Here is a 72,089-nt window from a genome sequence, read left to right as displayed (position 1 = left end):
TTACAGTGGTGGGTAATTTTTCAATGGATGATAGACTTGAGGATGTTTTTGCATTTATAAGGAAGCACTCCTTAAATAAACACGAAATCCCCCAAGGAAGAGCAAAGAACTCTGGAGAACACAAAATCTGATTGGGTGTGACCTCAAGCACTGAGTATGTGGGGATGAGCATTGAGTACTGACTGATGAATGAACGCAGAATGGGAACAAGAATAGCAAGACACACCCAAGTCCCAACTGTGATCCCCTACATGTTCACCTGCCCCACTGGGAATCGCACTTTCATCTCTGGGCCATCTGCAAATATTGGGCAAAATTTGCTTGTTGAGGAGCAGATCCCTCTGTAGGGCTTTAGAGAAGAAAGGAAGAGGTAGCACACAAAACCATAGGGCGAGATTTCTCTGGGACATAAAGACCAGTTCTGCCTTCATTGCCAAACCCACCCCCCCCCCACCCCCACCCCAGGGCCAAGCCTCTCTTCTCTCTGGGTCTTAGTTTTTCCTTGTGAGATGGAAATATTACTACCCATCTTGTAGAGTGGTGCATGAAAAAGCACTTGACAAACACGATGCTCAAAATGTTACCTCCATTGGGGCACCTTGGTGGTTCAGTTGGTTAAGCAGCCGACTTCGGCTCAGGTCATGACCTCATGGTTTGTTGAGTTAGAACCCCACATTGGGTTCTATGCTGACAGCTCAGAGCCTGGAGCCTCCTTCTGATTCTATGTGTGCATGTCTCTCTGCCCCACGCCTGGCTCACTCTTTCTCAGTCTCTCCAAAAACTGAATAAAAGTTAAAAAAAAATATTACCACTGATCAAGTCATCTTAGCCACTCAACCAGCAGAGAGCTTGTGGGGGACTTGGATTTACAGGGTTATGCAAAAGGAAGTTCGCTAATGTGCAAATACAAGAAATCCTGTTTGGTAATCACCAGAAGATGGTAGCCATGTGACAGAATGGAATAAAGCCACTGAGATAAATTAACTAGCTTTGCTATATTGTAATAGCTCAAATAAAGGTATTATATTTTTTAAAAATGAATATATAGTGGTGCCTGGGTGGCTCAGTTAAGCATCCAACTTCGGCTCAGGTCATGATCTCCCGATTCGTGAGTTCGAGCCCCACGTCAGACTCTGTGCTGACAGCTCAGAGCCTGGAGCCTGTTTTAGATCCTGTGTCTCCCTCTCTCTCTGCCCCTCCCCTGCTCATGCTCTGTCTCTGTCTCTCAAAAATAAATAAATATTTTTTTTTTAATTTTTTAATGAATATATAGATCAATGTGAATTTTTCTTACCTCCTGCCCCTTTCCCAAGCAACCAACTGGACCACAGTTTTTTGTCATTTTCATAGGGACCCATTTCAGCCTTTGTTGAATGTTTGTGTTGATACTAGAGGAAATTTCTTACTACTCTCGAAGTTCTGTTTTATGTTGTTTCAGTCATTGGGTTTTGCTTTAGTACTGGTTTTTTGGTCCCCCCCACCCCCACTGCGGCCAGAATGACTATGTTATCACCTAAAAGTGTCCCCTCCAACAGGGGTGTGCTGGTTTTTCTAAAACATATAAATACAAGATGCCCAGTTTAATTTAAATTTCAGATCAACAATGAATACATTTTTTAGCATAAGTATATCCCCAATGCTTTGTGGACCAAACTCACACTGAGAAATTATGGGTTGTTGATCTAAAATTCAAATGTACCTGGGTGACCTGGATTTAGGCTGGCAGGCCTACCTCAGGAGCTGGGTGTGGCCTAGAGGGTACTTCTGCATCCTCAGGAAGAAGTTTTATTCCCACCAGAGGCCCAAGCTGAGGCACTGAAGGAAAAGAGAGAGGCCCCATATATTCCTGGAATGGGGACAGAATATGGCTGTCTGAAAGCAAGGAATGGGTTTGGTCATGTGGGATTCTGAATCTTGCCGCCTCTGCAAGGGACCACCCAAGGAGGGCTGTCCTCTCGTCTGAGGACTTATTCTGATTTAGTGCCAACCACAGATCTGGTTAGAAGAGACCAACTACCTGCACGTTAATGTTTGATACGCTTGTACATTTCAAATCGATAAGCAGCAAGTGGTGGTCAAACACACCCTCTTCTTTGGTGAGGTCAGTGTGGGACCCCATGAAAGGAAAATTTTGCTTTCATGTAATAACTTGAGGTTGGTTTATTTTATCCCAAAGCTTTTTGCAATCAAATAAAGCTGATTTTTGAAGCGGGTAAGTGTGTTCTCTTTTTCTTTCACATTTTTCCTGCTTTTTCTATCTGTGCTAGTCTCTAATTTTAATTCTTTGTTATTTTTAGGATAAGAAGTAATAAGTACCACAAAGCTCATGAGTGTGTTGTTGTAGTCATTTTTTCAGGTAATTCCTATCAAAATTCTTGACAAAATAATAGTTGTTATTTTTGTTATGATTTGTATGCGATGCATTTTGACTTGGCTCCCATATAATTTGAACATTCAGTGGCAAATTGAGGCTGTAATGTTATAAACAATGTCATTTCCAAGATGAATTATTAAATGTTATGTAGAAAAATGTTTTGAGTGAATTATCAGTTTATTCCATTTACCAACTATAAATTTAGGATCATAAACATGATGATACAGAGGATAGAATTTCAAGATCTCCTCTCAGTGATTCTGATTATCTTACAACAAAGATACCACTAGAGTACATTTGTAAAGAAAATTACAAATATTATTGGTTATTAAATAGGAATAGTTTCATTTTTTATAATTTTTAATATGATGCTGACATCATTTTATTGTCAAAGATGCTGTGAGAAAGTTCTGTAACATTATGCTGGAGTAAGTGAGTGGGTATGTGATCCCCTTTCAGAGCTCTCTCAAATTCTAGATGTTTTAAGTAAAAATGAATAAATATTTAATATCATAAACACACTAAGTAGGAACGTATGGTATAATATAATCTCAAAGTCACTGTGCGTAACATTCTAATTCTCCTGGCAACCTTGCAAGATAATTATTATTGTATCGGTTTATTCATGAAGAAACTGAGGCTCAGAGAGCTTGAATAAATTGTCTAAGGGCCCTGTGCTAGTAAGGGCAGAGCTAAGATTTGAACTCTGGTCTGGCTGACACCAAACCCATGTACTTTCCCTATACCATTCTGTTGTTAGAAGGAGTACTGGACAAAGATGAATGATTTATAAACTTCCTCCCTTCAAAAAAGGAATAGAGTCAATGTAATATCAAAATAAGACATTGACAAATGAAAGCAGAATACACAATCATTTAGAGCTGGTGTTGCATGGGAGTCGTGGGAAATTACTTTAGGTGAGTCCTAAACAAAGCTATGACTGTACTAGTAGCCAAGGAAGAGAGGAAATTGAAGAGTACATTGGTTGTTTTCCTCTTAAAAAGTCAAAGAATGAGCTCATTTGCAAAGGTAGTCTTTTTCCTTTCATGATCTGATGGAGGAGTTTCTGAACTGAGTTCTTTAGTGAGAAATGCTAGTTATCAAATGAATATTGCCTTACTTAATCTTTGGTTTTGTAGAAATCTAGTTAGTTTCATGGAATCCTTGAAGCTGAACTGCATTTGAGGCTAATTTTATTGATTGATTGATTGATTGATTGATTGATTTATAAAAAGACACAGTGTTGTGATCAGACTATTCCATTTAGCAATCAACAGCATGAGTGAAAAAAAATCTGTATTAAAATGCTTTGTTGGAATGCTTTACACTTTTCACAGAATGGAAACTAAAATAACCTGTTGTACAATTAGTCATGAATACAGTCCTTGAGTTTTCTGCCCATGAACATGAGTATTGTCTAAAACATGTCTTCTTTGTAGCAATTAGGCCCTGCCCCCACTGTGCTTGGCTGAGTTCACAAAAGTGTTGTAACCTGTAGCTTCCCTGTCACTTCTCTGGCTCTTCTCTCCTGCTAAGCTTTGTTTCCTGACAGTAATTAAAACCTTCTACCACTTCCATAGCTACTGCTGCTCCTGGAACTGCATTAGCCACCTGGTTACGTGGCTTGGCAAAGTATTGGCCTCCGTCACCATAGGGGCCAGGGCTTCTGCCTCCAAAATTTCCTCCTCTCATGGGTCCAGAATTTGAAGAGTGATTGCTATAATCGCCAAAGTCATTATTAGCTTCCACCACCTCCAAAGTTGCTTCCATCGTTACCAAATCGATCATAGCTGTCCGTGTTGTTGCCATATCCACCACCAACTCAACTGCTACCAAAGCCACCTTGCCCACTGAAATTTCCTCCATGATCAAGGTTGTCATTCCCACCAAAACCACCTCCACGACCACCACCAAAGTTTCCAGAACCACTCTGACCTCTTTGGCTGGATGGAGCACTAGCCATCTGTTGCTTAGATAGGGCTTTCCTTAGGTCATAGTTGTGGCCATTTACAATCTGGTATTTTAGGGTATTGTTGTTGTTGTTGTTGTTGTTTTTAATTTTATTTAAATCCAAGTTAGTTAACATATAGTGTAATAATAGTTTCAGGAGTAGAATTTAGTGATTCATCACTTACATATAATACCCAGTGTTCATCCCAACAAGTGCCCTCCTTAATGCCCTTCACCCATACAGCCCATCCTGCCACCCAACACCCCCTTTAGTAACTTTTAGTTGATTCTCTGTATTTGAGTCTCTTATGGTTTGCCTCCTTCTGTTTTTATCTTATTTTTCCTTTGCTTCTCCTATGTTCATCTGTTCTGTTTCTTAAATACCACATGTGAATGAGATCATATGATATTTATCTTCTCTGTCTTATTTCACTTAGCATAATACACTCTAGTTCCATCCATGTTGTCGCAAATGGCTAGATTTCATTCTTTTTGATTAATGAGTAATATTTCATTGTGTAAATCTAAACCACATCTTTATCCATTCATCAGTTGATGGGCATTTGGGTTCTTCCCATAATATGGCTATTGTGGACAATGCTGTTATAAACAATAGGGTGCATGTGCCCCTTCAAATCAGCATTTGTATCCTTTGGATAAATACCTAGTATTTATCTATTTTTAATTTTTTGAGGAACCTCCATACTGTTTTCCAGAGTGGCTACACCAGTTTGCATTCCCACCAGCAGTGCAAAAGTGTTCCTCTTTCTCTCCATCCTCACCAACATCTGTTGTTTCCTGAGTTGTTACTTTTAGCCATTCTGACAGTTGTGAGGTGATATCTTTTTGTGGTTTTGATTTGGATTTTCCTGAGGATGAGTGATGTTGAGCATCTTTTCATGTGCCTGTCAGCCATCTGGATGTCTTTTTTGGAAAAGTGTCTGTTTGTGTCTTTTACCCATTTCTCCACTGGATTATTTGTTTGTTGAGTGTTGAGTTTGCTAATTTCTTTATAGATTTTACATAGTAACCCTTTTTCCAGTATGTCATTTGCAAATATATTTTCCTATTCTGCAGATTGCACTTAGTTTTGTCGATTGTTTCCTTCTCTGTACAGAAGCTTTTTTCTTCACAAGGTCAACATTGGTTCATTTTTACTTTTATTTCCCTTGCCTCTGGAGACATGTCTGGTAAGTTGCTGCGGCCGAGGTCAAAGAGGTTGTTGCCTGTGTTCTCCTCTAGGAGTTTGATAGTTTGCTGTCTCACATTTAGCTCTTGCATCCATTTTGAATTTATTTTTGTGTGTGGTGTGAGAAAGTGGCCCAGGTTCATTCTTCCACATGTCGCCATCCTGTTTTCCCAGCATCATTTGCTGAAAAGACTGTGTTCTTTCCATTGGATGCTCTTTCTTCCTTTAAGACCGGTTGGCCATACATTTGTGGGTCTATTTCTGGGTTCTCTCTTCTGTTCCGCTGATGTTTGTGTCTGTTTTTGTGCTAGTACCATACTGTCTTGTTGATTACAGCTTTGTAACACAGCTTGAAGTCTGGAATTGTGATGCCTCCAGCTTTGGTTTTCTTTTTCAGGATTGCTTTGGCTATTCGGGGTCTTTTTTAATCCTGAACAAAATTTAAAACTATTGGTTCTAGCTCTGTAAAGAATGCTGGTGTTATTTTGATAGAGATTATACTGAATGTGTAGATTGCTTTGGGCAGTATTGACATTTTAGCAATGTTTTTTCTTCCAATCCATGAGCATGGACTGTTTTTCCATTTCTGTATGTCTTCTTCACTTTCTTTCATAAGCTTTCTATAGTTTTCAGCATACAGATCTTTTATTTCTTTAGTTAGCTTTATTCCTTATGTATTTTATGGTTTTTTGTACAATTGTAGATGGGATTGATACCTTGATTTCTCTTTCTGCTGTTTCATTATTGGTGTATAGAAATGCAATCAATTTCTTTATGTTGATTTTATATCCTGCGACTTTGCTGAATTCATCTATCAGTTCTGTCAGTTTTTTTGGTGGAGCCTTTCAGGACAATCTGGTATTTCTGAATGGCATTCTTGTGTACAGTCATGGTCATCAAATGTTACGAAAGCAAAACCTCTCTTCTTGCCACTGCCTCACTCCTAATTTCAACCACTTCAATTTCCCCATACTGTTCAAAATAATCTCTCAGATAATGTTCTTTGGTGTCTTCTTTAATGCCACCAACAGAAATATTTTTCACAGTTAAGTGGGCAAACAGGCCTTTGAGAATTCTTACCTGAGGCAGCCCTCTGGTTCCACACCTCTCCCATCCACCTTGTGTGGCCTTGCATTCATGGCTGCATCCACCTCTTCCACAGTGGCTTACGGGACCAACCCAGATCTCTCATTACCACACAGTCTGTGAGCGTTCCCCATTGCTCAGAACGGCCCCTCAGACTCTCATCAGTTGTTTCAAAGCTCGAACTTCCAAGGAAGAGCTTTTGCAGCTGTTCGGGCTCTTTGGGGGACTCTGGCTTAGACATGCTGGTGGGGGAAGGGAGACTTTAATGACGCTTCCTTGGTGGCATCCACAGGCAGAAAGGCTAAATTATCATCATTTGAAAAGATGTTTTTCATACGTAGAAATTTGGTAGACATGGATATTTATTATAGGAACCATTTTTACATGCTGGGGGACTAACATTGAATTGTAATTCACTGAAGACATTTAGACAAAGGCTGGCATAGTATGATGGAGATTGTGCCATTTGGTGATCTCATACCGAGATTGGCAAATTTTTCCTCTAAAGGCCCAGGTAGTTAATATTTTAAGCTTTGTGAGCTATGCCGTCTCTCTTCCAACTACACAACTGTGCCGTTGTTGAGTGAAAGCAGCCATAGACAGTACGTGGATGAATGTGGGTATGTTCCAATAAATCTTTATTTACAAAAACTGGCAGTGGGCCACATTTGGCCCAGGGACCCTTATTTGCTGATCCCCACTTGCACATAATACAAGATCAAGCTTTCAGATTATGTCCCTTTAGCATTCTGTCTCAAACTACATGTCCAAATGAGCCTTGTGTCCCAAGTAACTCAAGAAGGAATTGTACAACATGTATGCGTATTCTCTATTATTGCTTCATTAAAGTTTAATTCTGTGACCAGACAGCCAGAACCAGAGTTTATGCTGTGAAGATGCGGGGCCATAGCACACAGCTGGCCAGGCTGTACCGTCCCAAAAGGCTTTCAGCCACAGGAGCTAAGGGACATGGAAATATAGCTAATGCTCTATTGGAAGGAGTGTCTTTTTCTAATTCTTCCATCTAGAGGAAGAGTTTTTTCTAATTTGTCTGCCGGGAGGGATGTCTTTTGCTAATTCCGATAATGGCACATGGAGTGTGCTAACAGAGGCCCTGTGAAGACCTAAGAACCTGACTCATATCCTTCCCATTTTTGTGGGCTACCACTTAAAAAGCAATCTTTGCATGGTTCTTTAATAAGAATTAATTGGAAACCATAGGGTTTGGCGCCATAATCCAGGAATAAGACACTTCAGGCCTGAAAGATATTAAGGGTAGCTGTTAACAATTGACTGTTGCAACCAGAACATTGTGAGATTGTGTTTACTCTCTCTGATTTTGGTTTTAATAAACTGTCATGGACTTTAAAAAATCCTAGCCCTCTGAAATATTAGGGAAATTATATAGTTTACATAATGGGCCATTACTCTCAAGGGGATCCAATGCTGGCTTTGGACAACAGTGTGAAGAGTCTCACATTGCCTATACTCATTTTCCGATAAGATTCACCATTAAACTGTGATCAGTTGTTTAGGAATTGTGTTTAAGATTTGCTCCTTCTTCATATGACATCAGTGAAACCTGTTATAATTTGTTAAGAAAAATGCTGACATCGACTTGTTTACTTCATAGTGTTAATTTTATTATTTTTATTATTAAAAATTCTTGTAGAAATTAAAACAGTGCTAAAATATATAAAGGCAAAACTGAAGTCCCCTGTGTTTTCTGACCTTTGTGTATTGCTGAGAAATAAGTGTCCTGAGTCAGAGCTATAAAAATATATCTTTGTACGTTTTCTTCTGGTATTGTTTTATTGTTGTATTTAAATCTTCAAGGACAATTGGTCCTGTTTTGGGGTATGTTGCAAGGTAGGGATTTGGCTTTTCCATCTAAATGAGTAACCAGTTTTCAACCATTGATTGACTACTACATCATGTTAGTACCTAGGAGAAGAGCTTTATGTGTATTTCTGTGGTGTCACACTCTGAAAAAGGTATTCATCTCAAGGGTGAAGATTTAATTGAATCAATAAGTTTTACTGCCTCATCAAGAACATTCATAAGTGAAACTGGTATTTTTTTTTAACTGTAAGTGGCCTAATGGGGGTGAATATAATAACTGTATCCTCAGCTTGGTCCTCTGCCTTGGTTTGTGTTAAGGTACCATCAGCTGTACCCACCATTGTCTTTGTATCATCAGTGCAAATGTCAACACAGTGAAAAAGGAGAAAAAGCAGATCGTGTTTTGGTATGATTATGAAAATCATTTTGACCTTGCAGACCTTCCTGAAAGGGTCTCAGAGGACCACTGCAATGGTCTACAAGTTCCATGAGAATAAGAATTCTGCCTATCTTGCTAGTCATTGAATCCCCAGTGCCTGGTACATAGGAGGACAATTAATACTTATTGAATGAATATGTGTTGCCACCTGTATCAATTAGCTTTTGTTGTAATAATTACGTATAGCAAGTAACCATAAAATCTCAGTGGCATTATAAAAGTAAGCATGTTTTACTCCTGCATGTGCTGGTTGCTTGGGATTCTCCTGGTCTTGGCTGGGTTTGTCTGGGCAACTCTGCTTCTTGCTTCTGGTCCATGTGTCAGCTGGACTCATTCAGTGCTTAGTCTCTCATCCTTCTTGGGCCAGTGAGCTAGTTAGGGCCTATTGCAGAGACACAGAGAGAAACGAGAAACACATTGGGCCTTTGAAACCTTGGATGAGGCCCTGTCACTACTACCCATATGTTTTTGCCCAGACAAGTCACATGGCCAAGCCCAGAGTCAAGGGGCAAGAAAGGATTCTTTGTCCACAGTAAGGTCATGGCAAAAATGTGGATGCAGAGAGATAGGGATGGAGAACTGAAACCAAACTACTAATAGGGAGACCAACTCTTCCCAATTTGCCTGAGATTTTTCTGGATTTACCCCTGAAAGCCCGACATTCCTAGAACCCCCTCAGTCCTGAAAAAACTGGGACAGTTGGTTACCGTAACCGCTCCCCAATATATTTTGAGCTGTAAGCAGGTTGAAGATTGTATGGTGTGGGAGCTGGTCCCATTTAAAATTTTTTCTCAAGCACTATAACTTTAGATGAAAGTATTTAATAGAAAACAACTGGTTATAATTGGGGAAGGAATAAATGTTTCATAATTATTTTAACCCTTCACTAAGAAAGACATATTCCATGTATATAGAACCATCAGGTCAAACTTTAATATAGCACATTTTACTTGAACACATTTTTAAACTATATACTAAGAAAATCCAATTTTAAATGTATACATACTATATCATTTATATGTGATAAACTATGGTAGCAATCTCTTATATTTTGCAAATATCTTTTAACATTTTCTTCAATTCAGTTCATTTTTATATCCTTAATCATAAAACTATAAAAACAAGATGATATTGTTACTGGTACCATGTAATTATGTAACAGCTCATTGGGCAAGAAAGAGCACATTTAAAGGAGTGAGGTAAGCAAAGGATATTTTGGAGGTATTAATGACCTTGGGTATCGAAGCTAAGAGACTGAAGCAAATTTATGGGGTTACATTGCATCTTTAGCAGTTAAAACGCAAGAGAGAAATAATAAATCAGCTGAATCGTTGTAAGAAAATTGAATATTGTGTAGAGAGATTAACAGAACTACACAGGAATTGCGAGACGTATATGCCTGTTGCTGGGAATGGTAATGAGAGTATTGGAAATGAATGGTTCTGCATCGTCCTTGAAATATCATTACCTGTTGTTCAGAAAGGCCTGTTCCCATTTGTATTTTTCCTTAATATAGTACATGCGTTTGCATCCTTGTTTGGTGAAATTGTTTGAAATATGTCAGAAATGTTCTCTAATTCCAATTGAAAATAACAATGTTCTGGAAGCTCAAAAGAGACTTTTAAAGAAAATCACTGGTGCTTAAAAATATGCCCTTTTAAAAATACAGTATTGGAAACCAATGAATCTGCTCTTGCTCTCAAATGAAGATGAATATGTATTAAAAGGATTGACTACCACTACAAAAAGACCTCAATGAAAATGTATCAAAAATGAAATAATAATTAAATATACATTATATGTTGGGAGTATTTTCATTCACTATTGTTCTTAGCACTGATGATTTAATATTTAATACACAAGAATAAAGCTTTATACTCGAGCGCAACAAAGATCTCTATATAATGAAGTCAGCTGCCAATGTCCTATTTTTTTGGAGCAACTCTATTCAGCAAAATCCGAGGACAGCAAAAATATGTGGATGGTTATAACATTTATCATTACTACAGCCCTAGAAAGTTGATAGAACCGTCCTGATTTGACAGATGAAGAAACAGGCTCAGAATGGTTAGTGTTTAGGCGATCACACAGCTTGTAAGCATCAGCATTGGAACTGACACCATCAATCCGGTGTCCGTTGTTATTGCATCTGTATCCCACTGGGCTGTAGATGGGGCCAAAAAAGTACCTCTCTTAGAGGCTTTTCTTAATGTCCCTCTGTCATGCACATGCCTTGCTTTTGTCTGTTCAGTATTCTTCTGATGAACAGCTCTTCCCCTACCATGGAGTTCTCCTGGGTGGGGCTGGTAATGACAGTGCCTGCTCCCATAAACATACATGCACCCATACGCCTGTTCTCCCTCATGCAAGGTTGTGCTGTCACTGGATTGGGCCACTCACAGTACCCGTTATTTTTCCATGAATTCATCCTTTCCATGAATTTTCCAAACTGGTATAAGACAGCTTAATTAACTAATCTCTCTCCCTCTCTGTCTCTGTCTCTCTGTCTCTCTGTGTCTCTCCCTTCCCCTCAATAAAATGTAAGCAATTAGTCCATGTAATCTCAGATGCCATTTTTCTGACTCCACCCCCCAAACTCCCAACACAGTCAGTAAAGAGAGCCTGTTTGCATTGAAAGACTCAGTCTAACACGCAAAGAGAAGCAAAGATGAGAGGTGAATAGATAGAGAATCCAGAAGGCTCTGTATGATCCCTAGATCTAGCCATGCTGGACATGAGCCAATAAATTTTCGTTGACATGAGCCAATAAATTTTCTCCTTGGATAAGCTGGTTTGAATTGGGTTCCTGTAACTTTCAACTAAGAGGCTCTTGACAACTACACCTCTCTCTTCTGTGCTCCTGTAGCCCTCAGAGCCTGTCTTTATGGTGTATGTATTCATATGTGCACCATCCTTCCCCACTAAATTGAGAAGTCATCTAGGATAGACACTGTGTCTCATTTACTTTGTATACCCAGCCCCTTGCATAGTGTCTAAACAAAGTGTACATTCATTATTAGAATCTAGTCAAATTAACAAGAAACAGATAAACACTCCAATAAAATATGGTCAATGACATGTTCAGGTATATCCTAGAAGAAGAGTCCTGAAAAAATGCTCAACCTCACTGGTATCCAAGAAGTACAACTTAAAGCCACAGAAATATCATTTCACAGTCACCAAGATAGGTAAAATGTTGAACTCTAACAATAAATATTGGTGAAGATGTGGGGAAACACACCCATAGGTTCTTTGTGTTGAGTGTAATTTGATAAAACCATTTGGAAAGCAATTCGTCAAAACCTAGTAAAATTCAAAGCATGCATACCACTTAATTCTGTGATTCCACTTCTAAAAAAAAAAAAAGAAAAGAAACCTCAGTGCATGTGAACAAGGATCCCCACTGCAGCCTTTTGGAAAAAAATGAGAAAGCACCTAAAACTCTACCTTCAGAAGATTAAGTTGTAGCCATGCCTATCATGGAGTACTCCAGAATAGTTAAAATGAATGGAATGGATCTACACGTATCAACCCAGATCCACTTCAGAAATATGATGATGTATGTGGATCCTGAGAAACTTAACAGAAGACCATGGGGGAGAGGAAAGGGAAAAAAAAAGTTAGAGAGAGGGAGGGAGGTAAACCATAAGAGACTCGTAAATACTGAGAACAAACTGAAGGTGAATGGGGGGTGGGGGAGAGGGGAAAGTGGGTGATGGGCACTGAGGAGGGCACCTGTTGGGATGAGCACTGGGTGTTGTATGGAAACCAGTTTGACAATAAATTATACTTAATATAAAAAATACATATACTGGCTACGTTTTGATGAATTCCTTTTTCTCTATAGAGTTTTTGTCCCTTCCTTCCCCCCCACCACCAAATCAGGCAGTAGTTTTCAATTTTTTAATTTCCTAGGGGCTCCTGGGTGGCTCAGCCGGTTATGCATCCAGCTTAGGCTCAGTCATGATCTCACAGTTTGTGGGTTCGAGCCCCGTATTGGGCTCTGTGCCAACAGCTCTGAACCTGGAGCCTGCTTCAGATATTGTGTCTCCCTCTCACTCTGCCCCTCCCCTGCTCACATTCTGTTTCTCTCTCTCTCAAAAATAAATAAACATTAAAAAATGTAAATAAATATTTTTTTTTAATTTTTTTTAATGTTTATTTATTTTTGAGACAGAGAGAGACAGAGCATGAACGGGGGAGGCGCAGAGAGAGAGGGAGACACAGAATCGGAAGCAGGCTCCAGGCTCTGAGCCGTCAGCCCAGAGCCCTACGCGGGGCTTGAACTCGCGGAGTGCGAGATCGTGACCTGAGCTGAAGTCGGACGCTTAACTGACTGAGCCTCCCAGGCGCCCCTGTAAATAAATATTTTTTAAAATTTCTTAAAAAAAGAAATATGATGATGAGTGTAAATCAAATTGCAAGAGGATACGTGGAAGGTGATACCATTCACCTGGTTTTTTTTAAAATATGAAATTTATTGTCAAATTGGTTTCCATACAACACCCAGTGCTCATCCCAACAGGTGCCCTCCTCAGTGCTCATCACCCACTTTCTCCTCTCTCCCACCCCCATCAACCCTCAGTTTATTCTCAGTTTTTAAGAGTCTCTTATGGTTTGCCTCCCTGCCTCTCTACCTTTTTTTTCCCCCTTCCCCTCCCCCATGGTCTTCTGTTAAGTTTCTCAGGATCCACATAAGAGTGAAAAACATATGGTATCTGTCTGTCTCTGTATGACTCATTTCACTTAGCATAACACTCTCCAGTTCCATCCACGTTGCTACAAAAGGCCATATTTCATTCTTTCTCATTGCCAAGTAGTATTCCATTGTGTATATATAAACCACAACTTCTTTATCCATGCATCAGTTGATGGACATTTAGGCTCTTTCCATAATTTGGCTATTGTTGAAAGTGCGGCTATAAACATTGGGGTACAAGTGTCCCTATGCATCAGCACTCCTGTATCCCTTGGGTCAATTCCTAGCAGTGCTATTGCTGGGTGATAGGGTAGATCTATTTTTAATTTTTTGAGGAACCTCCACACTGTTTTCCAGAGAGGGTGCACCAGTTTGCATTCCCACCAACAGTGCAAGAGGGTTCCCGTTTCTCCACATCCTCCCAAGCATCTATAGTCTCCTGATTTGTTCATTTTAGCCACTCTGACTGGTGTGAGGTGATATCTCAGTGTGGTTTTGATTTGTATTTCCCTGATGAGGAGTGACGTTGATCACCTTTTCATGTGCCTGTTGGCCATCTGGATGTCTTCTTTAGAGAAGTGTCTATTCATGTCTTCTGCCCATTTCTTCACTGGATTATTTGTTTTATGAGTGTGGAGTTTGGTGAGTTCTTTATAGATTTTGGATACTAGCCCTTTGTCTGATAGGTCATTTGCAAATATCTCTTCCCATTCCGTTGGTTGCCTTTTAGTTTTGTTGACTGTTTCCTTTGCAGTGCAGAAGCTTTTTGTCTTGATGAGGTCCCAGTAGTTCATTTTTGCTTTTAATTCCCTTGCCTTTGGAGATGTGTCCAGTAAGAAATTGCTGCGGCTGAGGTCAGAGAGGTTTTTTCCTGCTTTCTCCTCTAAGGTTTTGATGGTTTCCTGTCTCACATTCAGGTCCTTCATCCATTTTGAGTTTATTTCTGTGAATGTTGTAATAAAGTGGTCTAGTTTCATTCTTCTGAATGTTGCTGTCCAGTTCTCCTAGCACCATTTATTAAAAAGACTGTCTTTTTTCCATTGGATACTCTTTCCTGCTTTGTCAAAGATTACTTGGCCATACATTTGTGGGTCCAATTCTGGGTTCTCTATTCCATTCCATTGGTCTATGTGTCTGTTTTTGTGCCAATACCATACTGTCTTGATGATTACAGCTTTGTAGTGGAGGCTAAAGTCTGGGATTGTGATGCCTCCTGCTTTGATTTTCTTCTTCAATATTACCTTGGCTATTCGGGGTCTTTTGTGGTTCCATATAAATTTTAGGATTGCTTGTTCTAGCTTTGAGAAGAATGCTGGTGCAATTTTGATTGGCATTGCATTGAATGTGTAGATTGCTTTGCATAGTATTGACATTTTAACAATATTTATTCTTCTAATCCATGAGCATGGAATGTTTTTCCATTTCTTTGTATCTTCTTCAATTGCCTTCATAAGCTTTCTATAGTTTTCAGCATACAGATCTTTTACATCTTTGGCTAGGTTTATTCCTAGGTATTTTATGATTCTTGGTGCAATTGTGAATGGGATCAGTTTCTTTATTTGTCTTTGTGTTGCTTCATTATTAATGTGTAAAAATGCAACTGATTTCTGTACATTAATTTTGTAGCCTGTGACTTTGCTGAATTCCTGTATCAGTTCTAGCAGACTTTTGGTGGAGTCTATCCGGTTTTCCATGTATAGTATCATGTCATCTGCAAAAAGTGAAAGCTTGACTTCATCTTTGCTAATTTTTATGCCTTTGATTTCCCTTTGTTGTCTGATTGCTGATGCTAGAACTTCCACTATATTAAACAACAACGTTCACCCAGATATTTAAAAAAAAAACAAATGGGCTTTATATACTATTCCACCTAATTTTAAGTTTAAAATATCCCTTAATAAAGTTTAAAACAGTATGTTGCTTATTGTCACACAGAATGTAGTAAAAGATAAAAACAGATGAGAAGAATAATCTGCTTTAGTGCATTTCTAAGGGAGAAGAGTACGAAAGAAGTTTCCATGAAATCTATAATGTTTTACTTAAAGGTTTCTTGTTTTAATTTTTAATTTTTTAATTTGTTTTACATGGTTTTTTATTTATTTAGAGAGAGAGAGTGGGACACAGGGAGATTTTTAAGCAGGCTCTGCACTGTCAGAGCAGAGTCCAATGTGGGGCTTGAACTAACGAACCATGAGATCATGACTGAGCTGAAATCAAGATTTGGTGGCTCAACCAACTGAGCCACCCAGGCACCCCTATGTTTATGTGTTATTTCTTTGGGAAAAAATTTATCTGAAGCAAATACAGCAAAATATTAAGAGCTCTCAGGTCTAGGAGACAGGTAGATACTTTCTTACGTGTTAAGAAAAGAACTTTTTGAAGAATGATGATTCAAAAAATCTAATATTAAAAACTCGAAAAATATTTTAAAAATAAGTAATCCATGTTCACTTAGTTAGTTGTTGAGGGACTGCCCACCCCAGACCCATTTTGCTACAAGGGAGGAAAGCAAAAACAATTATGGCAGGAGGAGAGGAAGGAATAAAAATCCTTCAGTGTTTTATAATATACAGCAACCTCAACTTGTGTTGTAGCCATTTAATATAATAGAAAAGGGCTTCTGAATTTCTGTACTGCAGATTTTCTGAAAGCCATGAGAGTTTACTTTTTATTTATTTACTTTTTTTTTTGCTTTCACCGTTACACAAAATCCCATTCACTGGAACCAGGATTCCGTACCATCTGCCTCCTGGGAAACTCTGATAATCTGCTGGCCTAAAAGGTCCAGGTATCTGAAAGTGGCAGGTCAGCGAGGTTTTACAAAGGCCTCTCTGAAGACAGTTTACAACTTACCCTTTTCCAAGGTAGGAAAGTTAATTTGCTATTTATAGGTACCAATGTTTATGGTCAAAACGCTTCCAATTTTGTGAGCAATTGACTTAATTGTAATAACTTCTATAACCCAGCGGTCTGGACCTGGGCCAGCCACCAACATTCCCTGGCAATGTGCTTACGCTCTGGGAGGCTGAGACCCAGCCCTGTGAAGCTGGAGTAGAAGAGAAGACAATCTCGGTGCTTCTAGGTCAGAATGTCTGCAGAACAGGAACAAAAGCACATATGTCAGAGTCACAGAAAAGCTAACAGAGCGGCTGCCCTTGGAATAACTTGGGACTGATCTTGCCCTCCTCCATGAAGCAGTGGGGGGGTGCTGCATTTGGGGTGTTTGTCTGGGCCCTCCATCCCACCACTCCATATAACAAGGCATGGTACAGAGGAGCCTGTGATACAGCAATAGAAACACTGTGATCCCTTCTCAGCCTACAAAGGTTGTGCAAGGGAGCACTGCTGAGTTCTTTGGGGTAGTTTTTCTTTTCTTTTCCACCAAGGGAAGAGGCAGACAAAAGGAATTTTACCTCCCCCAGGAGGACCAGCCACAGAAACCGTGGTATGGCATGGCCACATCAGGCAGGTGAGTTCACAACAGAACAGCATAGTTTGGCTCTTAGGTTGACCATTGAAAGTAGTGCAGAAGGAGGGACCTTGTGTTCTTTGGCTACATGACCTGATGCCTACCTTCAGAAAATGAGCAAACAAAGATAAGAACACACTGCAGAGAGCTTGAAATCGAGGGAAACAGGGGCTGTTGATGCCAAATACACTTCATGGAATCCAGTTTCCCCACGGAATCAGTTTCCCCACGGTGGACTGTGATTAAGACACCTGGCCTGATCCTCCATCGAAACTAAGAACCCAAGAGCCCAAACTTCCTGTGTCTGGCTTGGTTCATCACTAAGTTAACAGAACGAAGGAAACAGTGGACCTTGATTTGTAATCTACCTGGGCATTTTCCTTCTGCTTCAGTTGTGTTTCACATACATCTGTATTGGTCTGTATTATCCCTGAGTTACACCTACACATCTGGGAGAACACATAGGTACTTCCTGGGGCACAGGAGACAGGGTGACCCTCTTAAAATGTAAATATCATCAGGTCACCTTCGGTTCAACATCCTGTTGTGACATCTCATTCAGAGCAAAACCCAAAGTCTCTACCATAGCCCTCGGGCTCTGTGCAATATAGACGCCTTCCACCACCCACCGTGCGCCTCGAACCTCACCTCCTACCCTCGGCTCAATCACTCAGGCTAGCTGTGGCTCTCCAGCACAACAGGCACATGCCAACCTGGAATGTTCTTCCCCTGATACCTGGATGGCTTGCTTCCCCATTTTCTTCAAGTCTTTAATTGCCTGTCACTTTCTCTTCCCTGGCCATTCTCTATAAAATTGCAACCCTCAGCTCCAGTCCCCACTCTACCCAGACGTATCTCTTTACCTACTTCGTTTTCTCCAAATGTGTACCACCATCTGACATTCTGCATGCTGTAGTCCTTTGTTTAATATCTGTCTGTCTTCCCTCCCACCCTCCTAGAGTGTTCATTTCATAAGTGCAGGGACTTGTGCCTGTCTTGATCATTGCCATATTCTCAGAGAGAAGACCGTGGCACATAGAAAGTGCTCAAATATTTATTGAATCCGTGAAGTACCTGAAAGAAAGATGTTCATTGAACCCAGAAGATGGAGCAAAATACAATTTTATCCGTTAAATCACGTTCTCATGGACACCTGTCACCCACCTGTTTCTCTCCCAGGGTTCCTGCCCATCTTGGATGAACAAGATGAGGTCTTTCATTCCCTACCTAATTCTTGAGAGAAAAGCCTTCTCAGAGCAAATAAACTTTTCTTGCCAATGTTGACTGCCTCTTGAGGTTTAACATCAATGTGTAGTTATGCTATTAACTTCTTGGCTTTTCTGTCTGTCTAATGAAAGACCGTGTTCTTAGAAGAGAGGATGGGGAGAAGAGAAGAAGGGGGAAGAGAGTCCCATCAGGTCACATCTTTGTATCTCACAGACGCAACTACAGCAAATAGCAAATACCAGTCACTGTCCATGAATCTCATGAACAAGTATCACCAGAATAGGGACTTTCAAATGTCTTTGACAGCTAAACATTTAATATTGAGATCCAGGACACATGCACACAGGCACATTTATATTTCTGAAACAAAAGATTTATGAAACTGTATCATTATTTGGAGTGTGGCACTCTTGACATTTTGCATTCTATTCTATTTCATTTTTTAAAATGCCAATCTTGATCTTTGACTTCGTTTCATAACCCAGTGGATCACAGACCATAGTTTAAAGACCTCTGGTCTCAACTCTGAGCCCTTGAACTAGAATGTCACATGCATCTCTGCAGTCTCTCAGATAAATGTGGAACATACAGTCATTGCACGTCACCATTTTCCTGCTTCGTGCACAAGTATGATGTAAGTAAAAAATATGATATAAACGTGGATGTATTTTTTAAGACCTTTTATGTCTAAGAGAGAGATGTTGTATTATACATTATGAGATATTTTAGTAGAATAATTAAAAATAACTATAGTACCAGGTAAAATGTTAAATGTATAGAATATTCCTTCACCATGAGCGGTTTCCAAAGCCTGCACTCTTGTGATTATTACCAGATGACTGTCACTTCATACTAAACGAATTTACCGAGTGCTCTCCCTCCTTTTCTTCCTCCCTCTCTCTCTCTCTCTCTCTCTTTCTCCCCCTCCCCGCCCTGTCTCCTTCTCACACACACACACGCACACACGCACGCACGCACACACTTTATTCCAGCTCTCAGAACTCCGGCACTACCTTGGAGTAGCACTTGCTATGGAACTTTGTAAACTAAACATCAATCACTGAAAGGGTGAATTGTCTATTCAAAAAGCAGTTATGCCTACTGGAAAAAAATGTTCAAGAAGGGGGGAGCATGTGACAAGTGTACAAATTTTATATTAGATCGTGCAAACAGACAAAAGCAGGTGGCTTTGACAGGCTGCAGCTTGGATCAAGTGGGATTTTATTTTATTTTTTTTTATCAAGGGCCCTCCTGATTCTAGGACCACCACATCATTTTTACATGCTGACTCAGACCGTCCTTACATAGTGTGTGAAGGAAGTAGGCAGCTGTTGTGATTCTCATTATGTGTTTGTGTAAACTGGGCCTCCAAGGAGTTAGTCACACTGGGGAAAAAGCCTCTCGTTCCCAGTTCCAGTTGCAGGAAGGAACCCAGCCTCCGTGCTCTATGTGCAGTGACATTGATTGCTTTATGGTTAGTAGTGCCAAAGAACTGGAAACAGGGTGGAGTTGGTCTGGAGGGAAATGGCTGGCCAAATAGTAATATCTATACTACAAAATGTTATGCAGCTGTTTTAGATCTGAGCAATAGCTTAAGTCTGAGTTTACTCAGAAAAGCAAGCTAGAGAAAAAGAAAAATATATATAGCATAATCCCATTTTTTTTTTATTTAGAAAGAAATGAACATGCTATACAGTATTTGGGTAGAATTACCTATAAGTGTTCATAGAAAGTTGTTGAAAAATAAAGACAGATATATACTAAATGATCACTCTTAGTTACTTAGGGAGAGCTGGCGTATGGGCCTGGACAAAGGGGATGACAGGGTGTATAGGTGGCTTTTTTGTTGTGTAATTACATTTCTTTCAAAAAGTAATATTTGAGAATTTAAAAGTAAAATTTGAGAATTTATCCTGACAGAGGATATTTAAAACAGTCAAAGAAAAGTACCTTTCTTCTACATCTGTTGTAAGTAAAGTGACCTTCTCAAGGTCTCCTATGTTGAAAGGGACAGCATCAGGACCGTCATCCATGTTTTTGACCCCAAGGCTGCACCCTTTCCTCAAAGCTACAAGCTGCCTCTCGTGTATCAAGTGCATGTAAAACTTTGTACCCCTAAAAGTGGTATTGGGCTGAACACACATAGTGAAGAAGAGAATAATGCCACGTAAGAAAATGGCCCGAATGGTTGTTGTTACCGCACAGTGTTTAATGCAAATTTAAGCATGCGAGTCAGGTACCACACTAGCTGTTGAAGAAATGTAATGCTGACAGTATTTGGCAATAAAATAATAATCACTGTGTGTATCTCTGATGAAATGAGATTTAATCCATTTGAGCTCCTAATTGTCTGCCACACTACATTAAAGATGGATACCACTATTGTCTCCACTGCTCAGAAATATGAAATTCAAAGCAATATGCACAATGTCTTGAAATAAGCTAGCTTAATGAACCAGCAAATTAGACCTTTCTATCTCTTTATTTAACATCCAGTTCCATGAATTTATCAGAGTTCATTACAAAGGTGCAATATTTAAAGAAATGCTGCTAAATTCATTTATGATTAGAACTAATGACTTTGAAAAAGACTTCTCATATTTTTAGAGAGAGCCATTATTTATTATTGAATTTATATGGCTTTGGGTAATAAATGTTCAATCTTTTCTCCCTTCCTTCTGTTATTTATAGTTTGAATTTTGTAATACAGCCTCAAAAAAAAAAATCTCATGGAAAGAAGTAAACTTTTACTTGCAAACACGGCAATGGCGTTCAGGAAAACAATGGCAAAGCTTTCTTCTTGACCTGTGACAGGTTTTCAGTGGGTGGGTGAAAGGGAACTTGGCCCCTAGGATACATTTGGCAATGTCTGGACACATTTTTGGTTGTCACACCTGAGGGGGGTGTTACTTGCAGCTCTTGGATGGAGAGCACAGACGCTGATGAACACCCTACAGTGCACAGGACAGCTCCTTCATTGGTTAATTATCCAGCCCTAAATATCAGTCCCAAGACTAAGAAACCCTGACCTAGGTAAATGGGTCCCATTCAAAGAATGCTCCATTTTATTCGGTATTTTCTCAAATGAGATCACTTTTCATCTCGTCACATAGATTTAGAGGAAGACGAACTAAAAGTGTGGATCTGGATCACATGATTTTTCCCCCTAATAGCTAAAGTAATAATGACTTTAGCATCTGCAATAAAGACAATAGCGTTGAGGGCTAGAATAGAACCCTAGAAATATAGATTAGAGAAATGACTTTAACTTGTCCAAACTTTTGATATATTTTCAAGGGGATAGCTTGGCCATTTTGAACTAAAAGCATCTGGCTATCTAATGGGTTTCAAGATGTTAGCATTTTAGTCCAAAAATGCTTAAAAGAAACCTGCTTGGGATTCTCATTTAGATGAGAAGGGTCTATCTCCAGCGTCAAGAATGATGGCAAATAATGGGAAGATCACAAGGTCTGATTCATTGTAATTTGCATTTACCTAGAACATTATTTATGGTCAGTTCAATGTAGCAGTTCCACACTTTCGACAGAAGTAGATCTGATTTCAGTATTGCTGAATTTCTCTTTTAATGTTCTAGTCTCAGCTCTTTAACTTGAATCTGTCTCTCTGCATGCATATGGAATCCAGTTAATTTGATAAAATTTAACTTGGTATGTTTAGTATGCCTGTGATAACAATGATCAATGTTTCTTTAAGCCTTATGTATTTAAAGGCAAATAGAACCATTATGAAGTGGCCCAATGAAGAAGGATGAAGAAATGGAAATTCTCCTCATCCAAAAGAAAATAACAATCAAGAATCAGAAAATAAAAAGATTAGAATCCCAATTAGCTACGCTTCTTGAGAACTAGGGTGTTTTGAAGGAAACTTGGTTTGATATCTAACATATGTTGGTAAATTCTTCGATCTCATTAAGTAGAATGAATATAACTGAAGCAGTCATAATTTAAGGGTCGTGTAACGTGGCCTTTTTTTTTTTTTTTTTTTTTTTGCGGCATTTCTTCTAGTGAGGGAAATGGTTTACTGGTTATGTGCTTGTCATGTATTTTCGGAAAAATAAATGTTACTAGCACGTCAAGTCTGTGATTTTACTATAACTGCTCTCCAAAATAATGAAGTAGGTCTTGATGTTAGATCCCAGTCTATTTAGAGACAAATATCAAGTAAAGTACACAGGTAGGGCAAAAATTATGACTGGTACACAAATGAATGAAATCCTAGGGCAGTGGTTCAGAGTCATCATTCCACATAGGTCCCCCTACAGCCCTGCCATCTTAACTCCTCCACCTCCACCTCAAAGTCATCATTCTGAACATTTTCATTATATAGCATTTTGGATGAACAAAGTAATAGGGATAGAGGTGTAATGGCCTCGGCTTGTCATTACATTGGTTTTTACAACCAGTAACTCTTATTGTTCATTGGGCCCTTGTGATGATGATCAGTAACGTTTATATAGTGCGTACTACATGCCAGGATGTTGTAAGGATGTTGCTTACTTGGTTTGGGGTTTTCTTTTGTTTTTTAACTCATTTAATCTACAAAATAACCCCATCTAATCAGATGCAGTTAGTCCTTGGTGAAGCTGGGATTTGAAACCAAGGATCTGCCTCTGGAGTCTGTACTCTTAACAACTATGCAAAACTGGGTCTCTTGTGAGAAAAGCAAGTGCCACACACCATGTCAAAGGCTTTCACATATTATTTAACCCTCAAGGTACTCTTCTGCTGGCCCTCATTATCTCATTGACTACATGCAGTCGATGGGGTGAATCAATTCGTTTCTCACTAAGTTGTTTAGAGGGATAAACTTCCAATTACTCAAGACTTCAAGTCAGTGAAAATGAAAATGAGGAAGACACAAGAAGAGCCGTAATGATGTGAAAAGTAGAATTTTGATGAACGTTTATTCCCCATCTCATCGTTTTTAAAGCTCATTCTTTCTGTATGGCTATAATGTATTTATACATCCAGGCAGTATCATGTGATATAACTTATAAATTATGTTATGTTATGTTATGTTATGTTATATTATATTATATTATATTATATTAATTTATAGGGGATGTTTGAGCAAAAATTTTATACTGATGGATCCATATTTTATAGTTACTACAGATATTCTCCCTGTCTGGGCCATTCCCTTGACATACACAAGTCAACTTGGAAACTTACATTGTCTTCTTATAGCCTGTATATATGGACGACTTCATTTGCTGTGTACATTTAAATCCACTTTCACAGCCCATTGTCACTAATTGCTGGGAGTGTCTTAGACATAAAGAAGAATATGTCATTTTGAAGTTTCATCCACAAGATGAAATCAAAAACAGAACAGCTAGTCAGTTTACAGAAAAGATCACATTGCTTAAAGGAATCCAAGAGGTTAGCTAAGTGAGCCATTTGGATATTCAAAGTATCCACTTCACAAATATTCATATAGCCTTATGCCAGCCACAGCAGAGACAGACCCCATGTGTCTGTCCTCAGGTTGCTAACAGTCTAGCCCAGTGGTTAAAAGCACAAAAGCCTGGCTGCATGACCTTGGGCAAGTTATTTAGCCTCTCTGTGCTCAAGTTTTCTCATCTGTACGATGGAAAACAGTACCTACCTCAAAGGGTTATGGTGAAGGAGTAGATAAATTAATAAATGTGAAGTGCTTAGCACAGTGGCACCCACAAAGTACACACATTACTGTGTGTCATGATTAATTTTATGTGTCAACTCGGCTAGGCTGCAATGCCCAGCTATTTGGTTTGAGAAGGTATTTTTTAGATGAGATTAACACTGAAATAGGTAGACCTTGAGTAAAGCACATTATCAAAAATGTGGATACGTCTTATCCAATCACTTGAAGGGCTTGACAGAAAAATACTGACCTCTATATATACATATGGAATCTTATGACTATAAATATATATAAATATAAAGATGGATGGATGGGTGGAATCTTATGACTATAAATACATATAAATATAAAGATGGATGCATGGATAGATGGATGGATGGATAGATAGATACACATTCTGTTGGCTCTCTTTCTCTGGGGACCCTAACTAATATACTACAGGATAATGTAACTTGGATATGTATTTCTAAGCCCTTCATACATATTATTTATCACTTTGAATATCATCTCACTTATTCTTCATAAAAGCCGTATTACCTGCATTTACAAAGAAGCAAACTGGCCTAAGAAAGGCAAGTGACTTGCCCAAGGTCCATCCAGCTGGTACCTGACAGAGACAGGTGTCTCCCTCATATCCCCCTTCCTCAAGTAAATGCTTCCATTGTTTAATTTAGGGTTAAAAAGTTAGGGTTTCCAGTTCTGGGTGGAGTGATTTGTCTTCAGCTTACCCACAAGGCTGGGTGACACAGAAATATTGATGCAGCTGTTTTAAAACACTTTTCAAGCTATTGAAAGATACTAAATGGCAAATAATAAATTCCTGAAATGCATTTTGCCCGCCTTTGATTGTAATTCTTGCCTGAGTTGAACTGCAGAACTATGTTAGTGAAGCTATTCACAATATTGCAGACAGAAGCCAACTAGACAGGAAAGAGTGTGGAACCCACAGAGTCCCCTTATTACAAGAGCTGTCTGGCAGAGGGGAGCAAGTGTAACATCTTAAGTGAAATTAGTCAAGGTTTCAAGAAGACCAACTGTGCTTTCGAGGGGAACAAATGTCTTTTGAGATAGATGGGAGGTTCAACTGTTTGAGAACGGACTTTCATGTCCTGTCGTCTTATCAAGGGAGCGTATTAGGGAATTGGCAAATCCAGTCAAGCGTCTTCCAGTAAATAACTCTGATCCTTGAATGAAGCTTATCTGAGGGCTCACCAAAGGCATCTAAATGAGTCCTAGAACCATCAGGCAAAACCAAATTAGCTAGTGTTCAGAAACAATTTCCTTTTATGTGCAAAGCTTGTTCTTAAAAAAAAAAAAAACCTACGCAGTTCAGAAGAGCTGTAAGGAAATATTTTTACAATCTGTTCCACTGGTTAACAGATTGAGTTTAGCCTCAGCTGGTGATTTTTGTCTCCTTAATTATGGGCAATAACAACACTTTAAATTGATATGGCGCTTTTAACTTTGCAAAAGATGGTCAAGTTCATTTATCAACTGATCTACTTTGTTGTACTGTGCTATAATTTTCAACTGATGGTCCAAGACAGCAGGCTAGCACATTATACAGAAAGACATGCTAAGAAGGATTGTCAATACATCTTTTTTTTTTTTCTAAACAATTTAAGTGATGATGACATGCTCTAAAGAAATGTATCTGGTACAATTTATTTAGTCCCCAAAGAGAAAATATCTACATAAAGGCAAATGAATAAAGAACACTAGATAATATAAAAAAAATTGCTGGGCACCTGGGTGGCTCAGTTGGTTGAGCGTTCGACTCTTGATCACGTCATGATCTCACAATTGTGGGATCAAGCTGCAACACTGGGCTCCACACTGAGCGTGGAGACTGCATAAGAATCTCTCTCTCCCTCTCTCTCTGTCCTTCCCCCACTCATGCACTCGCTTGTGCACTCTCTCTCAAATAAATAATTTAAAAAATTTAAAAAAAAATTTTTTAATTTCACATGCATGTTCTAAGTATCAAAATGCAAACCCAAACCAACTAGGAATGATTGGGGAATAAATTTTGCTGTGCATTTCTCTCTGTGAGTCTAGGTATTGAGAGTTTACTGTGTTTTAATGATTCCAAAAAATACTGGAATAGGATTAAGAGCAAGGGGCTTAGAACTGACTGTTGAAAGATACATGCTGTGCTTGGCTATAGAAGCATCTTTATTTGGTTTATTTAAAAAACTCATATACTCACTATAATAAGGAATTGATAGTTAGGTTGGCAAACCCTTCAACTGTAAAAAATTGCTAAATGGTGTTTAAACCAGCAGGAGAGGCTTTGTCTATACATTTTGTATTCCTGTTTTGAATTGTACGAGATAAGATTATGTGCCATATTTTTAAATTATGTGACAAAGGAAGGCAAAAGTCTTAAAATATATGAGGCTCTGAACTTATATTTAGATGTTTCACTTTTTAAAGAGACAGGTTTGTAAAATCAAATTGATAGAGACATGCTTACACAGTTTTGGAAGGTAAATCAAAGAGCTAAAGCTACAGAATGTGGAATTTCTATCCAGAAATAAGATATGAAGATAAATTAGTCAATGAGAGGTATGTGTATACATAAAATATGTACTGGATTATATTCTTTTGTGTTTGAAAAGAGAAAAGGCATTATCAAATAACTATATGTTATTTGCAATATGTATATATATGTATGTTGCTATGTTAGAATTAACTGCTATAGCAAGGATTTTTACACCAAAAGTGCAAAAATTCTGTGATTAGTCACATTTTACACTTCATTTGGTCTCCATCCATTGTATCCCATCATGCTAACCAATCCCATTACAAATTTGGTCCTGCACTGACTGATCCAAGCACCAAACTGGAAGTTTGTTCTCTTTCAATATGCTCAGCAAAATTACTGTGGTCATTGCCTATTACCCTGAGAATGAGGTCTCTGTGTCTTTCTCTCTGTAAGTTCCATGAGTTCTCTATCTGTAATGGCAAAAGTACAAAAGAAACCCAGGGCTACCGTATTGTACAACTTCAGGGGCAACATTCACATTTTAGTCTAAGTGAATCCCTAGCACTGTTTATACAGACTACCATGTGAGTGGTGCATTTGGAATGGTGCAAATGCCCTCAAGTTAGGCTAAGCCCTAGAAATTAACAAAAGTGGGTGAGGTTATATCAACATAGAGCATTTCCTGCTGTTTGATATTTTTCTCTTCACCTTTACAAGGGCCAAAGACTTCCATCTCATCTTCCTGGCTTTGCTTAGCACTGCAGTTTAGGCATATAATAGGACAGACCAGATTGGAAAATCCAGATGACCTAACATGGGCCAGGCATCCACACCCTGGCCCAAACAGCTGCATCCACAGAAGTGGTTTCATGTGGTTCAAATTTGCAAAAGACAGAATCTCTGAGAAAAGTGTATGGATCGGGCAAGCAAGTTGGTCACTCAGCTTTCTGTGGTTACATAGATGATGCTGGATTTTGTCAGGAGAGTCTATACTCTGTAAGAATATTCCTGTTATGCAGAAGTCATTCACCCTAAGATAATTACCCTTCCATGACAGTAAACATGCCTTTATGAGTAGACTTTATTATTTATTTTAAAATATTTGTCTCCTCTGAGTGGGAGTGGATTATAGTTTCCTGTCCCACTAAAGTCAGGCTTGGCCATATGACTTGCCTTAGCCAGTAAAATGCTAGTGAAAATGATGGCTGTCAGTTTTGAACAGAAGCTGTAAGAGCCATCATGTGCTTCCCCCACTGCTCCTTTCCTTTTACTATGTGGAAGCAACATGTTAGAAAGTCTTTCCTGTAGTTTAGGTAGAGTGAGGAGCTAGAAGCAGATGTGATACTGTCTGTCTTTTGATGGAAGTGTTTATCCATTAATATTTAATGCAATTATCAATATGATTTTATTTAGATATTCCGGGTTTTTTTCTGTTTTCCCCTCTGCCTTTTGTTCCTCTTTTCCCCCTTTCCTGCCTTTTTTCTGGTTATATTGTGGAAACTCTTGCTTCTATTATATTCCTACAAAGAGTGTTGATGATTTTGTTTTAGCAGGCGATTACCTTGGAAAGAGTCAAACAGTGAATTCTGTTGCCTGTGGAGGATCGCAGCTCACATCTCAATGTGCTTCTCTTAGCCTTCCCGCCCCCCACCCCCAAGCTGCTTTAAGTCTGCCTCACACATTGTTCAGGGGTCAGAGACTTGGACAAAGTTTATGCACAGAAGTGGTGGCCCTTTTGCTCTGCCTCTTTTCTGGGATTCCCTCATTACTTTCCAGCAGCAATGACCAGCTCAGAGCCTGTGATTCCTCAAGCCAGAAAGAACAGCAGGTTTTCTATTCGAATTTGAACCCACCCATGCTACTACTTAAGCTTAATCTAACACCACTGAAAGGGGAAATTCCTGTTATCATCAACTCTGATGATGACTCTTACAAGTTTTGACTCCTTAAATCTGTCTGCTTTTGCTCACTCTCCAGAACCTTCAGCAGTTTTATTGTTGTTGTTTTGTTTTGTTTTGTTTTGTTTTTAATGTATTTTGTTCAGAGTTCACAGTCATTATTTGCAGGAAGAGCAGATAATGGAACCTACTCTACCATAGTGGAGGCAGAACTCTCTAAAGCCAATTCTGAGATAGGTGTGTAAGGAGAATCAGAAATAAGATGTTATGATTGAAAGCCATTGAGATTTGAAGGTATATATGTTCCTCCAGCCTAATTTACCCTAAACTGACTAATTAGCCAGCTAGGGCAATCTGGGATATTACTCTGACTGTTTCACCCCTGGACTTGTGAAATCCATTCAAAGACCAATGAATTTCCCCAAAGCACACTGGTTTTATGAGTTTTGCTCTTCTCCTTACACTGGTAACATACTTTAAGTGGTACTCTTTCCTTCTTAATTTCTACTACAGTCATGAAGAACAATGCTCCTTAAGTTGAGAAGACATTCTCTTTCCATATCTCCACATTTCATTCTTATCACTGAAATCACAAGGTTTGGAGACCAGAATTCACAATCTAAATGGAACACACATCTACCATAGAGAGTCACTAAACAGAATTGGGCCTGGTAAAGTTATTAAATACTTAAGAGCACATAATTAATTGATTGTGGCTAAAACATGGGACCATATAGAAGCTATAGAAAGTAGAGATAAAAAGGAAATTATGCCAAGGACAGCATTCTTCTTGGAATTGCCATTTCAGTGTTTACTTCCGCTAAAATTGATTCCATAGGGAGTAGGTCTTTCATCCTGCAATACAGTAAAGTAGGTCTTTGACATCGTTGTTGTATACTATGTATGATGTTGCCTTTACTAGGAATACAAGATTGTGAATATGCAAGCTTCAAAATTCGAGTACATAACTTCTGTCTTTTAGTTGAGTAAAGTAATGGAAATACACACACACACACACACAAATATACATATCTATCTATCTATCTGTTTGTTTGTTTATTTATTTATTTATTTATTTATTTATTTATTTAATGTTATTTAGTCCCTAAGATAGTTACTTTGCAGTTTAGAATCTAATTGCTAGTAACACTTCTTCATAAAAGTCTATAGGAGAGGAGAGCCTGGGTGGCTCAGTCGGTTGGGCGAGCTCAGGTCATGATCTCGCAGTTGACGAGTTTGAGCCCCGCGTTGGGCTATATGTTGACAGCTCAGAGCCTGGAGCCTGCTTAGGGTTCTGTGTCTCCCTCTTTCTCTGCCCTTCCCCTGCTCATGCTCTGTCTCTCTCTGTCTCAAAAATAAATAAACATTAAAAAAATTAAAATAAATAAAAGTCTATAGGAGAGTTGTAGATTAGAAGTCTTCTGGAAGTACATCACAGTCTTTGAGTATTGTTGATGTCCGCTTACATTATGAGTAAAGTCTGGGAGGCCAACCCCAGGAGATGTCTTACAGGCATCCTCACAACTTGCTTTTCCTGATTTTAATGCGCATCTATAATTCCTCATAAAGAATCTGAACATTATGTCCATATAATTAAACTCATTGTGTTTATTTTTTTTTCCTTTACCTATTTTCATCAGATTCAGCCAATCCTTTATTCAACAAATATTTATTAAATGGCTACTTTGTGCCACGCACTGGGGATGCAGGAGTGAACAAGACAAAATTTCAGACTTCATGGTGCTTCCATTCTAGAGGACAAGACAACAAGTAAGCACATAAGTAATACTGCTTCACATTGTGAAAGGTGCTGTGAAGAAACAGAATAGGGTATGGAGCTAAAATGCACTGGAACTCTCTTTTGCCCTGCAATCTCTTGACCTTTGCATCATCACTAATCACAGTGACTATTCTGAATTGTAAGTAAGCTCTGCACGAGAGATCAGTATTTTCTCCCCATTTTGCTTCTACATACCCCAAATCCAACCCACTCCATTGGCCCTGCTCACAACAAGGATAACCATCACCTGCTCATTTCTAAATCCATTGAACACTTCTCACTCTTTTTCTGACTTGACTCCTCTGCAGCGGCTGACATTGTTCCCCATGTCCTTGGAGAGCTTTCCTGCCTCAGGGACATCTCTGGTCATTCTTGGCTTCCTTTGGAGTCTCCTCTTGGTCTTGCTGCCCAGTCATTATACAGTAGCATTGTGGAGCCTAAGAAAGCTGGGCCCTCGAACCTCTTTTCTTCCTTCTCTGACATGTTCTCCTTGACACATCTCATGCACCCCCGCACCTGCTTCATTACCCACCTCACTGATCAAAAATCTGTGTCTCCTGCTGAGCTATTGCTCCCAAACACCAGACTTGTGTCACCGACAGCCTTAAAACACATCTACTTGGATGTGTCTCACATTGCTCAACTTCAATATGTTCAAAACTGAATTCACCATCTTTACTTCCTCCCTACCCTGCCCCACCTCCAGCCTGTTCCTTTCTATCCATTCCCCATCTCGGGAAATGGCACCACACTCTAATCCTTAGCTGCCCAAGCCAAACAGCTGGGTGCCACCTCTCTCCCTCACCCTCCATATCCACTTAGTTACAAAGTACAGTCAACTTGACTGCTTTGGTTTTGGACAAGTCCATCCACCTTAGACCAGACTCTAGTGTGGTCTCCATACTCTTGGATCTGCCCTTTCAAATCCCCCCTTCACACTACAGCCTGGATGAGCTTTCTAAGCTCTAACCTGATTGTGGCTTCCTTTCAGGGGAAAGACTGTGTTGCACACAAACCTCCCCACCTTCGTAGATTCTTTTACCTTTTTCCTTTATGAAGGAGCTCAGCTCTGCTGTCCGGGGTCCAAGTTGAAGTGGTGGGCCTGCATGGCCTTCCAGTGTCACACACCAACCTCCACTTCCAAAATCTCATGAAATGCCACACAATGGAGCGTGACGTCTGACTTCTTGGGCTGTGCCAGGTGACATAACCAGAAAGATGGAGAAGTTAACTTCGAATAGATATTCCTTAAACAAAGGAAAGTAGGATATGGAAGGGAGCTGGGCAGAGAACTTTCCCCTTCTTGCTACTTTTGTGGACTACAAGGAGAGGTTTCTTCTTATAATCTTTCAAGCAAAGTCCCTTGTCCCATGCAGATTCACCTGCTGAGTTAGTTACTTGCTGTGCCTCCTTTTGGCTCATTGTAACATGGTGGCCACCAAGGCCATGTGTTATAGTTCCCTCATGTTGCTTTGCTTCTGCATTTGCCTTCCTTCCCTTTATAACTTTCCTCACTGCCCTGGCCTTGCATCCCCCACATTAAGTGTCAGTGCTTTCATTTCTGCCTTGTAGTCCACTTTCTAGAGGACCTGGGTTAGACAAAGACCAAACTTCCTGGCCACTGCTTATCTCCCTGACTCTCGAGTCTGCTTTCCCCTCTCTCTTGCCCAGTCCCTACTTGCCCAGACCCCACACAGAATCCCCACACTCAGCAGCATGATGAATATGCCATATTCTCTTTCCCCCTGCAGGCCTCTGTACAGATGCTCTCCTGCCTCCCATAGAGAAGTCTTCTGTCTCACGTGGAAAGCATTCCTTGACACTACTGTTGCACCAGCTGGTTAAGGTACCATGTTTTGATGTTCCCATGGTGTAGACATTATTTCCCGCGCCCTCCCCCACCCCCCGCCCCGTGGAAGTGCTCCTCACCCAGCATGGTGATTGCCATTTGCTGGTCTTTCCCGCTAGACAGGAAGTTATTCACTTTTGTACCTGTAGCACCTGGTACAAAGGCTGACACATAAGAACCCAATAAATATTTAATGAATGACTGAATGGATGAATATGTGTTTTCAAAAAGGGATACATTTTATGAAAAAAAAGATACACCAGCAAAAAAATTGAGCTAGTGTTCAATTATTTCCTGAGAAAGACTTAGTATACTTTTTTTTTTTAAGCGAAGCACACTCCATTCTTATTTTTGTTGTGGTGGTGGTTTATATGTATGTCACTGGGAACCTTCATCACATTAAACACTGTATAGTTCACTGGTTAGGTGTAGGACTAGGTATAAGTTTGGCTCTAGAGCCGGATTGCCAGTGTTTAAACTCCACCTCCCTCACTAACCTGTTGTGTGTGTGTGTGTGTGTGTGTGTGCATGTGTGTGTGTGTGTGTGCATGTGTGTGTGTGTGTGTGCATGTGTGCGTGTGTGTGTGTCTTTGACATACAGCTGGACAAAGATTTCCTTATCTGAAAATGAGCTTAATAACAATCTCTACCTCATAGTGATTGTTTGGAAGCATAAATAAGTAAAATAGCCAAAGAGCTTGGCACAGGTTTGACACAGTGATGAGTAAGCATTGGCGATCATTACTATTATTATTTGAAGAAGGCATTTTTAGTATCACCTCCTAAATAATTTTGCAATCCATTAGGTAGAATGCTTCTTGTTGCAAGGTGCTGAAAAGCCCATCCTAAATGACAAACAAGACATACCTGGAAAGAGTGGAACCATCAAAGATACTATCAAATGCCTTGCCCTCTCCATCTCTCTATCCACATGCTTCTTTGTTCTCAGTTGACCACCTGATAGGAGAGGGAAAAACCACACTCCAAGTGTGAAATGGAAATATTTCCCTCATTCTTATTGGACCGGCATTAATTATGTGACCAATCAGAATCACAGAAGTGGGGCAAGGGGGAAAGGATGCCATGTGATTGGCTCAGACTGCTTAACATCCACTCTAGAGCTTAGTCTTGGATTACATTCTCCCGAGTCATGAGACATGTGGAATGTTGAATACTTGCTCAGGAGCTAGGTTCTGTTAAGAAGAAAGAAAGGGGTGAATGGAGGCTGATTGGGCAATCAGCAGTGTTTACTACATGTACTGTTGCTGTCAGGAAGTAGGGAGATACCTCTGTTAATGAAAAGAATGGATTAGAGAACATTGCATTAAGCCTAGAAGCTATGTGACCAGGTATAAAAAATAAAGTATATATTTATATGTCTATTTTACATGTGGATAGCTAATATTTATTGAGAGACTGCTTTGTGCCAGACACTATGTAAAGTCCTTCGTACTCACTGATTTCCTTCAATCTTCACAAACACATCATTCGTTAATAAGGCAATACTTAATGAGTACATCCCATATTTCAGGCACTGTCTAGTCACTAGGAATATAGTAACAGTCACAAAAGACCAAGACCTCATTCTCTCATGTCCCCTGCATTCTGTACTTAGGAAACTGCAGCCCAGGGAGAGAGAATGAGGTGCACCATATCACAGAGCTTGAATGTGACAGAGTTGGGATTTGAATTCAGGGAATCTAACTCCAACGCCAAGAGTAAGTTGGGACAGGAAAATGTTTGGCTCTAAGTGAAGTACTGTAAATGTGAAGTAAGATGTTAACTGAAACTCGGTCACAGTACTCAGCCAATCCCAGACTCCCTTCTTTCAAACCTCTGTTTTCCCAGAGAGGGTTCTGCGTGTCTTGGAAAAGGCCTTGCTCCGGGGGTCAGGCACCATGACCTGCAGTGGACTCACCGCGAGAGAGCACCCAGGACCATGAAGGGCAGTCAGCAGGCTAGAAAGAGTGCAGCAAACAGAAACTGTGAGGGCTGAGGTCCCAGGAGAGCTCTGCACAGATTTAAACTCCCCTTAAGAATTCATCCTTCTTCCCAGACCTCCACTCATTGGAGCAACTTTATTTAATGTTACCTGTAGCTTTGCTTCTGGGATGCCATTGTAGCCAGCCTGCTTACCAAAAAGAGGGTTTTGTGACATCTAGTAGGGTGAGACTCCTGGGCTTCTCAGTGGGAACCTAAAGCTAATTAAAGAATGAGGCACATTAAAGGGGCACCTGGGTGGCTCAGTCGGTTGAACCTCCAACTTTGGCTCAGGTCATAATCTCACAGTTCATGAGTTTGAGCCCCACGTTGGGCTCTGTGCTGACATCTCAGAGCCTGGAGGCTGCTTCAGATTCTGTGTCTCCCTCTCTGTCTGCCCTTCCCTGCTCATGCTCTGTCTCTCCTTCAAAAAGAAATAAACATTAAAAAAAATGAGACACATTAAAAAGAAAAAAAAATGTTAATAGGCTTTACATCCAGTGCAGAACCCAACACAGGGCTTGAACTCACAACCCTGAGATCATGACCTGAGCTGAGATCAAAAGTTGGACACTTAACTGACTGAGCCACCCAGGTGCCCTGAGACACATTTTAAAATCTCAGTCCTGCTCACATTATATTGATCCATCACCTCAAATTTTAATGAAAATTTAATATCCAACTTTGACTAGGTTACCTTGAATTTGAGTTCCACTAAACTGAATCAAACTTATATAGAGAATTAGTAACTGTTACTGAATCATATGAACTTGACTGAATTCGAATGTTTCTTTTCGCTAGAATTGGTTATTTGGTCAAGTTTAATGTTGTTTTGTTTGCTTTTTAAAGCAGTCTTGCCGAGGCTCTCAAGCACTCACTATGTGTCAGGCTCTGTGCTAGGCGCTGGTGAATCAAAGCAACATGATTTGTCCCCCAGAAGCAGACTAAAGATTCTTGTGAAAATGATTTCTTAATGCAGTGTTCCCGGGAGACCCTCGTAAAGCAGAGGGTGGGGTTGGGGGGGCAGGAGGATAGAACTAGTAAAGGAAGAAGGCAAGCCAGGTGGTGCTCTCAGGCAAAACTCCAGTCTTCGGCAGTTCCCGCAGGGAGCTCTGGAGGGTAACTACACCTCCAAGTTGTGTCCTACTCAAGACGAGGGAGTAGGCTTTCCTAGTCCTGTGTTAGCACTCACTGGCTACAGGCCACCCCCCCACCCACCGCGTCTCCCCACCACCCCCGCTCAGCCCCCAGGATGGAAACACTCAGGCTTTTCTGTCTCCCTGCACCGAGGAAAGCCTTGACTAATCCTGACCCAGGCTCTACTGTTAGCAGCAAAGGTTTAAGGCAGCTAAGGGAGGGGAGCACAGAACCAGAAGAAGGATGGGAGGGCAGCTGGGCAGAGCATGGACCAGGCTACCACCTACTCCTTACAGAGTTTGTCATCTACTGTGTTGGCCCAAGGGAGCCACGACAAGAAAACAGGTAACTATGTCATTATTGTATGTGATGAGTGCACATGGGCAATGAACAGAGTGTGATTTTTAGAGACTAACCGGTGAGTATCTAGTTGGAATGGTCGCCAGAGGTGGACATTGTCAACCCGCAGGCATCCTTTACCCTTTGCTCTTCTCTCCTCTCCCCCATGGCTTTCAATGGAACTGCCATCTGACCACCCTGAGGGGATATATATGAGGACCAAAGTTCTAAGAATGGCTGGGTAGAAGGGTAGAACCATCCCTTGTCTCTGGTGGCATCATGGAGCCAGTGTACCATCCTGGATAGTCACCTTCAGACTTCTTTTTTGTGCGGAAAACAAAACTCCTGTTTGTTGAAGCCAGAGGAAATCAGATTTTTCTGTTACGTGCAGCCGAATTTATTCATACACACACACACACACACACACACACACACACACACACACACACGTGTGTGTGTGTACATATATATTCTTTTTGGGTTGTTGTTGTTGTTGACAGAGAGAGAGAGAGCACGTGTGCATTTGCTCTGGCAGGGGAAGGGGGAGGGGGAAAAGGGAGAGAGAAAATCATAAGTAGGCTGCACCCCCAACCCAGGGAAGAGCTGACTTGGGGCTCTCTCATGACTGTGAGATCACAACCTGAGTGGAAATCAAGAGTCTGATACTTAACCGACTGAGCTACCCATGCACCCCACAGCCAGATTTATTCTTAAGTAGCTTCCAAGCCTTGGAGGAGGGGTTGACCTTCTAGAGAAGATCAATTTCGCAGGAAGGAAGAAGCAGAGGTAAATACAGAAATAGGTTGGAAGACTTCTGACACTAACTTCTCTACAGCTGGATATAGCATTATTATGACACTTTAATGTAGCGGTTATCAGCAGAGTAAGTACAATAAGGTGATATATTATCTTTGTGGGAATCTTCACCTGCAGTAATGGGTTCATTGAACCGGGGCTTTCCCAGCATCAGCACAATTAACGTTTGGGGCCAGATCATTCCTTTCTGTAGGAAAGGAATCCTTATAGGATGTTTACCAGCGTGCCTGGCTTCTACCCTCTGGTGGCTGGTAGCACCCCCTCACCCTAGTTGTTGACAAACAAAAAAGTCTCCAGGCATTACAGAATGTCCTCTGGGGGGGAAGAGGGAGAGGCAAAGTCACACCCAGTTGAAAGCTTTTTTCTTTCAAATAGCTATTTAGTTTCAATAGCTACTTAGTTTTATCTACAAACTTTACAATTAATGATAAATTATATTTAAACTACAGGAAAGCAATCTTGCTTTGTGAAGAAAGCAATCTTTTGATCCTTTAGGCCTACCTTCTTTTAAGTAAACATTGAAAACAGAATCTGCATTTAGCAAAAAAAAAAAAGAAAGAAAGAAAAAAGAATAGTAATACAAATCACAGAAGAAACTCTTTAAGCATGCCTTCCGTTAAGTCATTTTTCACCATGTACCTCAGTTTCCAAATCTCTAAATGGAAGAACTTATGTAAGACAACTCACAAGTATTTTTTCCCTTTAGAATTAAGATTATTCCATGATTCACTGAAAATATTTCTGGGGTTACCCTGGACCTTAAATGATGATTCGGTTTACAAAAATGTGATTGACATGCCAATTTGGGGAAAATAGGTCTATAGAATGAGACATACTGTTTTTCCTTCCGAAAGTCTTGTTGAGGACTATCATTATTTTAAGGAAGAAAAATAGTCATTGATATATGTGACTATTTTTCTTTTTAATTCGGCAAAGCACTTGTGCTCTCATTGATTCAAGGTCAGGTTTTCACACTGTTATCTTGTGAAAGCATTCATTATCAGGTTCTTCACTGCTTTTTACAACTGACATGGCCACAGTCAAAAACAGAATACGCCAAGGAAAAAGGTCAGTACATGCTGAGGTGAATCAATTTGCATAGGGGAGAAAAAGAGAGGGCTGTTTCCATAGCTTCTAACAGAAGTAGGGAGAGAAATGTGAAAAATGAAAACTAGTTTTCAGTGGCAAACAAAATGAACTGGTCTATAAATATTTCATAATTTTAGCCCCATAAAGTCTCATTGTTTGGCGGTAATCTTTATTATGAGTAATCATGGGTTGCTTTTTTGTTTGTTTCTGGCTTTTTCTGCTGATCTCTGTGCCATACATCTCTGAAATAACACCCACTAATTTCTTTTTCATTTACCTCACTCTGGTAGAGAGAGAGAATATGTAGTCATCAGTAGGAAGTTAGAGACATAACTATCCGATTTAAACAAATAAAGTACATTTTTAGAGTCAACGAGTATTGTATATAAAAATGAAAACCCAAAGATAAAGTCCTCAGTAATGTTTTCCTTTTGGAATAGAATAATTTTTAAAACATCCTGAGAGGTTAAGGAGGTCAGCCATACACAGGAGCAGTTAGGTTGTTTCTTGTGTCTTGGGAGGGGGTACCTGGAGCATCAGCGACTGAGGTATGTCAGAGTTACCCTCTTTGCTTAGAAGTGGGGCACACCTGTCTTGCCTTTACCTATCCATGTCCACCATCTTTTTTTTTTAAGTTTACTTATTTACTTTGAGAGAGAAAGAGAGAGAGAGTGCAAGCAGGGGAGAGAGAGAGAATCACAAGCAGGCTCTGCACTGTCAGCACAGAGCCCGATTCAGGGCTCGATCTCATGAACTGTGAGATTGTACCCGAACCGAAATCAAGAGTCAGTCCCTTAACTATCTGGGTCCACCAGGTACCCCAACCCTCTCTTGTTTGTGAACAGTACCTCATTTTCCTTAGGCAAACCATCCCCTCTCACCTTAAATAGAAGAGGTCTTGTGGGGCTACCCTCATATGTGTATCAGCGTCATACCCCCAAGTCACAATCATGTCCAACAGCACATTCCATCCCTGTGGCTGTAGTGATTGGCTCAGAGATGAGTGCCTAACCCAGAATGGTCCTCTGAAACTCAGTCCTGAGATTCCTGCTAGGATGCCTGGTGCAGGAGGCAGGTAGAGAGCCCCCTTTTTGCTAAATGGGAAACAGTGAGAGTGTCATCCGGGATCTGCTGGGGTAGATCATTCAAGAGACCCTGGCAGAGGAGACCAACCCAACCCAAAACACGATTGAAGACCAGCCTGAACTCATGACCAGTCCTCTTTCTAGACTGCGTAAATTCTTTCTTTGCCTAAGCCAGTTTGCACTGGATTTTATTACTTGCAAATGAAAGATTCCTGAGGAATTCAGAAAATCAAGTTCTGCAGAACCTGGAGAAGACTAAGAGCTCAGAGATGCATGTGGAACGGAGTTCAAAGAAGAATCCACGTTTATTTAGGGAGCTGTATGTAGTCAGCAGAACTACAAAGCACAAACTTAGGAAGTAGTTAGCAAACGAAAAATCAGGATACATATTTGGGGAAGCACTCCAAGGACTTCAGGAGCACTGGCAGTGTTCAGATGTTGAAGCTGGCTGTTGGCCACACAGGCACTTAATTTGTTATTATTTTTTAATTATTATTATTTGTTAATTATTTTTAATTTTAAAAAATTATTATTTTTTATTTTAAATTATTTTTATTATTATTTTATATACTTCTATGTATACATTATGTATTTCTATTTTTCTGAGGTTAGGAAGCTTGCACAAAATCGCAGGACTTATAAATGGGGTAATATTAGTACTTTATCTCACAGGGTTGTAAGGATTAAATGAGGCAAAGCATGTAAGGCTTTAACATCATGCCTCACACACGGCATGTGCTCAGTAGATGTTAGATGCTGTTCTAATAATAACTGTTTGGGGATGTTGGGAGGAGTATAGAAGATAATGCATATTAAACACTTAGCACTACTTGCTACATCTAGTAAGAGATTACTTTAATGTTTGCTATTATCATTTTTATCATAACGGGTTAATACGTTTCTCTGACCAACACATCTTCCATAGAAGCAGATCACCCATGGTATTTGTGGGCTGAGTATTTTTTTCCTACCATTCAGGTTATACAAGACGTTTTGTACAAAAACGATACGAGTAGAGATATGGGGACATCTTTAGTGTTTCTTCCCAGCCTTACATTTGACGAATCTTTGCAGCAGCATAGAAGAATTTTGATTTGTACCTGTACTGTACCATAGAGTAGTCACTAGCTACCTGTGGCTACTGAAATTTAAATTTCATTGAAAAATGTATTCCTCAGTTGGACAAGCCACATTTCAAGTGCTCTACAGGTATATGAGGCTCATTGTACTGTTGTGGACTGGGCAGATATGGAATATATCTATCATTGTGGAAAGTTCTGTAGGACTGCATTGTGCTGTTCGGGGAGTGACTGAAACCAGAACTGGAAAAGCATAAAATCCTCCATTTTTGTTGCTTGGAAACATTGTACTTTTGGGTGGAAGGTTTTCTGGCTGTGTCACAAAAGGAGTCACAGGTGACCTCTCACCTTGACCCAGTGACAATAGTCCAATGTCTCCCTGACCTGTCTGCACCTCCAGAGAAGGAGCAGGGCACTTAGGATAACCAGGCCTCCTCAGTTTGGGTTGTGAAATCAGAATGCCAATCTCTTGTTTTAGAATGAAAACCTTCATTTCCCAAGGACTGGCACTCAGGCCCTCTGGTTCCCAGAGCCTCTCCCAGCTGTGGTGAGAAGCAGAGAGCTGGAGTGCTCCAGAGTCAGAGCAAGGGCATTGGTTTGTGTGGTCTGAGTGTGTTTTTCCCCAAGTTCAAGGGAGACCTGCCTGCCACTGGAGCTGGACAGGTACCTTCTCAGGCCAGAAGACTTTGGGCCTGATAATGGTCAGCTTTGCTGACTTTGTATTAAGAGACTCCCCATTTTTCTTTGTCTTCTTCCTTCCATCCGTCCTTCCTTCCTTCCTTCCTTCCTTCCTTCCTGCCTCCCTCCCTCCCTCCCTCTCTCCCTCCCTTCTTCCCTTCCATCTCTCCTTCTTCACTCCTTCCTTCCTTCCTTCCTTTTTTTTCTTTTCTTTTCTCTTTTCTCTTCCCTTTCTCTTTCTTTCTTTCTTTCTTTCTTTCTTTCTTTCTTTCTTTCTTTCTTTCTTTCTTCCTTTTTTTAACTATTTTGAACTAATCTTATACTCACAAGAGATAGCAAAAATGATTTAGAGAGTTCCTGAGTACCTCCACCCAGCTGCCCCCAACATAGCATCGTACATGACCAGAACGCATTGTCAGGACCAGGACACTGACATTGGCACAGTACCCTTTTCCTTTGATAATAGCAGATGTTTCATTGGGTCCTTTCATTATATCAGGTACATTGTCTTTTAATTCTCCTAACAACCCTGTACTGCAGGTATTACTATTTTTAGTTCCATGTTATTGAGAAAAGAACTGACACTCTAAGAGCTTAAGTGTCTCCCCCAAGGCTGGTCAGGCTGTCAATGGCAGCACTGAGACTGGACCCCCTCAGATCTAACCTCAGAGCAGCACTCTCCAAGTACAATTGGGGTAAAAAGATTAACAAGCAGGCCTCAAGACCAGACATGCCACAGTAGAAGGAAGGGAAAGCAGTTGTGACCACAGGTCCCAAATTCTGCCAACATGTGGTCAAACCCCAAGTTTGCTCAAACTTTCAGTAAATTTATTGTGATGTTTAGGAAAGGTAATTAATAGCATTCGAAATATATACTGCAGATGATTTGTACTTTCATACTCTTTGCTTCAAGAGCTCCTCATTTGATATCATGGCTCATAATTGGGGCAAACATTTGGTAATCAAAAAATACCCCCCAGAGGCCTAATATTGGGGGAAACAAAAAAATATATAAATAGACTTACTTTGAAGGAAGATAATGCTATAAAAGAACATACAGTGATAATAGCTACCATTTTTCCAACGCTTATATGTCAGGCACTGTGGTAAGTAAGCCCTTTAGAATATGTTAACTTCCTTTATTTCTTACTCCAGATTTCCGTGAACTGGAAAATGTGTTTATAATGGCGTTGGAGATGGGTACCCATACCTGAAAGAGGTGCACGTATAGTCAAAAAAACACGATCTCATCATCATCACCATCATATACTAGGTACCAAAGTATGCCATATAGTCTGCTAGACGCTGTCCATGATCTCATTTAATACTTTCAGTCCTTTTGTTTTTGCCCACCTGTCATTTCCTACCTGTCACGTAGGTATGAGGCTATTGATAGTTTACATATATTGAGCTCTTATGATGATGCAGTTGATGGATCATATTTATTCATTATTTCATTTGGTTCCCATAACAGCCCTTTGAGGCTGGAGCCATCATTATCTCCATTTTACTGGATGAGCCCCTAAGCCCTGACCCAGATCCAGATTTGTCTCTAAGTAATTGGGGGTGCACTCCAAATGCTCTCAGATTTTTTGGAATGTATTTATTTAAGTGAAAGTTAGTGAATATATAGTATTGGTTTCAGGAGTAGAACCCAATGCTTCATCACTTACATATAACACCCAGTGCTCATCCAACAAGTGTCCTCCTAAATGCCCATCACTCCTCTAGCCCATTTCCCCACCCACCCCCCTCCAGCAACTCTCCGTGCGTTCTTGGTATTTAAGACACTCTTATGGTTTCCCTCCCTCTCTGGTTTTTATCTTATTTTTCTTTCCCTCCCCTGGGTTCATCTGTTGTGTTTGTTAAATTCTACATATGAATGAAATCATATATCTGTCTTTCCCTGACTGACTTATGTCACTTAGCAAAATACACTCCCGTTCCATCCACATTGTTACAAATGGCAAGATTTCATTCTTTTTGATCACCAAGTAGTATTCCATTGTATAGATATACTACATCTTTTTATTTTTAATGTTTATTTTTGAGAGACAGAGAGAGACAGAGCGGGAGCAGAGGAGGGGCAGAGAGAGAGAGAGGGAGACACAGAATCCTAAGCAGGCTTCAGGCTCTGAGCTGTCAGCACAGAGCCCAACACAGGGCCTGAACTCACAAACTGCGAGATCATGACCTGAGCCAAAGTCGGACACTTAACCGACTGAGCCACCCAGGCGCCCCAATTATACTGGAATTTAAAATAAAAGGAAAAAAAAGAAAAGAAAATCACTTTAGGACTTTGAACATGGTCGTGGTGAGACTTTTAGCCTGGAAAGAACTGTCTGGTACCAGCGTGTGGTGTAGAGTGGTTCTCATGGGGCTTTTCTCAACAGTGCCTACAGACCCAGTTTGTCTCTAGTTGATAAAATTGCCTGTGCTCTCTCTTCACAGCTACCCCTGCCCCATCTGCATATGAAAACACCAGAAATGACAGGCAGTCAGGAAGAATTTTATCTGACGGTGTGCTTACCAAAACTTGGATGTTCCGCTGAGGAGGGAAAAAGTTTGAAATCTACTATTTTACACAAACTGAATGTCTAAGAGATCAATTTACAAATCAGACTAGCAATTAATTAATTTAAATATTACTGAATAATTGGAAGCAGCTTGTGCTGGGATAAGATTTGTGGTTTTTCATCAGCTTTAAGGAAGACAATGAGCACCTCTGTCAAGGTGGGGTTCTGGGGCCCCACCGGCTCTACAAGGAAAACACTTTGAAGCACCCCAGTAAACCCATCTCCTGACCTCACTCACTCTCCTCCACCTCCAGCTATTATGATGGGGGTCTATTAAACAGACAAACACAGGAGGAAGTGGAGGGGAGAATGTGTAATAAGATCATAAAAGCACAATTACTATGGATCATTGGCTAGGGCTTGGAAATACTTTCATTATGGTGAATTGCATCTATCAGCTCACAGACATTTTAGAAGTAAACAAATGAGTTAGCAGTTTACTGCTTAGGATTCTCCAAGTGAGGGTTTATCCCACCAAAGGTAATTTCCCAACAATATTGGGGGAAACAAAAATATACCTTGGAGGCTCTACCTCCAAGCCTATGCTACCCTGTTTGCTAATTCACGGACCAAATGTTGATAATATGTAACGTATACATTTAACAGACCCAAACTGCCCAATCATGTGAAGGACAGATGACACCAGTGGATAGATACGCAGGATGCTTTAACATCGAATGCACACTTTGATGGTCTCTCACTCTAGGGACAGTGGAACCAGTGACTGTAAGGACTCAATATATAGGGCAAGAATCTCCACAAAGTAGTCTCCTTTTTTTGGAAGATGTGTTTATAACTGTTTTCTGGATGGGTCCCCATACCTCAAAGAGGTGCATGTATAGTTGGACAATTTTTGAGTCAGGAAGTAAGAGAACTCTTTCTCCTCCTTCCTATAAGATGAAATCTTTTCGATTCTCAGTTTCCTCAGCTGAAAAGCAAGCTAGATGGATCTGAGTGTCTCAATATTCCTTGTATTTGATGGATGAGTTCGCCTAAGACTCATTCCATCTTCAAGGCCCTTATTCTAAATTTAGTGGGGGTTTTGTTACGGCTCGTATGTGGTCATGATGGGAGATTTAGACTTGTCTAAAATTTTATCCCTAATACATGCAAGATGTGCTCTATTACCAAATGTTTTGGAAATGCTGGGTTGCACCAAGTTGGGCTGGTTTCTTTTTTGAAGGACTTCTCAGGGCCTATGATGTATTGATAGAAATGATGACTTCTCTTCCTGCCTAAAAAAAGCAAGCAGGATGCTTTTGACAGGGTACTTACCTTATGAGCAGAGGCACCAATCTGGTCTTAGAACTCTGACAAACGAACCTGCAGAGCAGAAATGTTGATCACCTGTTTCCTTGACAAAAAGAAAAAAGAAAAAAAGACGTCTTCTGACCCTTCCCTGTTGTTTAGGGAATCCCTCTGGAAAAAAGTCTCAAACAAAAAATCTAGACTTGCACCGGATCTGACATTTTGTTCTTGAGTTTGATCTCTTGAGTTGAAAGAGAGAGACAAAAAAAGGAAGGCTTTGAGATAAGTTTGAGGAAAATTCACACCATAGTGGTAATTTCTTGCTTCTGGTTATTGGCTACCTAAATTTTGTATGGCACTGTTTACGTAAACCATATAAATAGGAGGCAAAGCTATAATATTGAAGTATTTGGCATCGGACTGACTGGGTTGAACCCCCCACTCTACTACTTAGAAATGGTTGTGATTCTGTGCAATATTGTCCATCTCTGTGCATCACACTTTTCTCATCTGTAAAATGGGAATTGTGATAGTAGCTACCCCAGAGAATAACTGGAGGTCTTATAGAAAATGTATTGAAATTTATTAGCACTACCGTGTGCAAAGCATAGAAATAGCCATCCTTTACATTTGGAAATGGAGACTCTGTTAACTGGTTTGTGCCTTAAATTCCTATGCCCAGATGCCTTATTATTCCAAGGCCTTTCCCTTAGTAGAAAAATAAATCTCCAAATATGGGGGAGAAGAACAAATTGCTAAGTGAAATTTACTTGCATGGATAGCTAATAAATGTTGATAGAGGTAATTAACTCGCCCTTGTTTTTATCTTAAAACTCTTTACTATATGTGCTTTCTTTTTTTCTCTGTGGAAAGTTACTGAATATACTACAGATTTGCATAACAATCTCTTCTTTTTAATGAAGTACATGATATATAAACCTTAGCCTTCAGGCCCATGTTCAGTGCTAGCAATGAATATTAAATACATTCAGCATTTTAATGAACAAAACCTAAATCTTTTAGAAACATCTATTCATCCCGACCCCTCATATTATTTCAAATGAATTTTATACTAATTGTTTTAAGAAAACTCTTTCTCCTCGATTATACTTCAACTATTTAAAAATAGGTAAACTTTATTGTACATTATCACTTGAATAGACTAAATAATTTTAGTGCCTCCACAGACAATTGGCTTTCAAATTGAAGCAGGGTGATTTATTTTTAAAAATAAAGAGAAATCATCAGCATTGAAATAGATTAAAATAGATGTCTTATTTAGAACTTTAAAAGCAATTCATTTTTTCATATGTCACATTTAAAGCCTGGTTATTATTTTTAAAAAATATTTTGGACTATAATATGGGTTTGTTAACAAGAAAAGCCACTGTGTAATAGTACAGTGATGAAAGATGGAGAGTAAGAAAACAAGCAGAATATCTATTTTACTTTTTTTAGACCATCTAAATGAAAATCATTTACTAAGACACATGGGACCCAGCTATGAAGTTAATAGGTCCACCTATTATGTTATAATAATCAGAAGTCATAGGAAGAAGACACACAAGAAAGTATGTCCTCTAGCAAGCTGGAATCACTTTAAAAACCAGAGCTCCATATACATGGGTAATAAAAGCTTTCTTGATTTATATGGTTGAGAAAATATTTTAGTCTTCCAGTTCAAGGTGTCAGACCAAACAAATTTATTGCCCTTCTGCCTCCAGTTCTACCAGGAAATATTGATTGACCACCTACTATGTAACAAGCAATTGAAGTAAAAGTACATATAACATGATGAACATGCCAGGGGTCCATCGAAGAACCAGCGTTGGGGGCAACTTCCCAAATTTGGGAAGCAGATGGGTTAAACTGATAAACCAGAGGGAACATCTGAAGTACAGTCCATACTAGGCTCAGGAAAATTTCATGGTAACAAATTTGCCCTGAGGACCAGTAGAAAAACTTGTGATTCCTCTTCTTTATTATCTAAAGCAAGAGTCAATGAGCTTTTTATACAAACTTTCTATAAAAGGCCAGGTCATAAATGTTTTTAGCTTTGCAGGCCATACAATCTGTCTCTGAAAAATACCCGACTCTGGGACTCCTGGGTGGCTCAGTCGGTTAAGCATCCAACTCTTGGTTTCGGCTCAGGTCATGACCTCACAGTTCGTGGATTCAAGCCCAGCACTATCAGTGCAGAGCCTGCTTCAGATCTTCTGTCTCTCTCTGTCTGTCTCTCCATCCTTGTGTGCTCCCTCTCTAAGATAAATAAGCATTAAAAAAAATACTCCACTCTGCTGTTGTAGTGTAAAAGCAATGATAGACAGGACATAAACAAGTGTGGCTGTGTTCTAATAAAACTTTATTTACAAAAACAGGCACTAGGTCACACTTTGCCAACCCCTGATATAATTTTTTTTTTTTTTTACCATTGTGGCTGTAGTATGTGATATAGACAAATAAAAAAGTTTAAAGGAAACTGGCCAGAATTTTATCCCCAGCCCAGCCTCTTCTCTGCACCCCAGGCCTGTCTGTGACTGCCTCTCCCACACCCAGGTAAATTTCCTGCATCCCCAACATCACTGCTATTGAGACAAGGTGAATCCTAGGGATAAATCTTGGTATTTTCTTCACTCTTTATCTTAACCAACAGTAAACTCTACCTGTTTCACTTCTAAAGTGAATCAATTCACTTCTGTCCCTCTTTACTGCCAATGATGTTAGCAGAAGCCCCCTGGACCACTACAGTAGCCCGTCATCAGATCCGTCCTCATCGACCGTATCCCACCTGCAACCTCTTCTCCACATTCCCAGTAATTTGTTCAGCACATATTTGCTGAGTACCTGCTGTGTGCCAGTTACTCTTCCAGGCACTGGAGGCAAATCGATAAGCAAAAGATATTTAAAAAAATTCTTGATCTCATAGAGCTTGTATTCTGGGCTATGTGTAGGGTACGTGGGACAGAGCAATAAACATAAAAGTCAATAATAGAGGATGCTCTTTCCAATCCCCAGCACAAGCTGATTCCCCTGCCTGGAATGTTCAGCCCCCTCTGCTCCTGCTGTCCCCATTCTTCATGTCACTTAAATCCGGCTCAAGCTTCAGATCTCGGCTTATGCTTCGTTACTTTAAGAAACCTTTAGGTCTTCCCACATGCCGTGTCTGAGTGCACGACATTGGTTTCCTATAATTATATAATTGTATGATTGTTTGATTCATGTCCTTCCCACTAGACTGTAAGCTCTCAGAGGGCTGGATTTATATCTGTCTTGGTCATCATTGTACTTCTGGTTCCTCCCACATTATCTGACATATAGTAAGTATTTAGTAAATGTCTGGTGATTGAATGAATTATGGTTTATTACCCACCCAAAAGAAAATGCCAACTTACACATTTATTCTTTTTCAGAGTCTCGGTATAATTCTAGCATAAGGAATACTGAACTCGAAAACAAAAACACAAAATGAATAATACGTTATCATTTATAATCATTCAAAGTTCAATATGCTCATTCAGGAATCCAAGCCATGGTTGATCCCTTTCCTGTAAAATACGGCCTTGCTCACCAGATTTCTGGTTCCCCTCAGATTTACGTTGTCCATCCCTTTGAAGACAGACTAAATTATGTGATTTTCTTTGGCCATTAAAACGTGGGCAAAAGTGAGAGACATCAAGTCAAGGCAGATGCATTTGAAAACTGGTGTGCAACCCTCCAGTTCCATCCACCTGGGTTAGTTTCCTGTGGCTGCCATAAGAATTTATCACAATTGAGTGGCTTCAAATGACAGAGATGTATTCTGTCACAGTTCAGGAGACTAAGAGTCAAAAATTAAGGTGTGGATGAAGCCATGCTTCTTCTGAAGGCTCTGAGGAAGAATCTTTGACTCTTCTGTGTTCTGGTGGTTGCTGGCAATCCAAGGCGTTCCTTGCCTTGTAGATACATGACTCCAGTCTCTGCCCTAGTCTTCACATGACCATCTCCCCGTGTGTTTCTTCCACGTCTCTGTGTCAAGGTCTCCTTCTCCTTTCTCTTACAAAAATACCAATTATTAGATTTGGGGCCCACCCTGGTCCAGGCTGACCTCATCTTAAATGATTATAACTGCAAAGCCCCTACTTACAAACAAGGTCACACTGACAGGTATGGAAGTTTAGAACTTGAACATAGCTTTCGGCAGGGACACAAGTGAACCCACTCTACCTGTGAAGCACACATTGAGATGGAGCCTTCATCAGCCTGGGTCCCAGGGTTATTGCCGGGAGACAGGTTTGTGTCTCCCAGTTCACCTCAGTTCAGTCCCATGTCTCCTAGGTAGACCGGTGATCTGAATCACCTGCACCAGGACAAGTATTTATCCCTAATAGCTGTTTGATGACTCCATTTCCCTGATTCATGCAAATTAAATGTGTCTAGGCTGTATACCATTTTCTTGTCTGTTCTTCCATAGAATATATTCCTGTTGATCATTAGTTTTTTGTATCTGCCATATGCTTATCATTGTGCCATGTGCCAAGAGGAACATGTGGGAAATTAGACACAAAGAGCCCAGTTATAAGGAGTATATAATCTAATCTGGTGGGTGAAACAGAAAAAACTATCAGTGTTGGCTGAAATTATCAGACACTAAATAATATGACTTAATAAGAGGTAATGCTAATAGGGCTCATAGTCTGTTCTAGGTACTATAGTAAGCACTTTACAGGTATTATAGCCTTTCAACCCCATGGAGGCTATACCACATTGGGTTGGTGTTTTCTATTTTATGGGTGAGGAAACAAGCTTATAAAGTCTTTTTTTTTTAATGTTTATTTATTTTGAGAGAGAGAGAGAACATGCACACACACAAGTAGGGGAGGGGAAGACAGAGAGAGAGAGAGAGCGAATCCCAAGCAGGCTCCGCACTGTCAGCACAGAGCCAGACACAGGGCTCAAACTCATGAACTGTGAGATCATGACCCAAGCCAAAATCAGGAGACTGACACTTAACTGATCTGACACTTAACTGACTGAGCTATCCAGGCACCCCACAAGCTTAGAAAGTCTTAAGCCGCTTGCCCAATGGTCATTCAGGATTCCATTCCAGGTTGGTCTGATTCAAATATTTGAAATCCCATGGCCTTTCCTGTACTGCCTCTTCAATTCAGCTCAACCTTGATAGCCTGCTACTAGATGGTGGTCTCCACTCTGATCTACACAAAGTTTGGTTGTCCGTATGCAGTTATCTTCGGACTGCACTTAACATGTGGCAAAATCAACAGGTTGTAGTAATAAATAGAATAGTTAAGCCACTCTTCAATTTCTATCTCAGCATTCTTAAGTCGGCCTTTCCACCTAACTGGTTTTTATGAACTAATCCAAACTCAACCTTTCATCTTTCCTCTTATAAGATGAAACTTTCAGACTTAAATTCTCTAAGCTGAGATGCAAAGATTTGTCGTATCAGGGGACTTCATGTCTCCTTTAAAGCATTAAAAGCAATGAAAAAAAAAAAACATAATCAAAAGAAACAACATGAAAACAAACCAACCCTATTTTTAAGTGTTTCCGATCTTGTTTCAAAACAGCCTAATGAGGACTGTTTTCCAAACAGCCATATATGAAGCCATCCACTTTTGAAATCTGATTTTCCTGTGTAGACATATCCTGTTTTCTGTGCTTGGAGAAGCAGGGAATACCCAAGCTGGCATTCAATAGTAGCAAAAATGAAATAGACCATTTTTAAAAAATTGTAGGAATGTTAAAATCCATGTTGACTGGTTTTTACATTTACCTGGCAGCATTCCCATGCTAGCGTTGGCATGGAGACTGGAAAAGGAAACTTTCCACCAATCTGTCACTTGCTACTGTTTCCACTTACTTTACTGTGAGTCCAATTTTTACAATTTTTTCAAAGTTAAAAAAGTTTTATTCTTTTTTTCTTTTCTGTTCCAGGACGCTTCTCAAACGTAACCACGGGTAAAAAAGAAAGCTTTTAAAACTCAAAGATTTGGTTTTCCAAATATTCAGCTGTTTAACATTCAGATAATTGCCATCCTTTTTTTTTTTTTTTCCACATTTAGTCTGAATGCTTTGGCATGGGGAACCCCACAGTCTGAAAGTAACTTTGTCCCAACTCTCCTCACTGCATTTATTAAAGAGGCTGAAAGAAGCATCTGCTTTTCAACAGTTTCTGGTCCTTAAGGGACCAGGGAAAGCCAGAGGTTCTAACATTCAGAAACAAAGTTGGGCTTCCCAAAATTTTGATGTAAGCAAGGTTGGCAGTGGCCACAGCTGGGTCTTCTTGAAGTTGTTTTCACTGAAGGAAAACAGGCTGGAGATCCTTGGAACTAGGGTCAGAGACAGAGGGCAAATCTGCCACTCATCCTGCCATGGGTAGTCTAGAACCCGGTAGGCCCTCCACTCGTATTTACACGAATGAACAAATCACAGTGGTGCTGTGTGGCATCTTCCAAGACCGAGGGGTGATTTTCCTGGGCTGGAAAGTAAAAGAGAGAGCTGCCTACCTACAGTTCAAGGGGCCTCAGGCTGGCACCCGAAGCCAGGCGTTCTCATTTCCCTTTGGCATCATCCTGAACTGCTCAGCCTGAAGCTGGCGCAATGTTAAAGAAAGGAGGAAATGCATGCGAGGAAAATCAGAGAGGAGAGGGTCGGGAACAGATGTGAACATAAAGGGAAAGCATTAGAAATGAAAGAAAGAAATTGGACTCCCACAGCTGGAAGGACAAACCCCACAGTGTCGTCAGGGATGTGGGATTAGGGGTGATTTTGCTCGCCCTTTGTTCTTTTTTCCTGTCTTCCACGTTTCCCGGCTTATTTGTTTGATGTGTGCCTTTTCTGTTCGGTTATTGGACCATGAGGCCAGACCCCAGTGGCAGTACCTGGCATGCAGCAGGCGCTCTGTGAAGACCTGCAGAACAAATGAAAGGGTTCCGAGGCTCCTGTCCCTCCCCTCCCCGCTCCCCCGGGTGTCCAAGCGCCTGACACGTAGTAGGCGCTCCCTAAACATCTGCACAGCAAATGAGCTGCAAGTTTTAGGCGTCGAGCACGTGGAGCTTTGGAAACCAGGACATTGAACGAGCGTGCCTCAGACCACAAAGCGGCTCGGGCGCGTGTGAGAGGCGGCGGCGGGCTGGAGGCGAGGCGCGGGCCGGGAGCCGGGCGCCCCGCGGGGGGTCCTGCCTGCGTGGCGCCCGGGGCGGGGGCTCGGGGAGTCGCGCGCCGGCACGTGCTCGTCCCGGGGCCGCCGGGCCGGGGTGGGCGCGCGTGTGCGCGTGGGGCGTGGGGTGTGTGCCCGCGCCGTGCCCCCCGCGCGTGCTGCCGGGCGGGCGCCGGCGTGAGTCACGGCGGGGCTCGCCTTTATAACGGCCCGCAGGCTCGCGCCAGCCGCCCGCCAGCCCGCCCGCCCGCCGCTCCGCGCTCCAGCGAGCGCGCCCCGGCCCCGCGCCCCGCAACGGCCCCCAACCGCCGCGCAGTCCCGAGGGCGCCATGAGGGGCCCGCGCTGCGCCCCGCTGCTGCTCCTGCTGCTGCTGCCGCCGCTGCTGCTCACGCCCCCCGCCGGGGACGCCGCGGTCATCACTGGGGTAAGCGGCCCCGGACGCACCTGTCCGCCCGGGATGCGCGCCCGCGCTGCGCCCGGGGGTGGGGGGTGGGTCAGGAGGGGAGCGGCACGGGGAGGGTCGCCCCAGGCAGGGACACCTGCCCCGGTGGCCCTTTGGCGCGCTGGGAGAGGTGCGCTGCTCCAAAAGCGGCAGACGGTCCGGGACATTGGGTGCGCCTTGGAAGAAAAAGTGAGCGAAGTGTTACCCACCTCCTTTATCACCACCTTCTCCCGCTTGTTTCCGTCCGATCTCCTTACAAGCTCTCTCCTCGAGTTTGGTCGGTTTTTCTGTTAAGCTGAAAGAAGTTTGCTTTCAGAGTCTTCTCTAGTACTTCTTTGAGACGTTCCAGCCTCGAACCTTACAATTTGCGAGGTCCTTTCTGAAATGCAAAGGGGCAAGACGAATATCCCCCAATCCTGAGACTTGTCCTATGGTCAAGGAATTTGCTCGTCTGGCTTCCTCCGCAGAAACCCTTAGAAATAACTTGGTCCGAGGCCATGTGTGCGCTTTGAAAAGCAATGGGGGCACCTCCTTCTGTTTCCAGGGCTTCCCCCCCCCCCCCCCCCCCCCGCCAGCGTCTTGAGGTTTTCCTTGTAAAAGTTCTCCATTTCCAGTTCCTGATAAAGCACCTCCAGTGCCCCGGCATAATTATGGAGTAGGTTGCAATGTAGGTGTTAGTTTCAGCTTTGAGAAGTTGTCCTCATCATTTTTGGAAGTAGGAGCTGATTCAGTTTTCTCTCCTGCTCCTACCAACAGTTTTCTCTGGGTGGACCCGAAGGATGAGTTTACAGTACAAAATTTAAAAATCTTGTCTATTTTAACATTAACAATGCAAAACCGCTACCGTTTCCTGGTTGTTCACCTGCTTTACTCTTTTTTTATTTTTAAAGTCTTAAATTAACACCTCCATGAAATTACTTCAATTATCTAAGTGCACATCATGGGATTTCAATAAACCTTTTATGTTTGAACAGATGATGCGTAATGAAATAATTTAAATTTGAGGGAAATGTCATTGTATTGAGAAAATAAAGCTCCACTCTCCCAAGTTAGTTAATAGGGTTTATAGCATCTTGAAAGACCTTGCACAGTAACAGTATTTGGTTATATCCAATACGTATTATAAGCATTATGGTATTTATTAAAATAGAGGTTTTTACAAAATGTATTTGAATAGCTTTGTCAGTGTGGTTGGAAAAAAAAGTTTTTACAGGTCTTTTTAATATATGAGTTGGAACATGATTGGGGTTTTTTTCCCCTCTTCCCCTGCTGGCTCATTTTAAATTTCTCCCTAATCCTCTGAGCCCAGAATTCCTCTGCAATATAAGTATCTTTTTGTTCCATTCACAGGACAACACTATTTGAATAGATCTGCAATGGGTTAAGGATGCGGGGCATTAGGCAACAGCTGTCTAATTAAAAATACATAAACCTATGCAATTCTTTGTAAATATTTCCAAGAACTGAAGTTTTTTGTTACAAAAATGAAATTTTATCACATTGAATGTTTATCTGTTAGAGAGGTTTAGCGTGGACTTACATGTACTGTTTTTGTTGTTGTTTTACCTCAGTGATTTTTTAAAAAATTTTCTCTAAGCGACATGGCAATAAAGAAATGTAGTTATGTCTTCATGACAGGAACCATCTGGAGCCAAATGAAAAACTTAGTAACTTCTCGTCTTCAGGATGTTAAACATCCAAGTGATTGATTGAATTTTTAAAAGATTTTGGCTGGCTTTTGATTGTCGTATAAAAAAGGGTTAGTGGGGCTTCAGAATTCTGGGTCTTGGGCATCTGTTGATATAAAATACTGCCTGAAACCTCCACCTGAAATATTTACCTTTTTTTTTTGTAATATATGTCGTTCATTTGAAATTGATTTATATTCCACATAGATTTGTTAAGAACGTATTGGAAAAGATCACGTACTGAACCTCTCATTTACGGAATGTAAAGGCCACATGTACGTGATTTCTGGCAAACGCATAAAAATTGGAAAATAGAAACATTTGGATGTTTTCATATAAATGTCCTAACACTCGGAAGTGAAAACTGTAGTTTTTGATCAGATAGTTGCCTTAAATAGAATGAGAAAAAAATTCTCATGAGGGAAATAAACCAACCCTGGAGCTAGATGGTTCGTAGTTTTTAAAGAAAAATAATAAACAAGGGTGTGCTCATATATTTATGTTTTGAGAACTTGGGACTGGCCCCAAAACATTGAAGAAAAAGAACTTTGGAGGAGTGCGTTAGTTGTTTCCAGTAAATGTAAAAATTTGAATTTCTGTCTAAATTGTAGACTTTTTAGTTTCTTACACATACAGTACAGTATGTTTTACCTTAGCTCTAGCAAAACAGAGTATTGCACACCACTCAAACTAAGCTTCCTATTTTTTGTTGGTTCTAGGAAGGAGCAATTGTCCTTTAGATCTATTTTCATGCAAATAAATTTAGACTGCATTATTTATTTCCATTTAGAGAGAGTATGAAAATTTCTCCATAGTTGATTCTTTAATTACTTGTATTTACAATTTTTATATTGGGAACAGATGACCTGAGTAATCATTGTTGATAAGTGTATCTGTCGTTTGCATTTCTAAATCGGATAAATCTTAAAGAATAGTTCCACTGATTTTATAATGTACACATATGTATATCCTAAGCCAATAATTTCCTTTTTGTAGGTTACTTACCCCCAAAAAAGCATAACAGAAGACAGAAGTCTTGGTTTGTCCATTCCCAACCCATGAAATTTCTTTCTTTAAAGAGGAAATGGTGAAAATCAAGTCAGTGGTGTGAGAAACATCAAGTCTCATGAACCAAAATGCAAATATTTGAAAGGGAGAATGAGCACTTTTAAAATTTACATCAGTGCCTTTATGGGTCTGGAGCATTTCATGCCAGATTTAGAGACCACTTAAATCCCTTTTTAAAATTGGGCCCAACATATTCTGCAGTTAATAGTCATAAAATCTTTTGATTCCATTTATGTAGTTCCTAATGGCCATGTATGGTATAAGACTAATGTAGCCTCGTTTTTCAAGTTCAAAGCCAATTCAGCCACAAAATCCTAGAAAAGAGAGGTGATTTTCTGTGTGCGTTTTTTAACACACATAACATTTTCTATGTGTATTGATTTAAGATTTTCATAATGTGTGGACCATTATGTAGGCCATTGTTTTTAAACTAGGAAAATCTCTTCTCATCAGATTTTATTCTAAATATGTTCAAGAAAATGAAGATTACAGTTATTTTTTATGCGTGAGTATTAAAATCCTAGTGGTTGGATATTTAAAGAGCCCTTTTTACTGCTAATTTTGGATTTCCTTAGCCTGAGTCTTCCCTGCTATCTGTATTTATCTGTCTGTCTGTTACTTTTCAGGCCTGCGACAAGGACCCCCAGTGTGGTGGAGGCATGTGCTGTGCTGTTAGTATCTGGGTTAAGAGCATAAGGATTTGCACACCTATGGGCAAAGTGGGAGACAGCTGCCATCCGCTGACTCGTAAAGTTAGTATATACACCCAGGTGCTCAGTGGTTCCCTTACGTTGTGGTAACTCAACTCCCGGCAAGGCCTGTATGGCATGAAACCCAGGGTAATGTGCTTGAAATCACAAGTGAGAGAAGGTGACGACGGGAAACCACGTCCTCTCCCCTCTCTCCTTCCATTATAACCAGCTGTGTCCTCTACCGTCCTCACCCTGTGAATCATTTTCATACCATGGCTTTCATGACCTTAGAAACATGTCATAAAAATAACTTCAAAACCATGAATTTGCCTAAAAATTATTTAGGACAATATAAATACAAATATCAGACGTACTGATAAGGCAGAGGTAAATAACTTTGTGTTTTGTCTCTTACTGAAAACCGTCAATGATACAGTTACCTTGTATCTTAATTTAAAAATCCTCTATTTTCCTTCAGTCTACGCAGTACACAGTTCATAATCCTAGGGGTTAATGGTGTTTAATTTTCCAGTTTATTCTTTTATCTCAAGTATAAATATCCTAATGACCTCAACAACACTTTTGGACAGTTTTAGCAGTTAGTGGTATGACCATATGAAGGCAGGGTTGGATGGTGCTTTAGAGGTTGTGTTGTAGACTGTCCCGTCCGCAGGGGTCTGTCAGTTATGTTACTTCAGGAAAGGGTGGGTAGGAGACAGGAGGGAGCAGAAAAGTCTGTGGAGCCTGGAGAGTCTCAGCCCTTCCCGATCAAAACTTTGAAAATGATGGGATCTCGGCAGGCTTCCCCAGCAATACCAGGTGACAGTGACTTGCTCCCCTAGTGCCACCTCCTGGTTTTACCCAGCAGCAAAGTGAAGTCCAGAGCATCAAAAGGCGTTTCCCAGGCCAGGTGGCTTGTTGGGAGGCAGAGCTCAGTCTTTCTGCAGCATTCTCTCTCCGTGTTGTATACTCCTGTTTTAAAATAGATGGAGTGACCAGACGCCTGGATGGCTCAGTCCATTCAGCTGACTTCGACTCAGGCCATGATCTCACGGTTTATGAGCTCAAGCCCTGCATCAGGCTCTGTGCTGACAGTTCAGAGCCTGGACCCTGCTTCAGATTCTGTGTCTCCCTCTCTGTCTGCCCCTCCCCTGCTTGTGCTCTGTCCCTCTCTCTCTCTCTCTCAAAAATAAATAAACATTAAAACAATTTTTTTTTAATTTTTTTTAACGTTTTATTTATTTTTGAGACAGAGAGAGACAGAGCATGAACGGGGGAGGGTTAGAGAGAGCAAGACACAGAATCTGAAACAGGCTCCAGGCTCTGAGAGGTCAGCACAGAGCCCAACACGGGGCTCGAACTCACGGACCGCGAGATCATGACCTGAGCCGAAGTCGGCTGCCCAACCGACTGAGCCACCCAGGTGCCCCAAAACAATTTTTTTTAATAGATGGAGTGTTTTTGAAGCAAACTCGACCCCGCCTTCTACATGTAGTTTGGGGTTGAAAGCTGTAGTAAGGCCCACCATCTTCCTCATATGCTACAGTTGTAGATAACAGTTACTATTTTGACTTTCTCCGAGTAAAGGTAATGCAGTAAACTGGATTGTTTTAGTTCTGTGAGCTGTAATAGGGACTCCACTTGTTTGGGTCTCTCTGAAGGCTGTTTGGCTTTCCTGTGGTTTCCTTGAGAAATACTTCCTGTTCCGCGTAGACCATCCCTCCTGTGGTTTTACAGTCATTTTAAAGTATGACATGCACCTTTTATTCTTGGCTGCTGTAAGACAGGAAAGGTTGTAAGCCGTTAGTTGTCTGTCTCAATGCCAAACTCCCTGCGGGGAAGTGACACAAACCCAGTCACCCTTGGCATTGATGTCTCGTTTTTCATCACCCTTATCAAGGGCAAGTCCACGTTTGTACATGTGAGTCATTTGAGCCATTGAAAAGTCTACTCTTAACCTTTTCTTTTAAGAATGACATTTTCCCACAGTGTTAGCATAACCTTACGCTCCCTGCATACTAGAGTCACGTGGCCTGCTTGCTAAAACAAGGAGAAAGTGACACATTCTACTCAACTGCTGTTTGTAATCATAGCAATTCCAGTTGCCACCTGTTGAAGGCTGTGACGTATCCCACACTCTGTACTAAATGTTATATATGCGTTTTTTTTTAATTTAATACAAGATGTGCCTATGAAGCACATTTGTTTCTGTCCTGTGCTGCATACAACCACCTGCAGCCTCAGAGGAGACTCAGTAACTGGGTAAGGTCACAAGGTGATAGGTCGCAGAGAGACACCGGGCTCCATTTCTGTCTGACGCTCCAGCCAGTGTTTTTGTGGTGTGAATCACCATACTCTTCTGCCTCCCCAAAAGCGGTTTTGTTGGAACGCTTTGTACTCCAGTTAACCAAGACTGGTTTGTGTGGGACGAGAGATAATGGTGTCCGCATGGGAATTTGTCACATCCTATGTAGTTTTGATGAGCTTCCCAAATCTGAGGTCATTTTAAAAAAGAGAACCAAATAGTGTTTCCCTGGGTTTCTAGATAACTTCCAGTTCAGGTCTCGTGCAAGGTCATTTCTGAGAGTAAACAAAATCATTCTTCTCCCATAAACCCAGGTACATCTCTGCACTTTGTTTTTACCATAGTTTTAATAATGAAGTCTTTAATGACAAATTATGGTTTTCATATTAGAATTAAGTGATAAAAGAACTGAAGGATTAAAAAAAAAAAGGTTGGTTTTTTTTTTTTTTTGTCAGATCTTAACTTTTCCCCTATTCAGATGCCCACCTGAAAAGTTTTTCTAGAACTCAGTGTTACAACTTTTCATCCTGGATACTTTCCTGTCTTGAAAATACGTTTTCATCGGTTATTTCAATGGCCTATTTTTAGAGTAGGTCCAGGAGTTATTATTTGTTCTGGGCGGAATTAACTTATCCTGGTAAAAATCTAGTTATTTCCAGATTATCTCTCCACTATATTGTATTCAAAACAACTTGAGGAAAAAAATGTTTGTAAATGTTTCCTGGTGAATGTAATATATAGAATTCAACTTCAGACTACAGTTTAATAGCTCATCAGTAAATGGTAAAAATGTAGACACTGCATAGAAAATTGTATTTTAATATGACGTGTTCAGTACTTTCTTCTTCTTTTTTTGTGGGGGGGGGGGGTTTGTTTGTTTTGTTTTGTTTTGTTTTTAAAGAAGGGTCACAGGGATCAGTGTTTTTAAAACACCAGACTGTGAGTAAGTGCAGACTACTCCTGTTTAAATTTTAAACTTTCCATTCTGGCTTGACTTAGTCATTAGCCACAGATGTGTGTTTATTTTGATAAAGTGAATAATATTTGATGAATAAAATTACAAACTACAGGTAGGAATTGATAGTCACTGGATTCAGTTTACTGTTTTATTTCAGATGCATTAACTAACTTGTGGACTTTATAGTGACTGCTAGGCTATAATCTTATAATTGTGCAGTTTTTAAGTTTACATTTGATAATTCAAAAGTAGAATAAAAGATCATCCTCCCTAAGAAGAACAGAGTGTATGTTTTCCAAATACATATTTGGTCAAATGAAAGTTTTAACATGTATTCATTTTTAACAATTTTCTAACAATTAAGGATGAATTGCTGAATCGTATGTCTGCAAGGAGTATTTTACTGTTTAAAAAGAAAAACATTATTTTAATATTTTTATTAATACCAACACTTTTCACAGTTGGCAAAGATTAGCCATTTCTATCCTGTTCTGATTACTGCTTGGCTTTGGAAGTTTATCATTCTGTGATTAATACTTTTATTTTTATAATGTGTGATTTATTATTTTTTCTTTTTTAAACATTTTTTTAACATTTATTTATTTTTGAGACAGAGAGAGAGCATGAACAGGGGAGGGTCAGAGAAAGAGGGAGACACAGAATCTGAAACAGGCTCCAGGCTCTGAGCTGTCAGCACAGAGCCCGATGCGGGGCTCGAACCCACGGTCCGCGAGATCATGACCTGAGCAGAAGTCGGACGCTTAACCGACTGAGCCACCCAGGCGTCCCTATTTTTTCATTTTAAACAACTGTGTTTCCTCCAAAAAGTTGTTTCTGCTCTTTTTTGTATATTTAACACTTTTTTGTACCAGTTTTGTTTTTTGTTTTCTGGGTTTTACATATATATATATGTGTATATATACACGTATATACACACGTATATATACACGTATATACACACGTATATATACACGTATATACACACGTATATATACACGTATATACACACGTATATATACATACACACACACACACACACACACATATATATATATACATATATATATATATATGTGTGTATATATATATATATGGCATGACACTTCAATAATTGACCAATATATTTTCCTTTTCTGAAAAAACATTTTTTTTTCCAGTTAAAACCTGGGACATTTTTGTGTTTTTTTTTTAAGGGAAGATTTTAAAAATTATTAGCTGTTTCTATTTTAAAATGATAAATTTAGAATTACAATGATAAAACATTGTAATTATAATTTCAGGATAGAGAGTACTTCTTAAAACAATATTAACTAAAATATAACTTATGTAAGTATAGAATTGAGTGGAAGATGGGTAGAAGAAAGCTTAGTACATTAATTTCCTCATATTTCCTATCACAGGTGTCAGAAGCCACTATTTACATTTTCTCCCTCAGGGCAGCATCACGGCTGTGCATACAAGTTCATTGTCAGAAAGACTCAGAGGACATAAATATACTTTAGTCTGTATACTGATAGATATACTAAATATAGTGCTGACAGTATGGGCCCCATAGCTCTTTGTTGTGGGGGCCGGCCTGGACCCTATAGGATGTTTTAGCAGCATCCCTGGCTTCCTCCCACTAGAGGTCAGCAGCCTCCTCTCTCAGTTGTGACAACCAGCCGTGTCTCCGGACTATGACAGATGTTCCCCGTGACAGTTTGGGAGATGGAAATTGTTCTGGTTGGGCACCCCTGGCCTCACACTACATTGTACTTAGCCTCACAGGACCAGTGAGGGGACACAGCAGCACCATTGTATTAGGCGCCCAGCAGCTACCCAGGCACATACTTCGTGTGTCCTCCCTACCACACGGGGTACTTGTGGCTGCCACAGGTGAGAGCCACGTGGGCCCCCTAGACCCATCCTTACCACCCTTACCTCTTGCCAGTATTTTACTCCCCTCTAGACCCAGAGGCCCCAGGCATATATGCCAACAGCTTCCCCAACCCATGTGAAGTTCCACACAACCCATGAGGCCAACCCCCTCATTCCCTGTTTTCCTTTACTCTTTCAGAGGGCACAGTGCAATTCCATGTGGACCGTCTACTCACAAGAAGATAAATAATTGCATTATTTAGGGTTGTATGAATATATACTTACTCCAAAAAAAAAAATTGAAGAAACATTTTTAGACTTGACCCAATTCAAATACATTGGCGATCTTCCTAATTATTAAAACTGGAGACTGGGAGTGGCAGAAATTCTGAGATTTCAGGCTTCTATTTTAGGCACTACTATGGCTATTTGAAATTTTGTGAACTATGTACTTTTGTTGACAAAAGTTAATGTACAAAACTGGCTTTATTAAAAACACACGTAACTTTTTTATTGAGATAAAATTGGTATATAAATTATGTAAGTTATGCATACAACATTGTAATTTGAGATCTGTCTGAAGTATAAAGTGATCACCATCCAAAGTCTAGCTACCATCTGCCACTGTTCCATTAACCCCCTTTCCCCATTTTGCCCGCCCCCCCCCAATTCCTCCCATACTGGACTAGTGCTTTTTATGTGACATGACCACAGTTTTCTTCGTGTATGCTTTTTTTTTAAGTTTATTTATTTATTTTGAGAGAGACAGAGCACAAGCAGGGGAGGGGTGGGAAGAGAGAGAGAGGAGCAGGGGAGAGAGAGAGAAAGAAAGAGATTGAGAATCCCAAGCAGGCTCTACCCTGTCAGCACAGAGCCCGACGCGGGGCTCGATCCCATGAGCTGTGAGATCATGACTTGAGCTGAAATAGTCAGACGCTTAACTGACTGAGCCACCCAGGCACCCTCATGTATCCTTCTTTATGTTTCTTTCTTTAGCAAAACTGACTCTGTTGTGAGAGAAATCACAAACAATACATTTGTTTTGTGGCAGTGCTATTATTTTCTCTTTAAAAATGCCACAAATGGATAAGAATCATGCCTTCTGGAAAGTTCTAAAGGTTCTACCTTGGCTATTTCTAGAATTTTCTGTTTGAAATTTTAGTCTATAAGAAACGGATTGAGTTAATTCTAAAATAAGCCATCAAATTTGGACTGAATAGTTAGCTCCTTGGCTATATATATGCCTCTGAATATGCATCTTCTATATACTTTGTAATGTATCTGTGGCTGTTAGATATCTATTAAGTTTGTCACACAGTATATGTAGATCTAGAAATGAACGGGCCTGTTGAGAAAATGTCAAGTATCTAGTAAGTGTATAATATCAGAAATGGAGTTCTTTGTCATTATGAGCTCACAGATGGAAGGGGAGGAGGAAAACCCGCTAAGGGCAGGTGCAGATAAAAAAAAAAAAAAAAAAAGAAAGAAAAAAATCCTTGGCAGGGGGTGAAACAAAGACAGATATTGAAAGAGGGGAAGTGGACTTGATAAGAATAAGACAAGGGAATCCAGGTATAAAAGGTCCTACAAGACAGTCTGATCATTATGTTAAGATTGCCAGGGCAGATCTGGGCCTAGGCTAATACCATGTTGGTGCCCTCAATAAGAAAAAGAAGAATTCACAATATTTTTGATGTTTTATTTATTTTTGAGAGAGAGCAAGAGAGCGCACAAAGAGCAGGGGCAGAGAGAGGGGGACAGAGGATCCAAAGCAGGCTCTTTGCTGACAGCAGCGAGCCCGATGTGGGGCTCGAACTCACAAACTGTGAGATGATGACCCTAACCGAAGTCGGATGCTCAACCCACTGAGCCACCCAGGTGCCCCCCACAATATTTTTTAAAGACTCACACAGACCTATGACCTTGTGAACACACTGCCAGGGCCCTACCTAAGCCCTGCAGGGAACCACACGAGTGAAGGCCCTCAGCTTCTTTGGCTTCGCAGTAAATCCATCTCTAACTTTGGTGGCATGAGCCCCTTGGGTCCCTGCCTGGTGCCAGGCATTGGTGTGCCGAGTGAGCAGAAGCCACAGGATCTGGGAAGGCCACCCCTCTGCCTTCAGGTGGCACATAGTCTGTGGTGGGGGCTTTGCCAGGAGAGAGGCCTTTAACACATATTTTCTCCAGTGTCTCCTGTGGACCAGGCTAAGTGCCATGTGCTCACAAAGCAGATTTCTTTCTTCACAAAGCTTCAAAGTTGGGGGATGGTGGTATTTGAGAAAAGAGCAAACTCTGGAAGAAAGTGGGACGGACTGGGTCTGTGACATGTCCCCTTTCAGCTAGGTGACTACAGTCAGCCACGTTACTTCAGCTCAAGAGGAAGCCACTTACGGGGTGCCTGGGTGGCTCAGTCGCTTGAGCTTCCGAATTCAGCTCAGGTGATGATTTCATGGTTCGTGCATTCGAGCCCCCTTCGGGTTCGCTGCTGTCAGCACAGAGCCTGCTTCAGGTCCTCTGTCCCCTTCTCTCTCTGCCCCTTTCCTGCTCTCTCTTGCTCTCTCTCTGTCTCAAAAATAAATACACATTGAAAAAAAAGAAGAAGCCACTTGGCTTGTGTCAAAATGAGGCAAAAATCTGGCACACGGGTTTGGTGTGACATTGATGCCCAGTGCCTTATGAAGCCTGGCCATGGCAGGTCCCCACTGTTATTTTCCTTTGCTGCTCTCTTCAGGGTACTGAGAACCCACATGACAGGCCAGAGAGTGATCATGGTGTCTTGAAGGACAAATCACAAGACTGTAAGCACCATGAGGACACTTACTCATAGCTTAAACTATCTTGCTGGTTACCTGTCTTCCCTCATTAAAAAGTAAGCTCCATGCTCGGCAGAGGCCTTTCGTCTCCTGTCTATCTCTGTATCCGTAGCACCTAGAACGAGGATGGATGTGCTGGTGACCCTCACTGAACTACTGCTGAATGAGTGAATGAAAGAAACACGCTTGGCGTTGTCCATGTGGAACAGCCGGACGTGTGCATTATAGTTCTCGTTCACTTATTTCGGGTCTTTTTCCTTCATTATTGCTGCCCGTGTTCGTTTTTCTCAATGCCGGCTCTGTTGGCACATTGGGCCAGATAGTTGTTTGTTGTTGGGAGGCTGTGCTGTGCATTGTATAAGCCGCATTCTCTGACCTCTACCCACTAGATGTGACTGACACTCCTTCCCCCAAGTTGTGACAAACCAAAGTGTCTCTGGATATTGCCAGATGTGCCCTCTGGGACAGAATCCCCCCCAACTCAGAACCTCTGGCCCATGCCAATGGTTTTAGGTCTGACAAAGTGAAGCGCTCAGAGGCTCAGGGCTAGAATAGATGATGAAGGTCCGGGGTGCTAACTTCTTATGCGGTCCACGTGTGATCGTCTAAGCCAGTCGACCTGCACCCACTTCCTCTGACATGGTCTCCATGCCAACAACTGAGCTAGCCATCTGTGTGCCCTTTGACACACACAGTGACAGAACCATTCTGCGCACAAGTCTGCATGGAGCTGACGGCCGTGGCACCTGCGTGCAGGCACTGTCCTTGCAGCCTTGAAAATGAGGCCCTTGTGAAAAAAAGGCAGAAGGATGTCTCTGCCTGTTCACCCCATGCACACCCTGCCCTCCTATTACTTCCCTCTCTTCCTTTTGTATTTATTGATCACAGTCATTTCCCTGGCCCTTCCAGAACCATTTTGGAAATGGAAGGCAGGAGAGAAGAAAGAGGAAGAGAAGAAAAAGGAAAAAGGAGGTAAGAAGGACATGAGCATGGTACCAACCCAAAGACAATGTGCAGAATAATCAATCAGTCCTGACTGTTGTTGGACCACCATACAGTTGGGTTTGTCCTATTAGTTCAACCACAAAAGAAGGTTAGAATGGTTCTGTCACTGTCTGCACAGTCTTTCTTTTCTTATGTGCAAAGAAATTATTTAGAAGGCATCTGGAAGATGTATCCGAGATTTCCTCCTCAAGACAGATAATTGGTATGGGGCGGCCTCTTTTGGTGGAATAGAATTAGGAAATCCACTAGAATGATTAGCGGAAAAAGCATCTGAATTGAGAAACAGAAAGGATGCATTTTTGTGCCATGTGTCAACCGAAGAAGGATCCCTGAGGCATGAGTCTCTAAGAGCTTGCCTCTCTCTCACGTTACCCTGGCTGGGAGTAATCTGCCATCCCATTTCATTGATTATCAACTGCCTCCAGGCCTGGGCTGAAAGTTTCTTGCTATAACTTGCAAAGTAGACAGATTCTCAAGAGGGCACGATTCCCAGGGGAGGGAGAATGGATGTCGTCCTTTGCCTCTAGAAAGAATATGTACTTTGAGGTACTCCCGTGCCCCTCAGACAAAGGACCACCATGCCACTTGCCTCCTTAGCCCAGCTTCATTCGTGGCATGGGCAAGACTGAAAAGTACCCACTGGAAGACTCTTGGAATGAATCCGACCTTTCTCTGCTGGCTCTCCCTAGGCCAGGGCTTGGTTTGTTCCATTTCTGTGACTCGAGCTTGCCTCCTTCCCTAATTTCTCTTTTGTTTTTCTCCAACCCACACCCACCCCCCCCCCCCAGAATTTTGACCCCTCTGACATCTGTGTGCAAATGTGTGAATTTATGTGTTGATCCTTGTCAGTGACTTCATATTTACTCATTATATCAATGTGAACATGCCCGTAATGTTATGCCCTCCTTAATGAGCTTCATTAGTAGGATGATATACAGACCAAAAAATGAGAAGAAGTGAAAGCCTGTGTAGCTTGGTGGTTAAAAGCTTGGTCTCTCTGGTCCAGGTGGCCAGCCAAGCTTCGAGTTCTCGGTATGTGACCTTGGGCAAGTTACTAATTTCTCTGTGCCTCCGTCTCTCATCTGTAAAATGGGTATAATTAAAGCATTTGTCATCTTCACAGAGTGGTTGTAAGGACGGAAAAGGATAATATATAAAGAGCTGAGCATATTACTTGATGATAGTTCACAATATAACACCAGCTGTTGTTATTCAGAGATTTCTCGAGAATCGTTTTTTGTTATGTGTGTTTGGGTGTTTTTGTGTTTTGTTTTGTTTTTAATGATTCCTGCTCTGACTCAGTTTTTTTCTTTTATCTTAGGTTCCATTTTTTGGGCGGAGAATGCATCACACATGTCCATGTATGCCGGGCTTAGCCTGTTTACGGACTTCATTTAATCGATTTATTTGTTTAGCCCGAAAGTAATCACTTCAGAGTAGAAACTTTAAATGTGAACAACCACATGATGTCTGTAAAGTCTATTTACTTGTGATTGTGCCCAACAAGTATAATATGCCAGAAAGAAATGCTCTTGCTTCCTCAGCTATCCAAGTAACGTTTCTATCTTTGATGTTTAAATGGCTTTTTTTTTTTTTTAAACTGAAAGAGGATTTCAATTTTGGATAGAAATGTAGAGTGTAGGGCATTATGGAACCGGTTCTCATTTCCCTGTTTGTGTTTTGGCTTGGTCTGGCCTTTGTTAATGCCAGTAACTCACCCATTTTCACAGAAATGAGGAGAGTAAGAATTTGGTCTTTTGTTACAGAAACTTTTTTGTCTGAAACCCCCTCACCCCAGCCCTGCCCACCACACACACACACACACACACACACACACACACACACACACACACCCTCTGGTCTCTTTTCTCTCCTCAAAGAATTTTAAGGCCCCCACTTATTCTTTGCCATTTCCCTGCTGGGCCCTCTAGCATTTTAACGAGGGGAACAGGGTTGTTAGATATCCTTTAGCTTGCTGGGAAAATCCGTGTGGAAAATCAAGCTTTTTTGCCTGATACTTAAACAGCAAAGGGTGTGTGGTTGAACTAGACACTCCACAATTTTCCTGGTTGAAGTAGAGGTGGGCATACTCTCCAGCTTTCATGGAACCTGTCCATGTGACAGAACCTCAGATCCGCTGTGTGACAGGTATGAGTTCAGAAGGCATGGAAAGTCCATTTAGACCTTATTTCTAGATTTAGGGTTTTTTGGGTTTTTTTAGTAAAAAACACTTCTCCAATATGTTACACTTACTTCTTTTTCTTCTTGTGAAGTTTATTTTTTAAGTCTCATAATTAGAGATGTTCCAGAAAATGTCCCTTGAAGAGGAAGTATTAATTTTAATCTGGCATAATACTAGTTACCATTTTAAAGTCGGTATTAAGTTGTAATTTAAACTTTACTTGTAACCAAAAGGTCTATTGTAATGGATTACCTGACATCCTGCCATGTGTCCCTATATCAATATTGCTGTGTAAAAATTCTGTATCAGAATAATGACAGTATTATATATCATTTGATTTATTTTAATATTATATCCTTATTTTTGTCACAGTTGTTGTCAGTTTTTATTACAAGCAGATTTCTATTAGCTCACATTCTAAAATGGGTAAAGACCCCCAAATTGGTAAAATAGCACCAACAGTATTTGCGTGTTCACTTTACATACAGCAAAGTTCTGTTTGCATGAATTTTAAGGTAGTACAAAAAATAAACAATGTGTAAATCGGTGAGGGTTTTGGAACAAGAAGGAAAATTGTGATATGCAGAACTGGTTGTAATCAGGAATGGACTCCTGGGATTTCACTGTATTGATTCAGCATATAGTGACCCAGTGTTTACCAAGAGTGGTCAGGCAGGATGCGAGGCGATAGCCTTAAGGTGATGCCAGTGGCCCAGCCTTGCAAAACCCACCAAGTATTGTAAATGGAATCAACGTCAACAAATAAACAGCTTATGAAATGTGTTCAACTGAGTAAACTTGACCATGCCAACCCACTAACCGTTGCAAAAAAAAAAAAAAAAAAAAAAAAACACGTACATTTTGTAGTAAGTTAACTTATTCAGCCGGCGCTCACAGTTGCACATTGTGTGTAATTTTACCCTGGGGGCTAACGTGTCCCATAAATAAATGAATGGGATTTTGCTGTACTAATTACCATATTTAGTCATAGAAGTATTATTTTTGGTTCAGTTTAGTTTGTGTGCAAGAAGCATTCCTCAGTGAGTTTGTTGGAAAAACATCGCCTTCAGCAAGTGAAATTATGGGTGAAGAGGCAGGCACTTCAGCCGTTACCCTAAATGTTGTTTTCTTGTAATGTGTGGTACATCCTTTTTCTTAAGTCTGAAAACTTGATTGGGTCAACCATCCATTTTCACCCAAGTTAAAAAACATATGACTTTTATAAAATTCTGTTTTTACATAAACCAACTCAATAAAAAAAAATCACTAAAAAGAGGTAGATCGTAGTATAGCCATGAGAAGGAATGTGAGGTTTGTGTAGAAAACTCAGAACTATATCTACTGACTCACCTTCTACCATTCAAAGAAAAACAGAACCTTACTATTTGTTAACCTCTCCCCTCGATTGTTATCTTTACTAGGGAATAACTAACTCCGTTCTTTGTAAGGTACAGCTTTATTTGGTTAGTGTTCTTTTAACTTGTCACCAGGGTTAGCATCTTTCGAATAATTGTTTCAAAAACTCGTAATCATGTTCCATGGAGACTCTTTAAGCTCACTGTACGCAAAGCACACAAATTCCTGCGCTATAAAGACTGTGCTGCTGTTTCTTCCCTCCTCAGGACACTCTCTCCCTGAAACTGGGACTTCATAGGCCAGAATTTCTGCAAGGTAAGGCAAACTGAAAATTTACGCAAGAAAAGTTAAAGTCAGCAATCTACTTTGATGTCATTATCGGGTGTGAATTCCATCCATGCTGGGAGAGAAACAGATCTGATGCCAGAACCTACGAGCTAAATTCAAGTGGACCCATGGATTCCTTTGCAAACACTGACTTTCTTGAAAACTATCATTTCGGACTTCAACCTTTTTTTTTTTTTTAAAGCAACATCTTTTTTTGACCATGGAGAAGTTTGTGCTAAAAGTCTTTCCTTACAAACCCTCTCATCTAACTGAAGGCCTTTTTTCTTCCCAGCATTTCAGTGTTGTTCTAGTGTTGGAGCTCTGTAAAGTCAGTCCAGTGATAGATCACTCATCTAAGCCAATTTTCTTCTTCATTGGTTTCAGTATCAGAAACCTCATCCCATTCAGAATTTTCTAACTTCATTTTTTTAGAGGATTAAAGTTGGGGACCATTTTAATTTTAAAAACAGGACAGTTTTGGTATTCAGTGAGGATCACTGCCTAAAATTCACTGACAACCTTTTACGATCATTCTCTTTTAACATGTTGCCCTGTATTTCCAGTAATATCCCCAGAATTAATATTTCTTTGGTTCTTAGACATCTTCCCCCTGATTTGTTAATGGTCAGTACACCCTACGGTACTAAAGAGAACTGTTTCTCTTCTAGTATCTTTGACAACATAATCCTTAAGTAAATTTATTACCCTCTACTCTGACTCCCCCAAAAGTCAGGGCACTTTTCAGAGCACACCTCTCCCAAGATTCGAGATGCCATTAGTACACTGTTCTTGAAGGACCACTCCTTCCCCCGCCCCCCCCCCCCCTTATCTATCACCCTTAGAGATTCTGGTTCAGTTTGTCTGGGGTGAGGCCTGGGTGTTGGGATTTTTTTTTTTTTTTTTGGAAGCTACTTATTTGATTCTAAGGTGCACCCGTGGTTGAGAGCCACTGAGAAAGAACAAAGGAATATGCTTTATAGAACTGTTGCTTCCCCATGAAACCCCTTTATGAGACACCTTTGTAGTTAGATGAGAAGTGGAGAGAGTAGCTAATGTCTGCCTTTTCTTGCCACCCTCAAAAGTCCCTGGGATCCTCAAGCATAAATGAATCTCTGTTTTGGGATGGTTTCTTTTTTTCTTCTCCCTCCACGACTTCTAGAGGGACCTTCACAGAAGGGTCCCGCTTGAGAACTTTAGTGGGTTGCATGGCTCATTTGAGGAGTCTATTCAAAGCTCCTCTGAATTACATTAGGGAAGCAGGCCTGGGTGCAGCCTGGCTGGTGCTGGCTCTCCTGCTGGCCCTGAGGAGTCTGTGCAGCCAGCTCCCTTGGTTTATTGACCTCGGTCGTCCTCCAGGCACACCCTCCCAGGTGACAGCTTCCGAACTGCCCCCTGTCCTAGCCCCACGTTCCTATATATCTCCAGATTTCATTCTATGTTACTGGAGCTATAAATCCTCAAAATGCTTTAGAAAGTCCAATATTGCAGCAAATTGTAACTGAATAACTCACATTAGTAAGCATTTTAATAAAACGTACATACGCCACAAGAGATTGAAAGGCAAGAAAGTAGAAAATCATGGGGCAAATGCCCGGGGTAGCCTGTGTCATGTATGTACACAGTGTGTACCATTGTGTCCACGGCGGATTTTCATCATCATGAAGGCCTGGAACACGCACTCATGAGCTGTGGCACAGCCAGGCAAAACCGGGCGTGCGCCCTGCAGGGGCAGCTGGGGGGTATTTCCAGGCATTCGCTCACTTTCATCCAGGATTTGTCAACACTGATGCTACTGACTTCCTGGGCCAGGCCAGTTTTTGTTGTGAGGCACGGTCCCGTATTCTGTAGGCTGTTTAACAGCACCCCTGTCTCCTGCCCACTAGATGCCAGTAGTTCCCCTAAGCCGTCACACCCCAAAATGTCTCTAGGCATTACCAAATGAGTAGGTAGGGGTAAATTGTCTCCCTACGAAACCCACTGGTGTCGTCTGAAGATACTTTGTGTCTGCTCATATCAATTTTGTTTCAGTATCAGACAAAATTTGAAACAACAGTATTAAAAAATTAAACCCCCAAATGGGGGCTGTACCAAATAGGTATTCTAAAAACTAAAAAACACAAATAGAAAACTACCATTTATATTCAAAGGAATGGAAAGGTAAATACTTGATACATTTTAATAGCCAACCAAAGAAATACCAGTTGTGGGGTGCCTGGGTGGCTCAGTTGGTTAAAAGTCTGACTCTCGGTTTTGGCTCAGGTCATGATCCCAGGGTTGTGGGATCAAGTCCCGTGTCAGCCTCCACACAGTGTGGAGCCTGCTTGAGATTTTCTCTCTTTCTCCCTCCGCCCCTCTCCCCCGGGGGGTTCACATGTGCTCTCTTTTTCTCTTTCTCTCTCTAAAGTAAAAAATATGTATATATTAAAAAAGAAATATCAATTGTATGTCAGCTGTATAGTTTACTGTTTCAAGGGAGAAATTTTTTAATAAGCCACTCATTAAAGCTTAAGGCCACAGGCTCAGATAACCTCAAGAGTAGATGAAAGATTTCACATCTTTGGAGTAGACTTCTGAGCAAATTTCCACATTGTTCAAATCCAGGTTTCACCATCTTGATTAAAATGTGTTATAATTTATTAAAAATGTTTTTGTCGCAGAAATTCAAAAGCTTTACAAGAAAAAGTTGAAGAAAATTGTGGGTTTTTTTTTTTTTTTTTTATTAAATGAGATTTGAATAACTATTGAGAAGCTTCACAAATTGAGTTTTCTGAGTGCGACTGAGTACGGACCTGTTCCCATTAGGCAGGACTGAGGCTGGGCTTCAGTGTGTGTGGTTCAGCCAAGCAAAACAAAAACCTTTCATTATGGAAATATTTAAACATGAAAGTAATCAAAATTATATAAGACAGCCTCATGTATTCATCATCCAGTATCTTCTCAGCAGTCCCCATCTCAAAGCCAGCTCTACCTGACTGCTTCTCACCCCAGGACCTCTGCCTCTCCTGTGTGGCCTTGCAGCAAATCAGTCTTGTCCCCGATAGAAAGGGCCTCTTAGGGGAAAGGCAGCCACAGTCTTGTGTGTTACTGATGATATAAGTCCTTTTTCTTTTAAGGGCAGCTCTCTGCTTGAACCTTGCTAGGGTCCTTTCACTGATCAGCCTATGCCCCTACCCATTTACTCGTGAGATACATTTTTCATATCCCAAGTTGGAGTTCAAAATGGAGGAGAAAAATATCTCAGGCCTGGCATAAGAACATACGAAAGAATATTTTCTCCTGTATAAAATTTTAAAAGAAAATCATTGCTGCTCAAAGTAAGAGACTCACAGGAGAATATGCCAACTACGGTGTTGTGATTGGGTTCTGGGGAGTTGAATGTCGTCTGCAGCCAATAGTCCTTTGGATAGCAAATGTTAGTATTCTCTATTAATTTCCCTGGGTTTGGTAAGAAGGATTTGGGAAAATCCTTGAAGACATGACTGGTAAACTCCATCTGTCTTCCATAATTCATTCCTTTATTCTCACGTTCTCTTCTCTTCTCTTTTCCCCTCCTTCCTTCCTTGCTTGCTTCCTTCCTTCGTTCCTCTCCTCTGCCTCCTTCCCCTTCCCCCAAAAGTTTTAGCTAGGCACATGGCCACTCATCTAGCCATCTAGAGACTTCATTTACCAGTATCCTTTGGCTGGGTGTGGCCATATGACTGAGATCTTAGCAGTGGAATGTGAGCACCAGTCCTCTGCCCCACGTGCTTCAAAGGACATCACGCTCCACTTCCTCCCCAATAGGGAGATTCAGTAATGAACCTGGCTACTTTGAGCCCCGAGGGTAGGAGGCACTTGGGGAAGGTAATGGAGCTGACCCACTAGCCAGTCGCTGGATCACCTCCTGAAGCAGGCCTCCAGAACCCCAGAGAAACAATTGAGCCACTCTTATTTTGGCTCTCTATCCAACACTTCCACCTCTCCCCTAACCAATCCTAATGGAGTCATTCTTTCCCAAAGTGCATCATTTCGTTACACTTCAGACTTCATTCTGTGCCCTTGAAAAACATAGCGTCCGTGTTTTCATTTAGCGGCTGTCCTGCAGAGAGTGGGATCAGCCCCCCACCCAAAACTGATGGGCATTTGGGGACTGGTGATGGCACACCCCCAAAGGATGTGACAAGATTTATGTCTCCTGGGATTTGCTGGCAAGGGTGGAGCAGGCGCACGTCAGTCCAGAGGGCACTAGGCACGCAGTTTGGTTGGTTGTAGATTTCATTGTGATCAGGAGGCA

General features: G+C 40.8%; 1 protein-coding gene, 2 long non-coding RNA genes and 1 pseudogene across 5 annotated transcripts; 1 reads left to right on the top strand and 3 right to left on the bottom strand.

The window, feature by feature from the left end:
* Window positions 1–3,929: 3,929 nt before the first annotated feature.
* LOC109254513 (heterogeneous nuclear ribonucleoprotein A1-like) lies at window positions 3,930–6,840 on the bottom strand (annotated as a pseudogene).
* Window positions 6,841–29,959: 23,119 nt separating this feature from the next.
* Window positions 29,960–32,863, bottom strand: LOC109254524 (uncharacterized). The gene is made up of 3 exons (XR_002074839.2): window positions 32,804–32,863; window positions 31,130–31,279; window positions 29,960–30,058 (listed from the first exon to the last, which is right to left on the bottom strand). It is a non-coding gene; the product is annotated as an uncharacterized LOC109254524 (long non-coding RNA).
* A 13,509-nt stretch (window positions 32,864–46,372) lies between these two features.
* LOC128775577 (uncharacterized) lies at window positions 46,373–52,053 on the bottom strand. Of its 2 annotated transcripts, none has more exons than XR_008420377.1 (2): window positions 51,775–52,053; window positions 46,373–50,873 (listed from the first exon to the last, which is right to left on the bottom strand). It is a non-coding gene; the product is annotated as an uncharacterized LOC128775577 (long non-coding RNA). The 2 variants fall into 2 exon arrangements; XR_008420376.1 differs by having other exon boundaries at window positions 46,373–47,993.
* On the top strand, window positions 51,209–66,916 carry PROK2 (prokineticin 2). Of its 2 annotated transcripts, XM_019428473.2 has the most exons (4): window positions 51,209–51,547; window positions 54,948–55,073; window positions 63,856–63,918; window positions 65,273–66,916. In XM_019428473.2, the coding sequence occupies exons 1-4, from the start codon at window positions 51,452–51,454 to the stop codon at window positions 65,375–65,377; spliced, it is 390 nt and encodes a 129-aa protein (XP_019284018.2). In that variant the 5' UTR covers window positions 51,209–51,451; the 3' UTR covers window positions 65,378–66,916. The 2 variants fall into 2 exon arrangements, with proteins under 2 accessions (XP_019284018.2, XP_053753516.1); XM_053897541.1 differs by lacking the exon at window positions 63,856–63,918 and having other exon boundaries at window positions 51,251–51,547.
* The last annotated feature ends 5,173 nt before the right edge of the window (window positions 66,917–72,089 follow it).

Source organism: Panthera pardus, unplaced genomic scaffold, assembly GCF_024362965.1.
Source record: "Panthera pardus isolate Hobbes unplaced genomic scaffold, ASM2436296v1 HiC_scaffold_8, whole genome shotgun sequence".
NCBI lineage: Eukaryota > Metazoa > Chordata > Mammalia > Carnivora > Felidae > Panthera > Panthera pardus.
This window is presented reverse-complemented; position numbering and strand designations above follow the sequence as displayed.

Coding starts and splice junctions, on each gene's coding strand:
- PROK2 (XM_019428473.2), top strand. CDS start 51,452: ATGAGGGGCCCGCGCTGCGCCCCGCTGCTGCTCCTGCTGCTGCTGCCG. Junction 51,548..54,947: donor ACGCCGCGGTCATCACTGGG/GTAAGCGGCCCC, acceptor GTTACTTTTCAG/GCCTGCGACAAGGACCCCCA. Junction 55,074..63,855: donor GCCATCCGCTGACTCGTAAA/GTTAGTATATAC, acceptor TGGCCCTTCCAG/AACCATTTTGGAAATGGAAG.